The sequence below is a fragment of the Primulina eburnea genome, chromosome 4, assembly GCF_022965805.1.
Source record: "Primulina eburnea isolate SZY01 chromosome 4, ASM2296580v1, whole genome shotgun sequence".
Taxonomy (NCBI): domain Eukaryota; kingdom Viridiplantae; phylum Streptophyta; class Magnoliopsida; order Lamiales; family Gesneriaceae; genus Primulina; species Primulina eburnea.
The window spans coordinates 33695998-33768086 of record NC_133104.1 but is presented as its reverse complement, the minus strand read 5'-3'; the positions used below and the strand labels follow the sequence as shown (position 1 = coordinate 33768086).

Sequence of the window (72089 nt, the reverse complement as noted above, 5' to 3'; positions counted from 1 at the left end):
TACAACTGAATAGTAGAAATCCCTTGAATCGAGCTTGGTAATATTAATTTACATTTCATAAGTTTTTCATCTTGATTAGTTATTTCTTCTTGCATGTTAAATTAGTTCTAGTATTTTATTAATTTTTATTAAATAAATCCCCTCTTTATTTACATTTTACTCGAAAGAAATCATCCCTCGTTCCCTGTGGATTCGACCATGCTCACCATTACACTAATTTTATTAAGAGAGTAGGAATTTAAGTTTGGTGGCACAACGACAGCACACCAAATTTTGGCGTCGTTGCCGAGGAACGGTGCAAGGTTAGTTTTTTTTCGAGTTTTGCTATTATTTTTTTTATGTCTCATTCTTCTTGTACAGGTAATTCATCAAGAAAAGAAGAATTTGAGAATTTTATGTTGTGAAATACTTCGAGATGTTTCATCGACAAGTATTCACAAGTTTTGCCCAACAAACCGAAGAGCCATTCTATGCAACATGGGAGAGATTCAATAATTTAGTAACAACATTCAGGAATCATGATTTTTCTAACTATGTTCTTCTTCGACTTTTCCTTAAAGGTTTGAATGAAGTTACACGAAGATGAGTATTTAATGGGACACTGACAACTGGTAGTCCACTACTTAGTCGACAGGAAGACGGTGTGATATATTTGATAAATGATATGGCCGACTTTGACTACCATCAGTATTGGTATCCTTCGCTGCAGAGTTGGAGCCACCGATACACTCAAGGAATTATCCAATCTGATTTTACAGACCAACCTTTCGAGCATCAAGAAGATGAGGGATATAGTTTTGAAATAATCATAAGTCGATTGAATGATATGGTAAACAAACGCGTGGAATTGAATGAGGAAACTCTTGAGCCTCAGTCTGAAAAAGTTTTGGAAGAAATATCAAACGAAGATGAGGCATCAATGAAGTTGAGAGATGAACAAGTTTCTGAGACTATCGATTTGAGCTCGTCGATAATATTATCATACATACATCTAGAAGATACTTTTCTTTCTTCATTGTCGATTTCAATAGATTTTGTTCTTCAAAAGCCAACGATGATACTTTCATCTCATGCAGATTATTTAAAGTCATGTTTTGTTGAGGAGACGAGCTTACATTGTATACATCAAGCCAAACTTGAGGGCACATAGAACCAAGACCCATTTATGGTGTCATGTGACACGTACTTTGGGCGTCAGCCGCTCTTTGAATGAGTGCTTTTGAGGGTCAAGCTGATGACTAAAAATCAAGCGCTTTTGGGAGGCAACCCAAATTTCTTGTTCTTATTATTTTTAATTTCTTTTATTTTTATTTTTTTTTCACATAGTACAATTTTTATTACCTTTGTGTAGAAGATGTCTTCTAACAAGGCGTGACCACGCCTGATAAGAATATCACTTCTGCACCCAAAAAAAAAAAATTGCCATAAACACAGTAGATGTTTTCTAACAAGGCGTGACGACGCCTTGTGAGAAAACATCTTCTGAAAAAAAATGGATTTACGTTTTTTTATCTAACCCTATTTGTTCTCACCCCTTTCACATCTTCTCTCAGCAGCTTCCATCATCAACACCGGTACCACTCCGCCACAGCAATAGGAAGCCTTGTTCTATGATGCCCAAAAATTTTCAGGGGAGTTCTTTAACGTCCCTTGCTTGCTTTTACTTTCTGTGTTGTGCATCTACTTTTTGTGTCATTGAGGACATTGCTACATACAGGTATGGGAGGGATATATAGCCTTATTTCTCGTTTCAATTTCTATTTTTCTCATTTTTTGCATGTTTAATATAAAAAAACAACATGGTAGAGTGAAGTTGTTTGATCCATACAGCATTTAGTGTTTATTCGTTATCTCTCTCATTTGAATCTTGAATGCCTCTGATGCGAGTCTATGAAAAAAAAATTCTTTGTGTGCTACTGATTTTGCATTCTTACTGCTACATTTATGGGTAATTGCTCTTGATGATGTGTTGAAATGACAAGTGTATGGGGTCTAACACACATACCATTTTTTTGTGAGCTTTGAGCCTATGAGCAATCATCATATCATGCTCCAATTTTTTCTTGATTGTGTGTTAGTCATACATTGTTGATTTTTCTAGAACTTGCATTGTTATACATGTCTTTGTTGATACCTTGTGATGGATTAGGTGCATAAACAAAGTGAAGGGCATTAGATTCAAACCTTTTTTTTTCGCATCATCAGTGCCGTTCTTTTTGAGCCTACCTTGATTCATTTACCCCTAGTGAGCCAAGTTCGAGCCTGAGCCTATTTGTTGGAAAATAACCACATTACAAGCCATGATAAATCCCTTTTGTTGGTTATTCCTCTATTTGAACCTTGAATTGGAGAATCGTACAAACTTTTCGCATTTACCATCACTTTGAGCCAAGAAAGTGCAAATTGTTGAGATCGAATGATTAATGCTCGAAATCGTCGTCTCGGAAAAAATAAACTCCTTATGAAAAAAAGAAGAAAAAGAAAAAAATATTATAATGAAAAAAAATGAAAAAAGGGAGTGAGAAGGAAAATAAGAACAACGAAGAAAAAAATGATCTTGGATGTTATAATGAGATTGAAAATGTTATTATTTGGATGCAATTGTTTTTTGTGAAAAGTGCGTGTGATTTCTTCAATTCCATAAACACGTAGTGCCTTCTTTCCTACCTGACCTCTAGCAACGGTACAGCCCATTTACAGCCCTTGTTTGTGCATTTTAATTCATTCATTTGATAGAGGATATGATATATTTGCAAGCTTATGGTAAAAAATTTCAGTGTTTTGAAATGAGAGCTCCTTGATACATACCTAGACACTTACGAGTGAAATGAGCGAATCCTGTGAGGAGTATTTAGACCCTACGCATATGTATTTCTACACATTCGGATGGAAGCAATTGTTCATGATGTTGGTACGTTAGGTGCTTAAAAATTAAATTGCTTTGGTGAATGACAAAATATTTAGCGGACAAGTTAATGAAGCAGAAAGAGGATAATGAGTTGAGATAATGAATTGAACTCTTTTATGCTTGAGGACAAGCATGGTTTAGGTGTGGGAGATTTGATAGGCTCATAATAGTTGCATTTAATTTTTGCTTTAATTTTTGTAAATTTTTAAGTGTTAGTTAAGATCATTAATATTGTTAGCATAGTCCGATTCTAAGTTTTTTTTAAAAAATTATTAAAATTAAATTTTTTTATTTTATGGAAATATTAAACCGTCGCTAAATAGCGACGCGTTTAACAGATCGTCGCTAATAGCGACGGTGTTTAAAACGCCGTCGCTAATCAGCGACGGTTTAATATTTCCATAAAATAAAAAAAAAATTAATTTTAATAATTTTTTAAAAAAAACTTAAAATTTATTTTATGGAAATAGTAGCGACGCTAATTAGCGACGGCTTTTGAAAAACCGTCGCTAATGTTTACCGTCTTCACAAGTCAACGTTAACCTTAACGTCACGATAACGGTAGGGACCAATTCGGGAATATTTTGAAAACATGAAGGATTAATTAAGCAGTCAAAAATCACGAGGGGCTGAAATGGGAAAAGCGGTTAACGAAAAGGACGAAAATGGGCATTATCCCTTTATTTTTGATTTAAGTGATATTTTTACTATTTCGATTTATCACTGTGAGGCTTTTTGCACTTTAATTTAATATTTGTGTTTTGTTCAAGTATTTGTTGATTTATAATTTATTTATACGAAAGTTGTATCTCGGTTAATCTGACAATTTAATTCGATATATAATTTTCTACTGATATCCATGAATTCAGTGATCCGTAATTATCATGAACGATTGGTACATGAGTAGCGATAAATTAGGTGTGTTGTGCTATCATAACATATTTAATCTAAATAAATCAACGAAACTCGATCTATCAATTGCAGCTATCTCGGTTGTTAGATTTTAGGATTAACTATTTTCACAAAACGAAAATGATATTTCTAATTAATATGGAACGCTATCGTCCCAGTTAATTATTGATAAGTTTTGACTAGATGCTGGGTTTGGTCAATTAAATTAGGAAAACGCAAGAATTTAGCGGCTATCCCTATAATTCTAAGGTTAATTACTTGTAACTACATGAATAAATAATATGTTAGTCGATGAACAGTGATATAACTGAATAGTAGAAATCCCTTGAATCGAGCTTGGTAATATTAATTTACATTTCATAAGTTTTTCATCTTGATTAGTTATTTCTTCTTGCATGCTAAATTAGTTATAGTATTTTATTAGTTTTTATTAAATAAATCACCCCTTTATTTACATTTTACTCGAAAGAAATCATCCCTCGTTCTCTGTGGATTCGACCCTGCTCACCATTACACTAATTTTATTAAGAGAGAAGGAATTTAAGTTTGGTTGCACAACGACAGCACACCAACTAACATGAAAATATAATTTTATGAAAATAAGTCGCGTAATATATATTAATACTTATATTATTCTATATATGACCTATGTTTAAATTGCATGAATTTTTGTTACATATTACTTGGTCTGTACGGTTTATGCATGCTGAGTCATTAGACTCATTAGACTTGATCGATGCAGATGGTGTAGATGAGGAGGCTAGAGTTATTGACCAGTGAGCAGGCTCGGGCCAGTAGCAATGCAAATCCGAGGACCTTCTAGTTCACTAGCATTTTAATTATGCACTTTTAAAAACTATTTTCTCTAATTTGATCTCTTAGTATTGGTGACTAGTAAGTTAAAACTTTTAAATTATGTTCAAATTTTACAATTTATGGTAGATGTTTTTAACTTAGATTTATGGAGGTTTAATATTAATTTTATTTTTAGTACGAGTGGCGACCGTTATTTATTTTACGAGTTATATTTATAACAAATTATTTCATAAGAAAATTTTAAATTTTCCCTCAAATATTAAAATAACAGTATTTTAAAACACGGTTCGTCACAAATATTTTAATTCGATGTTTTTTGCAAATCAGGCTACATTGAGGAAGCAATTCGAATCCTAGTTGAGCTGACCAGCAACAGTATATCGCGATCATATAAGTTACTGGACTCTGATCTGTGAACACTTTTAGGAGGGGTGAATTGAGAGGATCATTCCCATTATGGGATAACATGCAAAACCGGACCTGAAACCTGATTCAATTGCAAACAACTTCTTGATTTATAAATGTTGATAGAAAGAGATATGGACAAAGCTTCTAAACTGCATGGTAATATGGTGAAAAGATGTCTAAAGCTAACTCAGACAACCAGTGCTCATCTTATTTGAGGTCACGATTTTCCAAGATCTCCAAGCAATTGCAAGATAAAAGTTGACACAAATTATTTTAGATTAATATAACTGTTGAGACTTAGAATAGAGCAGAAAAGGATGCTGCCTACGACGTAGGACTAGGACTCACGACAGTGGAGTCATTTCGGGACAAAATCTTGTCCAGGGGTTGTATCAGATGGTAATAGAACCTTGTCTATTTCTCATTTTGGTTTTGTCGTGTTCGTAAACTGGTCACTGTAGTATTTCATTGACGATTCATTGGAATAAAATTACAACACATACTCTAAACATGCTTCAGATATTTTTCTTGGTTGAAGAATTATGCAATCAATCAGGACAAAGAAACGATGTTCGGAAACAGGATCCACATTCCCTTCCAGTCTCATAATCCTATTTGCCAGCAAAATTTTGTAGACGCTGAAGCATATTTCGGAAATGGAGAGATGGAATGGTTAAAACCAATGCCAAATTCGGGAAAGACTGCATTTTTTACCAACTGAAATTATTAAAGCCAACAAGTCAGATTACATAGCTGAAAAAATAGATGCCAATCCAATTATATAGATATCGTCCTCTGACCGTTTCGTAATAAATATAGATCCCACAAAATAAAATCAAAATCACGGAATTTGTTCTGGAGTAAAGACAAGAATACAGAATAAAACTTCAGCAACACACCATAATCATAGCTTAGACAGGTTCCAAAGCTCCACAAACTATTAACAGCTCTCTTGAATGAAGTAAAATCATACTTCGTTACAGCCTCAGAGATGCCTTTAGTTTGCACGACTTTTGAAGACATCAAGGTCCACCTCAGATGGATCGGTTGCTTGCAGCTCTATCTGGATGCCATCTAATTCCCTCTTGAACCTGTCCTTGGAGCTAGCATAGATCATTTTGTTCCGGACCTTCGCAGTATCAGGGGCCCTAGGCATGTGTACAGGAAAAGGAATGGGTACTAGTAAGATAACAAAATGTATACAATGCTTAGGGGTTGTCAATCAATATGTTATATAAGGACGAAAAATTACCACGCGATAAAGAAAATCCTGCTCTTCGGGACATTCTCTTTGGTAAGAAATTCGAAGTCAAAAACCGCGTATCTGCATTCATCAGCAGGAAGGAGTGTGATGAAGTCATCATAAGTTTGCCCAGGTTCACCGAGCTTTTCCACCATAACCTGTTTTTGCTTTTCCTCAATCTTGTAGACAATGAAGCGATGTGTCCTTTTAGTTTTCAACTCCATAAATTTTAGTTTGCAGTCATCATGCACGGCCATTCCGGATGCTGAATTAGCCTACGCATACAAAAGAAGATAACATTATCCTTATTTCATCTTAAGATTGTCCTTGCATCTAGATATCACAATAACTATACATTTCCCATTCAAATATACGAACATGTAGATATAAAGGCAATGGGGAACGGAGAAAAACGGTAAGCTGAAAGAGAATAATGGGGTCTCACAAACCAAAACAGGAAAATGAAGGATGGACACATTTTGGAAGGGAAAAAGAAAAACTCACCATTGCACAGTAAAACTTGGAACAGTAAAACTTGGAACGATCTAAATCTGGAAAATGTGAATTTTGGCTCACCAAACTAGATGCAATTGTGTGGAAAATGGCTTTTCAACTAATTTGAATTTCCTCCTTATCAAACACTATTGACAACACGCTAAAAGCAATAAACATTAAGGCGCTAATATACTATTCAGTAGGTTGAGTAACTAGCTGACTAAGATCGTTCAGCTTAACTTTTTAAGAGGTAAAAGATGTTTTAGAAGTCCCTTGTTCACTGACTTCCACTAATTTTTTATTAGGTGATTTTTTTTCAATTAAATAAAAGCATTTTACAAATTGTTTGATATAGTATAAAGCCCTATTTCCTGGATGACCTAGGACAATTGAAGAATTTACATCATACAAACTGGCTATTTACGTGAAATGCAAGCTCCTTCATTAACGTTTCTACAAAGGAATTGCATCAATAGCTCTCTCTATTGTAAGGTGTACCTTTTCCATTCATAGCACCATCTTTTCTCTGAAATTGGCACAAAGTTTTACCAGAGAAATCACAAAATCTAAGATATAATCAAATTCAGGCCCAAACCGAAAGCATTTCACTGATAAAGTATTACCATTTTATTTTATTCATAACAACTATCCAGCTGAAAATAGAATCATAAACATTAAACTCCATAAGAATAAGCCATTCCAAGATCGATCAACACAAACTTCAGTCATTGCAAAATCCAAGCATTAAGTAATGAACGATATTAAATCAGATCTAAAAATCTGGATAGATGATAAAAATGGAGTGACCAAATAACAAAAATCAAACCCATCACAAAAAACACATAGTTGCAGACATCTAATAAAGCAGATCATGAACATCGCAAATCAGACGAAGACTTAAAGTAACCGACTGAATAAAGATATTAATTAAAATAAAAAAATTTAGCAAAAGAAAAAAAATTAAAAAAGAAGAAGAAGTAGAAGTAAAGATGAAGAATCTGTACCATAGTCGCGGGCTTCGATCGGAGAAGATCGAGGGATTTCGGACAGCAGAACCTGAAACGAAAGGATTTAGGGCTGAATAAAGCCGCGTGTTTTTTGGGGATTATTTAGTTAGAGAATATATTAGCGTTGAGAGTACAAAAGCCGAGGAGACAGAGAAATGTAAATATATACCTGCAAGAAAAATGTTAGAGAAGAATATCAGAAAATTGAGCAAACTCAACAAAATTGGGATTTTGGTTCGTTCAATTGTTCGATCGTTTTTGTTTTTAAAAAATATCGATCAAATCGGTTTAACCGGTTTTGTTTCCATTTTGAATGGAAAAAAATCGGTTAACCGATTAAATCGATATTATATTTATAATTATTATTGGGTCTGATTTTTTTATAATCTTGAATATTTTGTGTAAGGTTCAAAAATAAGACGACGTAATTCAACTACATGTAGATATAGGAAAAATGAAAAATAGCTAATTAAATAAATTTTAATTGCATAAATTAATTATGTTAGATAGGTTTATATGGTTAGGATGTAATTCTGCTTGGATGCATGAAACTATATTTTTAAAGGTTATTCGATATGCGATCGAAGAACGGAGATCGAGGGCTGAAAAAGAGAAAATATTTTTATTAAATAATTGTTTTTAATTATTAAAATAAGGTTGATGCCAGTTGATTTTTTTGAAAATAAGGTTTTTTGAGGTAATTTTATACGCCGAGTCGTAATTTTTAATTATATTCGATTTCGACTAAAATATGAATTTTTCGAGAGCTCGGCTAATATTTTCTCAAACTTTTCTAAACGAAATATTTTAAACAAATAGTAATCGGCTTATTGGGCCTATTATATCATGCTAATGGGCCTAGCTTGTAGGGGTTTTAAAACAAATAAAAAGCCTAGAACCCTCCCCATAGGGATGAGCAAGATTTCGGTTAAACCGAATTAACTGACCAAACCGAGCCAATTCGGTAATTCGGTTCGGTTATTTCGGAAATTCGATTTTAAAATTTAAAAAATTCGGTTATATAGGTTAATTCGGTTCGGTTATGGTTTTCAAAATTTTGAAATCGGTTGACTAAATTAACCGATATAATAAATATTATTATTTAATAATTTTTTTTATTTATCAATTTTATAAATATTTTAATTTTAAAATCAATATAATATGTATTAATTGTGTTCAAATAAAACTTATACATTTGTGATGTGTGTGATTTTATGTTTTTATGCATTTGTTTAAAGTGTAGTGTTAAAAAAAATTACATATATAATTAAAGTTAAATCACAATTTTTTTTAAACTAATCGACCGAATTAACCGATTTTAATTTGGTTCGGTTTTCATCGGTTATGAAAATTAATTTGGTCGGTTCGGTTATGACTAAATATTTCGGTTCGGTTCGGTTTGGTTATGGCTAATTCGGTTCGGTCGGTATCCAAATTAACCGAATGCTCACCCCTACTCCCGCATTCCACAAATTCACACGCCTCTTCCCCTCATTATTTGCAAGGACTCTCCCCTCCCCCACAACACAAGCACACACAAAATTCTTCAAGGGAAGCATCGGTTTTCATAAGGATTTCAGCCTAGGAGTTCTACTTCGTCGTTCTTCACATCGTCGATTTGTTTTCGAGTGTAATATACGCAAAAAGTACGCCTTAAATTTCTTTCAAACCATATTACATGATTGAAGCATATTTATTTGAAAAATATGTTAGAGTTTTAATTATTTTCGTTTTATGTCATGCTATGTCAAAAAAACTCATGATTTTATGATGCAAAACTTGTGTTATTGAAGCATAAATGGGATGCCATCCTAGGACAATAAAAATGGTCAAGTTTAAGAGGGTTTAAGGGCCTAGACAACCTTACACCAAGGCTGCACAAGCAAGGAACTAGGCTCGAACGAAAATTATTGCATGTTGGTGTTCAAAGGTTCGGTTAAGGGGAAACCAGCGCACAGATCGACCAGGGCTCGGGCTGGAAGTGGTTAGGTGTGAGGAAGATTTCTAGCCATGCTAGGACTCAAGCACATCGGCTAAGGAAGAGACCAAGCGAGCTAGGACTCTCCCCAAGCCATCTGAGATAGCAACTGTGTGCAGGAGGGTTGCGAGTTGTCCAGGGGTTCCAGTCTAGGTCCGAAAGGGTCCAGAGGGTGAAGGCTCGGTGGTGGATCGAGGGTAGGAGTCCTAGCCAAGTTGCGTAGAGTCCTAGGGTTTTAACTAGGTTGTGCGGCTCTTGCAACGTGTAGGGAGTTGCAGCGTGAGTTAGGGCGAGTCCAGTGGGTTCAATATGGTCCATAGGTGGTCTGACAGAGTTTGGCTCGAGGTGGCTCGGGCTTGGCTCGAATAAATCGCAACGGTGGCTCGAGGGTTTCTTGTTAGGGTTCGAATATTAGGTTAAATGCTTAGGGCTTGAACCGTGGGTCCAGGGGGTGGCTCATGGCTCACAACGATAATTTAGGCAAACAAAAGTCTATTTTTAAAATTTAGGAATTTAATATTAAAGTTTGAATTAATTCAGGATTAAAACGTTCTACTAATTAATAATTATGAAATTAAATCGAAAGCCATGAATTTAAGCTAAATAAAAATATAAGAAATTTAATTTAAACTTAAATAATTATTTGAGATGGTCTAGTGCCAACGAAAGTAAGAAAAAATCAAAAAAATCGAGAAATTTTATGTCTAAGAGTAAAACAATCATTTTACACATAAAAAATAGTAAACGTCCTAGCAGTACCCTGAATGCTGTAAAATATGTTAATATGATTATTTTAAATGTTTATGAAATTTTATGATGAAACGTTAAAGCTAAAAAATGTGTTGCAAGCTTGGTTTAAAAGAAAAATGATTATATGCTTGAATTTTAAGAAGTGATGAAAATATGAAAGTTGAAGGAGGGGAGGTAATTGTGACTAATACGGTGATTATAATGATTTGTAAGGCCATGGCTCAGTTGACGGATGAGAGTGTCGCTGATGTCCCCGTCGCCCAGTATTGTGGTTATACGTAGATGAATCCATCGACGTACAGCTAATATGAAAGTCACAATTAACGATCTGAATTCAACGAAAGGGAAAAATTATATGTATATGATGAAAAGGAAAATGTTTGTGAAGAAATGAAAATATTTAAGTTTATGCATGTTCATGAAATGTTATTTTAAGTAAAAGTATTTTCAAGCGTTGCATGTGATTATATATGTACTACTTGCGATCATGGTTATGGTTTGCTGAGTCAATAGACTCGCTAAGTGTGATCGATGCAGGTGAGCGTGATATTGATCTTGTTGAGAGACTTTATGGTTGATCTTGCTGGACTGAAAGTGCACATAACCCGAAGACACATGCTAGTTTTCCACAAAATTATATTAAGTTTATGATTTAAGTTTACGTTAAAGATTTTTACTATTTATGATGATTTGAATGGTTTTTGAGAGGATGTTAGAGTTAAGTTTATTTTTGAAATATAGTTAGGTTTGGTAAACGTTTGGCGATTTTATGTTTCGAACTATTTTTCTTTGGATTTTCAAAAATAATAATTGGTTGTTTTAAATTTTTGAAATGATGCAAAGTTATTTAAAAAGTTATACGAGGATTGACAAAAAAATTTAAAACCGAAATAAAAAATCAGGTATTTGTAAAAACAAATCGGTTATTTTGGTTACCAACCGAAATACCCGATTTTATCGATTCGGTTTAATCGTTTGATGGATAAAATTGATAGGTTCAGTTGGTCCTCGCTAATTTCAGTTAGGTCTGTTTGGAAGGAGTGGAAAAATGAGTCTAAGATACATAAAACCTTTTGAGATTTTGGAACGACTGGGGACAATGACATACCAAGTGGCACTACCGCACCACCTACTGCAATGCACAATATGTTTCACGTGCTACACTTTGCAAGTACATGTCTAATCCTTCAAATGTGCTGAGTTATGAGTTGTTGCAACTGGCATCGGACTTGACCTATGAGGAAAGACTAGTGCATATCCTGGAGAAGCAAGAGAGGCAGTGAGGAGTCAAGTTATCCCTATGATCAATGTTCAGTGGGCGAATCACACTAAAGATGAGGAAACACAGAAAATCGATACGCATAGTTATTCGGCTAGTCAATTTTAGAGGATGAAATTTATTTTAAGGGGCAAGAATTGTAACGTCTGAAATCCGGAAGAGCCACTTAGACGGCACATAATTAAAAATAAAAAAAGTGATTTAATGAGTTGAAGTAAATCTTTAAAAGCAAGAATTTTATTTGGGTAATTCTCCATGAAATTATGTTCAGGTTCAGGGATTTAGTCTTGAAGTGAAGATTTCGGAGGTTAATTGTTAGACTTTAGTTATTTATTTAAAAAACACACCTTTTAACTATAGTTGACATTTTTTAATAATGCACTAGCACTTTTTAAATCTGAGACGATAGGGTGGCTAGAGTTCATGATGGAGAGTGCTCAGTTTTGAAAAGATAAGACACATATTGAAAAAATATTTTGGATGAATTTTGAAATTTATATGTATAAGAATTTTGAAGATATTAATGTTGAATTTTGTTTATGTAAAAAAAAATTAATAAATTGGTACGCTCAATGTTGACAACTTAGGGCATGCCCAATGTGCGAGGAAGTCGGGCTTTGGTTTCCTCAGCCTTTGATGAAAGCACGCGGAATCCTATGCGTGTGATGCTCACGGCGGGCTTCAAGCAGAGAGTCTCCGTGTAGAGAATATTTGTGCGGTGAAGTACCATATTATTTTTTAAAAATGTTTTTTATACATGAAATGAAATCTAAAAATTGAAAATAATAATAATAATAATAATAATGGTTGGGATGATCTGGCCATTGTAGATTAATCTCATGCTTTGAAAAAAAATAAAAAATATTTTTTGAAAAACGAAAATATCTGAATTTTTAAAAATAATAATAATAAATCATCATATTTTGAAAAAACCAACCATACTACTATGAATTGACCTCATTTGCACATTAAAAAAATACAATTTCTTCTATTCCAAAAAATAAACTTTCTACATCTTTCATTTCATTTTAATTCCAAATATGAATGAGTCTATCGAAAAATTATGATATACAAAATTCTTTTCAATTCAATTCTCAATACTTGATGAACAAATGTTGAGTTTTATGTTCAACCAAACTCAATTATCTAAATCAAGTCTCCCATCTTAAACCAAAAAAAGGGAAGAAAATTGTTGATGATGATGAGGGTAAATCACCGTAAAAAACAAATCGAGCCGAAAATTATTAAATATTTAAGGTTTGTATTTGGCTTGAATTAAATATATTCGAGTTCAAACTCGACTTAAAGCTTGAAATTTTTTATTTTTTTTGCTCGAGTCATATTCGAAATGAAGTTTATGGTATGATCGATTTGAGGGATAATCATTATTGAGTTGTAATAGCTCAGTTCTTGAAATATTGAACACCGATGAATTAGATCGAGTTTAATTTTCAAACCAAACGGATGACATTCAAAATAATAATTCGTAGAAATCGACTAAACATTTTGTAAATTATTTAAAAGATATACAAGTTGAATAAGCAAAAACATTTTGGTTGAAGCATTTTATCAAACATTTGGTAAACAATATTTTGATATTTGAATAACACATAAAATGTTTCAACAATGCATCTTTAAAACAATGAAAATGATAAGTAAATGCAATAAACAAATAGACACGAATTTGGTTATGGATGTTCGAATATTAACAACTCTTACGTCACCCCTTATCGACCTTGGGAAGAATTCATTAGAAGACTTTGATTTATACAATCTTTTACAAACCCGATCCAGAAGACATCACCCAACTTGAACTCCTAGCACTCAAGATTGCAGGAAACACCTCACAATTAGCATATTGCTTAACGTCTCATATGCAAATATTACACACATTGTTTTATGTCTTGGTATGAAGACTCACTCATTTAATCTTTGAAATTCAACTCTCTTGTATACGTGTGAGTGATTGTGTGTGAGAAATTTATCATTTCCAGTGTATATCTTAAATGTATCCTCACACAAGAATTTGTATTCTCAACTAGCAGATTTCTTCATGCTAACGCCCCATGCTTTGAATCTCCTTCAAAAAGCCTTTATTTGATATTCAGGATGTTGTATTTATAGGCCTTAAAATGATATATATGTTAAACATAAGACTATTTGGAAAGTTTCTGTACTGTTTTCGAAATTTCAACTGTCAAATTCACCTTGTTTGACATTTTTCCGAGCCTAAACTGGTCAACTGGTTCAGTTTTGGTCAACTGGTTTTACTGCTCAACTAGTTCTGTAAAGACCAAAAATCAGTATATGTAAAATCCATGCATTTATTTAAATTTTATTATTTTAATTATTTATGGTTAATCGATCTACGTTAAAAATATTTTCTCGAGTTTTATGTTTCAGGCGATTATTCGAGGCGAGATCGAGGAAAAGAGACGGGGACGATTTTTAGTAAATTTTAATGTGGTATTTTATTTTAAGTTAGGTATGAAGCATTTTAAATGATTTATGAAGTTTTAATATTTTTAAAGCCTAATTTAAATATTAATTTATTTTAGAATTTTTAAACTTTTAAAGTTTATCAATTAGGGGATTTAGTAAATTTATTATAGGATTAGAATTTTATTAATTTGTTGATTTTTAACATTTTAATTGGCATGATTTATTTATTTAAACAAATATTTTATAATGACTAATCATGTGGTTTACTACACACCACACACACATATTCAAATACTCCAAAAAATTTTCACACACACTCACACACGTAAAGCACATACACACCCACACATGTTTTTCAATGTTTTTGACTTAAGGGGAAAGGAAGTTTTCTTTAACTTCTCTTCTTTTCATCTCCACATCACTACTCCCCTCTCCAAGTTCTCCTTTCCAAGAGCACGTCCACTCTCTGCAATATTCCAGCAATTTTAGTTCACTTTTATTTCAAGAAAATCGAGCCACGTTCGTCCGGATCAATCCTAGCACTCGTTCCGCTTCGGTATCGCCGGTTCGGTAACGTTTAATATCAAAAAGGCACGTATAATCTTTCTTTGCTGCATCGATCATGTCATATTATGTGTTGCGTTGTTTTTATGCGTAAAAATATATGTGTGATGTAGAAGTTTGAGCAGAAAATTCATCAAATACGTTTGGAAATATTTCTGGATCTGAAATTTTGTGTTTTGCTGTTATTTTGAAAACTGCGAATTTTCAGTTGAGATTCTGAGAAAACTTTCAACATATAAAACGTAGTACTTTTTGATACCTTCGATTTGATATAAAATTCGAAATTTTGGGATAAGAAACGAGTGAGTTATGATCGTTTTTGTGAGACTGATCAAACTGAAATTTTCTAAAAATATGTTCATGATATGTTCTTGAAGTTTTATTGTTGCAGGCTTCGTTGAGTATCGATGGGTGATCATTGCTGTGTTTTAAGTATATCGAAAATGATGTTGGGATGATTATTGGTAGTTCGTTTCGTGTCGTTAGGCACTTGGTTGAATTAGAAGTCGTAGGAATTGATTTGGTGTCAAATGTTGTGTTCATGAGTTGTATTGTGTTGTTTGTGTTGCGTAGTTGTTTTGGGGCGTTTCTTCGAGTTTGAATCAATGTTATAGCATCCTAGGATGCGTCTTGAAGTGTTGGTTAATGGCCTTTTATGATAAAGTGAGTAGGATTAAGTCTCAAGTGTAGGGATTTCCGTTTTCTCGCGATTCCAGTACCTACACGGACCCCTACCCGGACCCGTACACGGGGTCCGTGTCTTTTTCCTCCAAAATGCGAATTTCCAGTACCTATCCGGACCCCTACCCGGACCCCGTGTACGGGTCCGTGTACACCCTTTTCAAAAAAAAAAATAATTTTTTTTTTTAGGATTTGCTTCGAGGTTTTATATCATGGTTTAGCACCTTGGTTAAAATTTATTTATGTAAAATATAGGATTTGTTTTGTGGTTTTATGCCATGGTTTAGTACGATGATTATGCGAGGTCAAGTCCTGAGCGAACTAGAATGTCATAAGCTACTTATTCACTTTGGTGGTGAGCTCGAGTACCTACGTCTAAGACATGCAAGTTAAGTATTTAAAAATTCATCTTAGTATGTGCAGCAACGGCCCCAGTCGAAGTCCAACGAATCCCTCAACGCCAAGTAAGTAAGTATGATGACGTGCAAAGAAAATATTTTAAGTTTTGGAGGTATGCTAAATGTCTTGTGACCAAAGTATATTTAGGATTGGATAGCGTTAAATTATGAACGGGGACCAACCAGCCCGTTAAATTATGAACGGGGATCTCATGTATGTGGCAGTGGATACGTCCCTGTCGGCCCAGTACTGTGGTTTGTCTGATCAGGCATTTATTATGTTATGGGTCACTTGCTTTGAAACATCCTCTACGAAAAATGATGAAGTTATGTATGCTCAAGTATGTTCAAGTATGCAAGTACGTTTATGAAAGTTTTCACGTTATGGTACGTCTAATTATGTATGTACGAAAGTTCAAGTTTATTATGTATGTTCAAGTTTATTGTGCAAGTTTAAGTTTCAAGTTATGTACGCTCTATTTTTAATTTGCATGTGGTTTTATTATGTAGTACTTGTTATTCCCAGTTTATACGTGTTGAGTCCTTAGACTCACTAGACTTGATCGATGCAGGTGAGTATGTTGATGAGGAGACAGGAGGGGCGACCAAGGGGCAGGCTTGGACTGAGCGGAAGGCTAAACCCGAGGACCACTAAGTTTATGTTTTTATGAAAAGTTTAAAATACTCTGATTTTATGTTGGATGTGAAATGTTTGAACAAGTATGTTGTTGGCAAATTTTAGTTAGTGATGTTGATTTCAAATATTATTATGATGAATGATGAGTGACGACCGTATGGATTTTATGTTTAAGAAAATTTTTAATTTTTCCGCAAATTTTGAAGTAGTAAAAGTACGGTACGTTACAAGTTCAGTTCTGGTTTGCTCAATTGGATCAGTTCTGGTCCGGTCAACTAGTTCAGTTTTGCTCAATTGGTAAACTGAAAATGCTCAACTGAATTTTCCCATCTGAAATAGCTCAACTGAACCTGGTCAACAGCTCAACTAAACCAAACTGATGAGGTATGCTTGCTGATTTCAGCCTATGTAGACCCCGTAGTTTTATCGTCATTTATTTGCATCTTACACTTCGATTCAGACTTTTACCTGTGAATATAATTTGTAGATCATCGTCTTAGCTTCGTAACGCATACTAAATCATTTTATTTGGATAATTGAGCAGATCAGGCAGACCAAAATATTACAAATGTTCATGCGCAACTGATTGCTGTTTTCGTGCAATTAGTTTGGTCTTTCAACTGTCAGTTTGGCCTAGATAACATCCAATTTAGCCCAACTGAAGTGAAATACAACTTGTTTTAAATTGAGCTTTCTATTCATTTGTCTTGGTTCCTGGTCATTTGGATAATGGACCTGCGAGATATCATCAAAATATCAAAGCTTGTCAGATTTTCAGTTTGACTAAATTCGACTTTCAGCTTCCATATTGAGTTAACAACTTCGCACTCGATAAATATGTTAGAAACATAATAACAAGTTTTGTTATCATCAAAATCAAGATTGTTATAGTTTCTAAACCCAAGAGTTTGATTTCGTGTTTGACTTGAAATGTTCGAACCTATTCACGAGCTATTAGAACTATTACTCGAATATTAAGGTTCGAAATCTCCAAACGTCTGAAAAGCTTGAAATGTGTAGATATATGTATATGTGTGTATATTTAATATAAAATATTATATTAATAAAATACTAAGGATCACGAGCTATAGAATAATTTTTGCACGAGTTTGACTTTATAAAGTTCGAACATGTTCAAGTTCTGCTCGAGTTCGAAAAGTTTGAATACTAATCAAATATTTATCGTGCCGGCTCAAAAAACTCGCGAACCCGATTTCTTCTTTTATAGCCCTAGGGTGAAGGCATCACAAGAACACACTGGACGGAGACCGAAGATGAACGTCTCGTAAAGGAATGGTGCAACACTTCCACTAATCTGACACTCGGCAATGATTAAAGCAACACTAGTTTCTGGGATTGGTTTGGAAGGAATATAACAATGAATTGCCAAATGGATGTGAAGAATATACACGAGACAACATGCGACAATATTTCACAGATGTTGCGAAACAAGTCTTCACACTTTCCAAAATAAAATAAGTGGACTAGAAGCATTCAATAAAAGATGATCGTTATTTGAGATGAAGATATTCATTGTGAAAGCTTTTTTACATTAAAATTTAGCAATTCATAATCATATATATTTGCTTTCTAGTATACTCAAACTCAAACATTGTTCGAGCAAGTATTGAGAGTTCATGGTCCGATAAGAAATCTAGGTCAATATTGAGGGACCAAAATGTAAAGATATGTTCATTCGAAAAATCCAAAGGAGTTTCGACGAATACTACCAAAATTGAATAATATTGACAATGGATGCTCTTGATCTACGAGACAATCTCATAAGTGACCAACTCTTCTAAAATCAACCGAACTGATATTCAGACTTAGTTCGTGTAATCGATTATTTGATTTAATCAAAATTTTGAGCACCATTGCCCATACCCATATAAACATAGTGCTCACTAAAAAAGGCATTGAAGAAAAAGTTCTAAGGCTATTTCCAACCACACAATTTATTTTGTACACTAAAATAGTGCGATTTCTGCATCAAATACAACATTCATCTCCAACCCATTTACTTCAAATCTTACACTAAAAAGAATATTCTCGAAATAATTTTTTTATTTTACATATATTAATTATTATATTTTGTTTAATATATTTTTAATTATGACTTTTATTAATATTTAAGTTTATAATTTAATAAATATTATATTATTATTTAAATAGTATTTATAATTTAAATACAAATATTCATAATAAATATAAATAAAAAATTTTAAAATTAATTAAAAAAATGAATACCCCTGCGCCAAGTGCAGCCCCATTGGATATATATAAGCTACACCAAAATGATGTAAATTTGAGGCAACTTTGAAGATGGCCTCAAGACCATGGTGGACACGAGCAAAAATTCAAAAACATGGCCCTTCCCACGGAAAATAAAAAAATTCAAAATATTGAACTCTCTTTCCATTGGTTCATTTAAAATCACGCGGATCCGAAACCAGTAACACAAAGCCATCGATTCGTTTTCGAATCCAACGGTTCACAGCACATGAGCAAAAAACCACACCCCCCACCACTGCTATAAAAGTGCTTTCTCACCAACGAATCGCTTAACATAACCCCACCCATTTCGCAGACGCACAAATCTTATTCTCCGGCTGAAATTATTGTTCATGGAGGCAACGGCAAAAGTAAAGAAGGGTGCCGGAGGGAGGAAGGGCGGAGGCCCGAAGAAGAAGTCGGTGACCCGGTCCGTCAGAGCCGGTCTGCAGTTCCCTGTGGGGAGAATCGGGCGTTACTTGAAGAAAGGGCGGTATGCGCAGAGGGTTGGAACTGGTGCTCCGGTCTACTTGGCAGCCGTTCTTGAGTATTTAGCTGCTGAGGTATGAATTTTGGGTTGTAGATGCTTAGCTTACATTTCGGATCCGTTTTAAACTTGTTTTGATTATCCTTTATCAATGCCATGTCTTGTTTGTGATGCATTTTATTCAATGTCTGATATTCAATTTTTACAAATGGGACATTGATTTCAACATCAGAATTTCCTACATTGGGGGGTTTGGCTCGCCCTATGGTTTGTTTATTTATATTATCTTAATTTTCCGTCCAATTTTGTTACATTTCTTGACGCGGTTCTGCCTATGTTCTTGTGGGCGTCTGCTTTAAGCATTTTGTGTCTTGCTTTTTCTGTGGGTATTGGAACCTTTAATCTGAATCTTTTTCCGCTTGGGTTAAAGGTGTTGGAGTTGGCTGGTAATGCTGCTCGTGACAACAAGAAGAACAGGATAATCCCTAGGCACGTCCTGTTGGCCGTGAGGAACGACGAAGAACTTGGAAAGTTGCTGCAGGGAGTCACAATCGCCCATGGTGGGGTGCTTCCAAACATCAACCCAGTGCTATTGCCTAAAAAGAGTGGCGGAGAGACGGCTGCCAAGGCCCCCAAATCTCCTTCTAAGGCTACAAAGTCTCCCAAAAAGGCTGCTGCTTAGTTTGTCTTAGGATTTTGTTGGTTAGAAATGTATGGTTCCTTTTGGGCTTAGAATGAGATGAATTAAGGTTGTAATATTTACAGATCTTTGTTGTTTTAGATGCTTTCTTGTGGAATTCTGTGAATGAATGAAACAACTTGTTTGAGAATTTAAGCCTGCAAAATGTGTCCATTTTTAGTTTCAATGTCTTTTGTGATTTGCTTATGAATGTAAATGAAGTGATTAATTGTGTCAAGTGGAACTGAATCAATTTGAAAATGTAAATGTGCAGCAAGGTGGTTTTCGTGGAAAATTGAACTTTGATGTGATATTCGCTTTGTCCATAGAATACCTTGTATTCGGGTCGAGTTGTTGCAATACGTGGTGATGACAAGTTGGCTGCTTATCTGTTAGCTTACTGGTTCTTGGTTGTGGCTTTGAGGGGATTTGGCATTCCATTTCTTTAGGATGAATATTGTTTACCGAATGTGGGCTACAGGGGCTTTGCTATTGTTCACTGTCCATGGAAAGTTATTTGTCATATATACAGTTTTTGTTACGTGGTGGATAGTTTCTGTGTTACATGGTGCCAGCGGAGGAGACTCTTGGGTGCCTCTTTTTCCAATACGGGTCTCGACAGTGTTGAATATTTGTTGTGATGTATGGCGCTTGGATTTGGATGAAACTCTTGATAAAACCTCCTCGTTTTCCTGCTGTGACTCCTCTCTACGCTTGAGGGATGGAGCTTCGGTTTCCTCTGTTTATATTTCTTTGATGCATCAAATTTAATTTGTCTATAACAAAAGTCACTGCAAATAAACTTTTAGTAAGTTTTAATACTTTCCGTATGGATAAGATTCAATATGTTTGAAATTTAACCGGTGATGATCACATTTCAGCACCCTGAATGAAGGAAAATGCATTGGTTGAGCAGAATTCATCATCACTCTTTTACGTCTCCTCTTCATGGATGGCTTATGTGGTGGCGGCACTCTTGCACTCAACTCTTCGTTGGAGGTCTGTTCCCCACTTTCTTTCTCGTTCTATGCTTGCTTTTTGTACACGCGCGACATTAGGGAATTGCACCGAAAGAACAGTATCTGGTTAACATGTTATGCCTCTGATCCGTTTGATAAAATGCTGGAATGAGAACAGAAGCTCAAACAAAAGTTACTATTCAACTCACGAATCAAATATTTATGTTGTCTAATGCATATCTGTCTGAATTTAGTAGTTTCAAAATGCTTGATAAGAAAACCATCTATCACTTTTCTGGGGCATTTATGAATTCTTTTCTACTTTGGCCGAAAATCATATGACCAATGTAGTTTAGAAACTGTAAATGTCACCTCTGATATGAAATCCTGGGTCCTCTAGTTATAACCGGAATCAGTGTTTTGTTCATATGAAACTCAGTGATGCAGTCAGTTTCTTCTGTCCTTCCCCTTTCTTCCAAATACAGTGTGTTGTATCTTATGAGTAAACACATGCAGTAATAGAGACAGAAAATTCTCGTATTCATTTACATGTAGGCAACGTTTGAATGAGATTATGAATGATATACGATATGCGGATGATAAATTGACACACATGAATAATATAAATAATTTACAACTCTTTAACTTTTGTAGAATTTGATCCAAACGTTTGGATAAAATAAAATTGTGTAATCAATTAATGTCTCATCATTCGCATCAAATGGTGTCATAATGTATAATATATATGAACATTGAAGATTTATGCATTACATATTGAATGACCATTGAGTGAAGCCTTTAACACACAGTTGAAAAAAGGGCTTCATAATCAAATACTCTGACCACGTAAAATCTAAGCTCCTTCAATACAAGCGAACACATTTGTATGACGGTTGTTTGCTTATCCTTTTTTCAGAAGCACTTCATAATTTTAACTTTGCATCTGTAAGAGAAGGGTCATACATCTATATACATAACTTGCCTATGTAGAATCATCAAGGTTGTTGAGTTTGATCACCCTGTTATACTGAAAGCTAAAGTCCATTAAGTTCTCCGACATCCGAAATATTGTGTTTTTTGCAAATAGAACTGGAAATATCATATACACAATTTTTGGAGAAATATACTTGAAATACAACTATTATAGTCGATATTTATTGATTAACATTTATTTCCATTTTTGATCGACATTTTATGTCTCCCGACATGCCAAATTTATGGTAACCATTAATTATTCAAAAGGTCGGTTGATCCACTGCTAGCATTTATTCCGTAGGGATATACTCTATACAACTTAAAGAAAGTTGTTTGATAAAGTAACATAGTTATATGGTTCCTATGATTTTGTATTGTATTTTGGTTTTGGTTAACAAAATATAGAATTATAGGAACCTTTCTGTATTCAACGAAAATTATCTTTGTTTGGGCATGGATTTAGCGCTGTCTTCCAATTCCAAGATGAGAAATCAATACTCGGTTTCCACCAATTGTGGCTTATCAAAAACCAACCATTTGAGTCAGAATTGATGTTATTGGGTGCTTACTGGCCTTCACTATAACAGAGTTGATCTATGTTTTGGTCACGGACATATTTCACATACAAGAGAGGAAAGAGAGCAAAAACAACAGTACAATCATTTTTACATGATTCAACATCAATAGGCTTACTCCACAATCTTGTTCACTGAGATGTCTCACTATATATTTTTCTGGACCAAATTAATGTCTCTTGAACTATGAACACTAATTATTTTCTCTTTGGTTCATTGGACCATATAAACCGAGTTACATAAATCTATTTTGGAGGGGCATTAATATTGTGCCCTCCAAACCACTCACTCAAAATCATGACTTGGGATTTGGGAATTGCAAAAACCTAATACTATGATATATTTGGACTTGCACCCGGTGAGCATAAAATATACATGGATCTTACATAACATACTGGTGGGAGCTATAAATCCAATATTATGTGCTGCACAGGAGTGTTTCATTCGGTATGACATAGACTAGACCATTATAATATCACTCAACATTACGATCTACAATTCTATAGCATTAAAGTATAGATAGTATACACTATATTGCAAACAGAGATTATAGTTTGTTTCAAGCGTACAATATGTGCTGTTCTTATCCCTTTTAAAATTCTTCAGTTTGATCACTTGTCAATCTCTTTGTTATACTAACTGCACATGCAAAGTCCAGCTCTGTGCGATCAACCACATGAAAAATATTTCCAGTACTATTGACATAATGTTTGTTGCTTTACATAAACTCTCTAGTGATCTTCAAATCTCTACGCTCTAGTGATCTTCAAATCTATTGTAACGTACCGTACTTTTTACTACTTAAAATTTGCGGAAGAATTAAAATTTTTCTTAAATAAGTCATGAACATCCAAAGTTTGATAAAGTAAACTGTACATCTCAAAATTTGTTGCAACGAAAGATCTAAAAATTTAAGTTTGACAAAAGTATTTGAACATTTTCCCAAAACTAAAAACTTGGGCGGTCCTCATGTCTAGCCTCCTGCTCAGTCCAAGCCTGCCCCTTGGTTCACCACCCCTAGTCTCCTCATAATCATCCTCACCTGCATCGATCAAGTCTAGTGAGTCTAAAGACTCAACACGTATAAACTGGAAGTAACGAATAATACGTAATAAAACCACATGCAACTTCAAAATAGAGCATACATACTTAAACTTGAACTTGCAATAAACTTGAACATACATACATATCATAGACGTGCCATAACGTGAAACTTTCATAAACATGCTTGCATACTTGTACTTACATAACTTCATCATTTTGCGTAGAGGATGTTTCAAAGCAAGTGACCCATAACATATTTCGTCTGATCAGACTAAACCACAGTACTGGGCTGACAGGGAAGATCCACTTCCACATACATGAGATCCCGTTCATAATTTAACGAGTGGATTGGTCCCCGTTCATAATTTAACGCTTTCCAATCCTGATCTAAACCCGTTCATAATTTAACGAGGTGGAGAGGTCCTCGGCCACGTTCACCGACTTCCAAACCCATTCATAATTTGGTCACAAGATATTTAGCATACCTCAAAAACTAAAAATATTTTCTTTTGCACGTCAACGTACTTACTTGGCGTTGAGGGATTCGTTGGATCTTGTTTGGGGCCGCTGCTGCAACATACTAACATGAATTTAAATACTTAATTTGCAAAACTTAGACGTAGGTATTCGTGCTTACATCCAAGCTCAGTCTTTTCCTTAGGACGTTCTAAATTCCCGTGACTCGACCTTGTTTAACATTGCACTAAACCATGACATGAAATCCCAACTGATCCCTAAGAAAATTCCCAAAGACTGGAGTACACGGACCCCGTGCACCCCTGCGGGTCCGGGTCCGTGTAGGTACTGTATCTGTATACTCGAAGAAAAAGGAGAACACGAACCCCGTGTCAGGGTCCGTCTAAGGGTCCGTCTAGTCTCTGGAATTTGGCACCGCGAAGACTCGATTGTACGGATTATGAACCGACACCTCGGGACCCATCCTAAGTTGCTACTACATTGACACCGCCTGTACAAATACCTTGAAAGACGATATCCAACCTATGACACAATACAACTCAAAACATGGAATTTGACACCAAATGGTTTCCTACGACTTATAATGAGTTCAAGTGCCTATCGACACTAACCGGCATACCCAATACCAACCCAAGATCATACTAAGCATACCTATACGCAGCAATGATCACCCGTCGATCCCCAACGAAGCCTGCAACAATAAAACGTCAAGAACACATCAATACATAATTTTCTGAAAAACGCAGTTTGAGCAGTCTCACGAAAAACGCAGTTTGAGCAGTCTCACGAAAAACGCCATAACTCACTCAATTTTTATTCAAATATTTCGAATTTAATGTCAAATCGAAGGTATTGAAAAGTTCTACAATTTTCATGTTGAAAATCGCAGTATTTTAAAATACAGTAAAGATGTGATTTTAGATCTAAAAATGGTTTCAAAAGTGTTCTAAACATAATTGCTCAAACTTCTACACGTCACACATGTATTTTTACACATAAATAACAACACAACGCATAATATGACGAGATCGATGCAGAAATAACATAATATACGTGCATTTGATGTGAAAAACTCACGATACGGCGATACCGAAGCAGAGACGGAGTGAGGCCTGATCCGGGACGATGGTGGCTCGATTTTTCTTGCACAAAAATGACGAAAACTCGCTGGAAATTACAGAGGGAAGGGGCGGCTGCTCTCAATACTAAGAACCCTAATATTACTCTCTCAAAATGATAAAATTCTGAATTGAAACTTGTGTGTGTGTGTTTTTAATTAGGAGAAATTATAGCTAAATTAACTAATTAAATTACTAATTAAAGGTTAACACACACTAATTTAAATCAAGCTCCTCAATTAAAATAATTACACACTAATTTTATAAAATTTTCCTCTTTAACAAAATAAAATACATAATGCTAACTTTAAAATTCTAAAAATCACTAAATAAATAAATAATGCATTTAAAATACTGAAAACTTAATAAATTATTTAAAATGCCCTTTCCTAGCTTTTAAAATAAAATACCGCATTTTAAATTGCCAAGAAACGTCACCGGTCCTTTCCTCGATCTTGCCTCGAATAATCGCCTGAACATGAAACTCGAAAAAACTTTTTACCGTGCATCATATAAACATGAATAATTTAAAATAATGTATTTAAATAAATCATGCATGGCTAAAAACTCATTTTAAACTTTAAATAAATAATTTAACAATTAAATAAGTGATTTAATAATTAAATAAATGCATGGGTTATACGTGTACTGAATTTGGGCACTACATCTCTACACTTGGCTTTTCTAATAAACATACAGTCATGCTTTTGTTAAACTTGATAAAGCAGGTTTACCTCATATTCTTGTTAGTTCTTTATGTTTCGAGGTCTTGGCGCCAAACCCTATTCCTTTTTTTTATTATTTTGAAAAAGCAAAAATTAATTAGTGCGGTCAATTTAGGGATGGCTATAGGGCGGGCCGACACCCCCGAATTGTATACTCGCTCCATCCCCACTCCTTTCGGCTTTGGAATAGTGGAGAATTCCCGAATTAACCCACGGGGATCAAATCTTCATCCTCGATTCAAAGGAATAATGGGACGGGGGCAAAGTGCAGGTTCGGGAAATCTCAGAACAGAACTTATTATTATTATTATTATTATTATTATTATTATTATCGGCACGGGTTCAGGGATATTATCCACGTACCCGTCCCGGACTATTTGAGGATTCAAAAAAATCCTCGAATCTGAATCCAAAATTCACTCCCCAAACCTGCCCCTTTTGGATTTTCCCCTCAAGGCCCCGAATCCGTGGGGAAAAAAGCCATCCCCGGTCATCTACATTTTCTCATCAAGAAGTTCCAGGAAATACGTCACATATTATAATAATCTCTATAAAACAATTGTGAAAACTGAGTTAACATATGGAGAATATAGCAAGTCAACATTCGAATAAGGGTTAGTTATCTCATAACGAAAATATATTCAGAATTGTCCGTACTGATGTGATGCATGAAAATATATACTTTAGAATGAGACGAATGGTACAGTAAAACTAAGAGACAGACAAGTAAAAAACAAAAAACAAAACTGAGATGCGTAAAGAAAATTCATTTGACTCAGGCTCTTCAACCGACTCCCTATTGATTCTTTTTTATCATATGGATTTCCTTTTCAATGGCCTTTCTCCAACCTCCATGACTTCATGCTTTGGGCAATTTTATGGTTCAAGTGTTAGTTGATTGCATCTATCATGGATATCTTGCTTGAGTTCTAGTTCCCCTTACAGCCTGCTCCATGTGATTGTGTCTGGATCTTTTTCCCTAGCCCCAATTTGATTTTGTGTCAGCTGTTTCTGTTGGTCCCAGGTGGGGCATCTGGAGGTATAAATATGAAAATAAACCGAGATTAATTGGAAAACCCCTAAAATTATTAGAGTAAACCAGAGGCAAGATGAAAAGAGTTTCACTATTTTATAGTATACAACCATTCCCTGTGAAGGACTCGAGAATGAGATGATTGGAATGAGGGGAGGGGAGCTCTGCAATGCGTATTGTGGCAATAATTATTACCATCACAAACCACCATCTATCAACCACCATCCACCCCATTAATTGCCGACAGCTTCAAGTTCCTTTCTTTTCAGCTCGTGTAGCATCCTCTTCAAATTTGGCATTTCTGCTCACCATGTTCTTTCCTGTCTTCAGGTTCAAAATCCTGTACTCATTCGTGACTTTGTTGTATCCAAGCAAGATCCTAACCTTTAGTTCTTGTCTAATTTGTCTCTCTTTACTTCTGGATTATGAGTGTAGAAGACAGATGCATAAATCTCAAGTGCTCCATTGAATGCACTATGAACTATCATTCTTTGCCGGTCAGCTTTTTAGGAAAAGTAATATGATCTTCCTGCATCAATGCATCGGCTGGAGTGGTTGGCAGTGATTTCAGATTCAGTTCTACCTCCCAATTACATCTTCTTGGTTGGCAGTGATTTCAGATTCATTTCTACCTCTCCAATTACATCTTTCTTCATTGGTCTGATTCTGAGGCAGTGGAGAAGAAGTGTCCATCTTGGATTGATCAAAATCAAACCGAGACAATGTTCGGACCACTTCATCCACAAAGATCAATGACATCTCTGGGAGATCTCCGGTTGGATTCACGGTCGGTAGAGGAGATAAGCATCTGAATAGCCATTGAGGTAAAAAACTTGAGTCTTTGGGATACCAAAAAGCCACAGAAGGAGTACTCTTAAGATATCTGAGTGTGCGTTTGGCTGCAGTATAATGTGATTGTTTAGAGTCCGCAAACATTATGTCTGGCCGACTAACGGTCAGATATATGAGTGATCCAATTAACTTTCTATATATTGTTATGTCTACTGAGATTCTCCTTCATCTTTATCAAGTTTTATTAGAGTGGCAGCCACATCACAAATCTCCATGCCAAATTTCTTTAATAATTCATTGGTGTATTTGGCCCGGTTGATGAAAATGTCTATGTCTGGCTGCTTCACTTCCAATGTTAGGAAGAAAGTTAATTCTCCCATCATTGCTCATCTCAAATTGCTTATGCATTATTTTAGAGAATCTCTCACAAAAATTTTGGATTAGTGGAACCAAATATAATGTCATCATCATAAATTTATATTAATAGTGAATGATCACTATTAATAAATTTAAACAGTGTTTTACCAACACTTCCAATTGCAAAGTCATGCTCAAGCAGAAATTCAGACAATGTATCAACAATTCCAGTCATAAAGTCATGTTCAAACAGAAATTTTTGGTAACCATTCCAATAGCTGAATGTTAAGAGACTGAGTTTATGAATTATGAACCCCAAAATTTTTCGTCCAACTTATATGTCATGGGATTTTAAACTCTCCAATTAGGCAATCATACTTGTTTATTTTCCCATGTCCTTTTTTTCATGTTCGTTTTTTCTTTACATTGTGGCATTTTACAATTTCGGTTTTAAAAAAAAGAATTTTATTCATTACTACGTTCTTTTTCTTTTTTAATCTCAGATCTAGTAATTCTTTAATTTCGTGTTATGCTATTTTCCCAATTTTCTCAAAATCTACGTAGGTTTGTAATAATTTTGTTTTGATTCATAAAAAATTAATAGGATTAGTAATGATAAATGTTTTTAATTAATAGGATTAGTAATGATAAATTTTTTAACTATGGTTATACCATCATTTTTGAAAAGTCTATTGCTGTCACTCTGTCTAGACTTTTTGTGAAGTAGTTGAATGGATCGTCTATGTTATTGATTCTGTCAAAATGGCAAGACATGTAATATTTAGATGATTATTTATAGTACTTTTACTATATTATCTGATCATGTTACACATTTTGAATATTATATGTTTTTGATGTTTTATTCTATAATTTTTGTTTGGTTTTTTTTTTTAAAAATATCACATTATAAAAAATATTAACGAGAGGGCTCCAATCCTCATGAAACCTGTCACAGGAATCTTTTAAATTTTCAAAGTCGAAATATTCTAAGAATATAAACTCTCTTTACAAATTCAATACTTGCATTTATTTTGTTTATCACTGACCTGGAATTCTTCTTCAGCTGACCCCAAGCTTGTTTTGTAGTTTCACAATTCACAATTCTTGTGAAAATGGGTTCTAAGACTGATGAATTGGTAGCGGCCAATGTCTTGTAATTTATAAAATTCCTCCCTGTGTTGTTGGATTTGTTCATAATAGGATCGTCTCTTAATGGTAGAGGATATTTACCTGTTTCCACAACATCCCAGAGGCCAAATGCCCCTAAGGTTTGTATCCATTTTTACTACCCAGACCAGGTAGTAGTTCTCTCAGTTGAAGCTTGGAGGTGAAGGGATAGAATAACCTTTGAGCAACAATAAATTTTTTTGAGTGTTCTCTTTAATGTTAATGCTTTTTGGTTCTCTCTCTTACCCTTGCAGCCATTAAAGATCTAGATTGCTCTAATACCTTATTGAATTTTAAAGAATCTGCAGATGCATAATGTGTTAATTATTATTGTTTTTTTTTGAAAGAAGCAGATGGATAAATTTTGAGAAACCCTGCTTTAGGTCAAACTAGTTTCCTGATTCTCTCTATGGCACATCCAGAAATGAGAAGCTAACGTATCTAAATTCGCTCAATTCTTGACTAAATGTCTAAATCCACTGATCATTCACAAATTGTATTATAAAATTTGAATCAGAAGGGAAAAAATAATAATAATTGAACTTCAAGAAAAATGTCAACTATTAACATGGTTTAGTTATTGGATTTGATGGATCAATACTATATAAATCTTGAATTTATAGTCATTTCAGAACTATTTCCACCTCACAATTCTAAACGTGTTTTACCTAATGCCTTTCTTGGCATCGGTGTCCTAAAAAACGGGTCGAGCATCTATACTTTTTCGGCACTTATGAAATTCTGTGTTTTTTCCTCTCACGATTATACCCGCTGAGGAAACTATTTTACATGATAGGACTTTCTTATGATACCAATGAAACTATTTTGAAGGATGCGTTTGAGAAGTATGGTGAAGTAATTGAAGGTAGGCTGATGGACCTAACATTAATACCACAGCATGTGAAATTATCACCGAAGGAAACTGACTTCCTTTTTTAGCAGTTAAGGTAATATGTGACCGAGTAAGTGGGAAATCAAAAGGATATGGATTTGTGAATTACACTGCGGAGCAGGCAGCAATTAAAGCCTTAAATGAAATGAATGGTCAGGTATACTCTAGTTTTAACAGTTTCTGCTATCTTGCCTCACTCTATCTTCTTCGACGTCATTAAAATTTCTTTCCTTATCTGTTTGCTTTTGTTAGTTGTTGGATGGCAGAAATATCCGCCTCCATCGAGCCGATGGGTGTAGAAGGGAACAAAAGTCAGGTTAGATATTCTTAAAGTTTCTCTGATTTAACTTCGTTATTCCTGATCTTTAAGTAGTAGAAATATGATCAAAAGATAATGCAACTCAACACAATGTTACATGGCTTCATCATTGAAACCTACATGTGTGATACAATGCCATGTCTAAAACTAGGTCAACTCTAGGCTTTCCTGCACATATTTTATTCGATCCAATTAGCTACTGCGAATTTGGGATGAGGTTTCTGAATTGATTTCAATATAAAGTCTGTGTACACAGAAGTTAACCTTGTCATGGAAATAAAATCGAAAATGCTTCTTAATCTGAATTTTTGAATTTATAACGAGAAACAACTGTATTTTTTGAAATCAGTTTGGTTAGAAATAGTTAATCAAATACTGAAAATCGGTTCTAGAATTGTGAATATTGCTTAGTACAGTAATTTTTGGAATTAGTTAATTAGAAATAATTAATAAACATCAACTAAATCAGGTCCTTTTATATTTTAAAAAAATTGATGAGTATGTCAGGGTGTTGGCAGAAAATATTTTCGAAGGACTTCAAATTTTTCGATGTGATACCAAAGATGGAAGAGCCAATGTTTTTTCATTATTTTGTGTCTAGTAGAGCAGACACTACTCATCTTACAAGAAAAAAGTGTCCATAGTAACTACAAGAATTTTGACTGGTACTTTCGTTAGTTTAATTTCCTGGGCTAAGCATTGTCTGCATGGTAACTTACATCTTTTGTGTATAATGATTAATTTTTCTTGCATTTCTGTATACTGATTCCCACGATTTTGTGTCTTATAAATAAATACTTTGAAAATTAAATGCAGAAAAGAGTCTGGAGACTAAAGAATCTGAAGGAAAAGAGAAGATATCCAGTTGTGATCATGATTGATCCTTTTCTGGTTCTTTCGTTTCGTTTTATTCTGTAGGCAGTTTTTGTTACGCCTTTAATAAAAATGGAATGATCGGCATTGGATAATTGTTGTCTACAATTATCCAATGTAGTTTCGAAATACGTAAGAACAAATGCATTGTAGTTGTGGATTCACCATTTGTCTGCAGGTAAAGATTTCCTATGTGATCTGAGTAGTTAATTGTGAGAGCCTATTTCCCAAGCCCAACTCATTTGTTTTTATTAATTAAGTAAATAATATAAAATAATTTTTTTTAAAAAAAAAGGAAAGAAAAAAAAGGATAAACGTGAAAGTTTTTTTTCTCTCTCCTCGTATTCAACTTCTCAACCGAACACTGTATATTTCTTTTTTTTTTCAATTTCAAATCTTCTTTCGTCGATTGTGGCCACACTGGTGATCGAAAAATTAAAGTAAATACATATTCGGAATCCTCTCGACAGGAAAAATTCGCGACTCATATAAACCCCTTGGAGACCGTCACTTTTTTTCACCGGAAAAGTTGGAAGAAACCTTGAGTAATATGTTTGAAGCTTGAATTCAAAGTTTTGAGCAATTTTCGAAATATCGGAGGTACAAATTCAGATTTTAAGATTTCGAATTTTTGGGTATTTTAATTCAATTGAGTTCCAATAATTAATATATATTAGATTATTGATTGTAGGTGCTATATCCGAGCTGATTGAAGGTATTAAGCTAATTTTTGAAATTTAATTAGATAATATTTCGAATTTAGCTTATTAATTGTGACTTATGATTTTTTTGGATGTTAAATTGTTATTGGGATGTGTTTATAGCATTAGAAATAGAAAATGAAAATTTTGGAAATTCCTAGAAAATATCGAAAATTTCAGATTTGGTACGATTGAATTTTTGAAATTTCAATTTGTATATTATTGAGGAATTTAGGTTTATTAAGTTAAATAAATCGTTATATTTGACTTCGCAATGAGTTTTAGAAATTGTAAAGCCTAAATTAAGAATTTTTGGAATATTAGGCTAAATTTTCAAATAATAGAAAAATAAATGGAACTTGATATGAAATGTATTATTTGCCATAGAATTGGATTCTTCGAGAAATTCTTAAGATATTTCGGTGGTAAATTAAGGATCAGTTGAGGTACGCATGAACTATTTTATTATAACGTCTATAGCGATGTGGAATGACGTTAAGTATTTGTAATGAGTTGAGGCGTGCTTTATTGCTTCTGTGAATACGTGATTGCATTCATGCATTTATTTCAATTGATACTATTAGTGCATAGCATTTCAAGCCTTGATTCCGTTGATTGCTATCATTGCTGATCTGTTGAGCTGTTGCATCATCTATGGAGCGAGTGATATGATTAGATCACTCTTGACATCTTATCGATGGAATGAGTGATAGGATTAGCACACTTCTGATGACTTCTAGAGGACTGACCGGGTCGCTACTGGACCCTCGATGCTACGTGCATGGATGAGCGGCGACATGATATTACATTGCTGCATTCCTGGCACGGGTGGCCACTGTTCCTGTTGATGATGCGTTTCATTTGGACTCCATTTTGGTATCCATTATTTCGTTGTTACCGACACACATTGCATTGCCTTTCATTGCATTTTACTTGATTTTATTTCGCGTCAGTTATAATTGTTATAATTTTACTGGTTCGTCGTACTGGGGGGTTGTTTTGATGCCGTAGCAGATTATCCAGGAGGATTTGACGCGTCTGGTGGAGCGCCAGGTAGCGGTGCCCAATAGTTGGATTGTTGAGAGTTCTCAGCTATTTAAGTAAATATAAGTATGTATTATCTTATCGAGTTACATATTTGCCATGGGATACCCTGCGTAGTTGTAGTGTTACTTTTACGATATTTTGAATTGATGATGTGTGATCAAGCTTTGTCGGCTCTGTATGTGTTAGTCCTGTTATGACTTTATTTCGAGTATATAAATATTGTTTGTATTGTTTGGAAATTTTTGGGATGTCCTACTTATGGATAGGTCATGCCGAAATTTCTATTGACCCAAAAGGAAAATTTTTAATCGTTTTCGCTGTTTACATTAACAAATCCTGTTTTTTGAACATTTAACGTTAATCAGGAGCACAGATCCCCACAGTTGGTATTAGAGCGTAACTGGGATATGCTCGAATTAGAGTCTAGAGCACTTGAGACTAGACACAAATAAAATGATTGCGTATGTGTTTGACTATTTGCTCTTGTTTGAACTATGTGCTATGATTTATTTTAATTAGCCTGAGTTAGCACTGTTGATTAGATTTTGAACTTAGTTTAATAACTATTTATGAGACTAAGTTTCAGCTTTCCTTCGGTTCTTTCGTGCTTATTAAATTATTTTGCCTTAGTATTAAATCCTCCTGTCTTATAGAATGACACCTGGAGGAAGAGGCAAAAAGGGAAAAGAAGTTGTCCAGGAGTCGGAAGCCCAGAATGTCAGAGGACTTGAAGATATTGTCAGGGGTAGATGTGGTCATCCTGCAGCCCAGGTTGCTAGAAACGTGGAAGAAGAGGTGAACCAAGAAGTTGAATAATTAACTCAGAAAGTTGAAGGGATGCAGTTGATAATATCACAATTTCAAGAATTACGTCCTCCCAAATTCTTTGGCATTGAAAGTGGCGAAAAAGCAGTGGGATGGTTGAAAAGTATAAACCATATATTCAATTTGCTTGAATATTTCCAAAGTGTCAGACTGAAGCTGGAAATCTATCAGTTAAAAGACCGAGCACAACTCTGGTGGGAAGCTGCAGAGGAAGCACTGAAAGCATCTGGTGAAATTATTACTTGGGATGTATTCCATGCTCAGTTTACTCAAGAATATGCACCATCATCTTATTATTATGCTAAGGAAGAAGAGTTCAACCAGTTGGTGCAGGGAAATAAAACGGTTGTTGAATATGCTTCTCAGTTTTATGCTTTTTTACCATATGTGCCACATATTGCAAGAAATGATCAGTCCAAAATTTCCCGTTTCCTGCATGGGCTACAAGAGACTATTCATACTTTGGTGATGATTGGATCGCCTAATACCTATGTTCAAGCAGTAAAGATGGCGAAGAAGATAGAGGCTAGTCTGCTCAGAGGAGAATCACAACCAGTTCTATTTCCAGCTTCCACTTCTCAAGGATCTGGAAGTCATATGCCGATGCCAGCGTGTTTACCTCCTTACTAGCCTCAAAAGTCATCCCAGCAACCGAAACAACAAAGATTCAAGCCAAGAGGCAAACAATTCAAGAACAAAACACAATCTAGCTCTTCCAACTCAGGAAGTACTTAAGGGAGCAGTGCTGTTGGGTCTTCGAATGCTGTGTCCTGTGATCGCTGTGGTGGAAGACATTTTAGCACACAGTATGTAGGAGTTCAGGGGTCTTGTTACGTCTGTGGTCAAGTTGGGAATTATGTCAAAGTATGCCCTAATGCACAAAGACAGCAATTTCAGCCACAACAGTCTGGACATGTTCCTCGAGGACCAGCTTTCAGGCCGTATGCTCCTGCACAGTCATTTCAGCAGTCCGGTTATCCACCACCTAGAGGTCCTCCTCAGCAGCAATTTAGAGTGCCACAGCAGGCTCGAGTTCATGCATTGACTCAGGATCAGGCTCAAGATGCACCATGAGGAGTGATTGCAGGTATTTGCTATGTTTTTGATTATCCTGCACGTATATTGATAGACACTGGAGCATCTCATTCATTTTTATCTGCTGCATTTGTTAATGAGCATGAGATTGCTACTATTCCGTTGTTGGATACTGTTTTTGTGGCTACTCCTGCCGGTGTATACTTGATGTCTCGCGAAATAGTCATAAATTGTGTGATTATATTTGAGGATAATATTATGAACTAATCTAATGAAGTTAAATATGTCTGATTTTGACTGTATCCTTGGTATGGATATATTGACTAATTATCGAGCTACTGTGGATTGTTTCCATGGAATTGTCATATTTAGACTGTATTATGGCAGCAATTGGAACTTTTACGGTTATGATTCACAATCTCGCATTCCTTTAGTATCAACAATGGAAATGTTCAGATTGTTATCAATAGGTAATGAAGGATTCATGATTTATGCTCTCGATGCGGCATAAGAAGAACGATTGAAAGTTTCTGATATTCCTATTGTCAAGGATTTTCCTGATGTATTTCCTGATGAGATTCCAGGTTTTCCGCCTCAAAGGGAAATAGATCTTAGCATTGAACTGATGCCAGGACAAATCCTATTTCTAGAGCACCATATCGTTTAGCTCCGACAGAGTTGAAAGAACTCAAAGAGAAACTTCAAGATTTACTGGAAAAAGGCTATATCAGATCCAGTATGTCGCCTTCGGGAGCTCCAATATTGTTTGTAAAGAAGAAAGACGGAAAGATGAGAATGTGCGTCGGTTATCGGCAGTTGAATCTGGCTACTGTGAAGAATAAGTATCCTTTGCCACGTATTGATGACTTTTTTGATCAGTTGCAGGGTACTTCGGTGTACTCCAAGATTGATATTCGTTCCGGGTACCATCGGCTTAGAGTCCGAGAGGAAGATGTTCCTAAGACAGCATTTCAGACATGTTATGGACGCAATGAATTCCTAGTCGTGCCGTTTGGTTTGACTAATGCTCCAGCGATTTTTATGGATTTAATTAATCGTGTTGTCGTTTTTATTGATGACATCTTGATTTATTCCAAGTCAAAGAAACATCACGAAGAACATTTGAAATTAGTTCTCCAAACACTTAGAGAAGCGCAGTTGTATGTCAAATTTTCTAAGTGTGAGTTCTGGTTGGACAAAGTTTTATTTTTAGGCCATGTTATATCTGTACAAGGAGTATCTGTTGATCCTAGTAAAGTTGAAGCTGTTATCAATTGGCTTAAACCAACCAATGTGTCTGAGATTCGAAGCTTTTTGGGATTAGCTGGGTATTATAGGCGTTTCATTGAGGGATTTTCTCGAATAGCTAGGCCTATGACCCAGTTAACACAGAAAGATCCACGTTTTGTATGGACTGCGGAATGTGAGTCTAGTTTTCGGGCTTTGAAATAAAAGTTGACCACATCTCCAGTGCTAGCCTTGCCATCAGGCTCAGGTGGATTTGTTGTTTGTACAGATGCTTCTCAAATGGACTGGATTGTGTTTTGATGCAAAATGGACGAGTGATTGCATATGCATCTCGTCAGTTGAAGCCACATGAGACTCGATATCCAGTTCATGATTTGGAGTTAGTTGCCATTGTGTTTGCATGGAAGATTACGGAGAACAATTTGTGATTTATTCTGATCAAAAGAGTCTTAAGTATCTTTTCACACAGTCCGACTTGAATATGAGACAGTGTCGATGGTTGGAATTACTTAAGGACTTTGATTGTGAAATTCAATACCAACCAGGGCGAATGAATCAAGTTGCAGATGCTTTGAGTAGAAAGGTTCAGCCTAAAATGTTGGCATCTTTGACTATTTCAAAGGTTCATGAGAATTTGGGAACTTCAGGATGGACTTACCAGTCTAAGGGTGACTCATTTATAGTTTCATCTATTCAAGTTGAACCACAAATTGTTTCTAAAATCAAAGCAGCACAGAGAACCGATCCACATGTTCATAGATTGAAAAAATTGACTCAGATAGGTCAATCAGACAAGTTCAGTGTTGCTTCAGATAGATGTCTGCGCTGTGATGGTAGACTTGTGGTTCCGAATTTGATAGACTTAAAAGAAGCTATACTTCGAGAATATCATTGTAGTCGACACAATGTTCATCTGGAATCAGAAAAATGTATCATATCTTCAAATCCCATTACTGGTGGGAATGTATGAAGAAAGAGATTTCTCACTTTGTGGCTAAATGTTTGACGTGCCAACAGGTTAAAGCTGAGAGAATGAGACCTGGTGGCATGTTACATAGTCTTGAAGTGCTACAGTGGAATTGGGAGCACATTGCTATGAATTTTGTGACACACCTACCTCATTCTAATCGTGGCTGTGATGTGATTTGGGTGATTGTGGATAGATTGTCTAAATCAGCCCATTTTATTCCTTATGATCGTATTTGTACTTATAAGAAAGTGGCAAAAATGTACATTGATTGATAAACATAAAAAATGTACATTAATTAAATGTTTTATAATATAAATATAGAGTTTTTGTTTTATTAAATGTTTAAATATTATATGTTTTATAATAAATTGTATAAAATATAAGTTGTTGTGTAATTATAAGTTTTTACTATTTTTACAGGTTCGATAAAAGAAAAATAACCTTGGCGTTGCAAATGGGATTAAGATGATTCTTGGACCTGTAGAAAGTTGATGATAATATCTACAATATTGGTGACAAGCATGAGATAAAAATCCTCTCACAATTGGGATCAAATTAAGCAACAAATAAAGTTATCAAAGGAGTGGCAGTTTTACCATGCTCTAGTATTTTGACCATATCTCTCAAATTATTTGGTCAAATGGTTTGAAAAAAATACCACAACTAGACAACTCAATTATCCACATGTTTCTTTTTATGTGAAGAAGCAAATTCGGAGAAGAAGATTTTCAAAAGTGATGTGTAATATAATATAATATCTTGGAACACCAATGACGACTTATGTGTAAAAAAATAATATTTTATTTGTGGTTTTCTCCCCAAATTTGGCTATAAATAGGGGTGCATTGTAATATATTGGGATATCCCTCATTCTATGAACAAACTTTTGAGTTCATAATATTTCTCTCTATATTTTTCCTTTATTTTTTCATTTAAATATAATTAGCATGTTAATTTCATATTCAAAGTTTTACACTTTGAATAATGAATAGCTAACTTCCTAAAGTTGAGATGAAAAGGTGAAACTCTTGGCATGATAATAAGGTTACTAAAAGGTAAGAATTTATGTTTTATATTATTTAATCATTATTTATTTTTTTATGTTATATTTATTTCTTTAAGCATTTTTAACCCTACTTATAAGTGGAAGTTTTGATTTATTGTTGCTATATGTTACACTAAATTCTTGGAATCATTTAAATGTTAGTTTGGTATTACCAACCATTTAAAGTGGATGCCTTGATTTATTATATATGAATATATTATAATATTAAATTACTTGGAACAATTTAAATGTTTTTTTGGTTTTACCAACCATTTAAAGTGGGAACCTTGATTTACTATATATAAATATATCATAATATTAATTTCTTGGTACCATTTAAATGTTTGTTTTGTTTTACCAACAATTTAAAGTGGGAACCTTGATTTAGTGTTTACAAATATATATAGCACAATAAATACTTGACAACATTTATAAGTTTTGGTATATATTATATACTTATAAGATAATAATATATAACATAATATAAATATGATTATTTAATATATTGGAACCATTTTATTAAGTGGATTTCAATAATGTTGGTTAATGTTAACTTTATTAAAATACCAAGAGTGGATCCTTTAATCTCAACCACTTAAATTAAAATTTGAACAATTAAAAATTACCAATTAAAGATTCAAACAACTAAAAGAAATAAAAAATAAAAAGACATTGTAGAGGACTTGTAATTACCTTAGCTTCCTCGTGGATACGATATTCGAACTCATCGAATTATACTACTTGTGGACAACCTGCTCTTGGGAGTGCAACAATCAAAGTCGCAACATTGATCATGTAGTGAGATTGCATGGTGTGCCTGTAACCATAGTATCGGATCGTGATCCCAGGTTTGCTTCGAAGTTTTGGGGTAGTTTGTAATCAGCATTGGGTTCAAAGTTGGCAATGAGCACTGCTTATCACCCACAGACAGATGGTCAGTCAAAGAGGACCATTCAGACATTTGAGGACATGTTGCGAGCAGTCGTGATGGATTTTAGTGGTGGTTGGCAGGAATCATTGTCACTTGTTGAATTCTCTTACAATATCAGTTTCCAAGCAACCATCGGAATGGCGCCATTGGAAGCCTTGTACGGTAGAAAGTGTAGATCTCCGATATGCTGAGAAGATGTAGGAGAAAGACAGATGTCAATGCCATAATTTATACAAGAAATGAAAGAGAAGGTTGAAATGATCATAAAAAGAATGAAAGCAACGCATGATCGTCAAGCCAGCTATGCTAATAAAAGGCGTAGACCTTTAGAATTTCAGGTTGGCGATCAGGATTTCTAGAAAGTATCACCATTTCGTGGTACTATGAGTGAAACGTCTGTCCTTTTTATTGCTTTAAAAGTACTAGAAAATTTTTTTCTATCAAAGTTTCGGCCATAAAAATATTTTACCCATTAAAATAAAACATCCATCAAACAGCATTTTAAAAATAAAGTGAAATAGTCATAAAATGAAATCATCAAATGTTTTACCAAACCTAAAAAGAAATAAATTTGGAAAGTGTAACCCATACTAAACCTCTCAAAATATCTCAAAGCATTAATAAATAGTCTTAAAATCTTTAACGTGTGTCATGAATCATAGATCATAAATGCGGAAAAAGTAGAAGCGCTGGTCCTCGGGTTGTGTGCACCTTCAGTCCAGTCAAATCATCATCAAGACCTCCCTCAAACTCACCTGCATCCATCATATCTAGTGAGTCTAAAGACTCAACACACCATACTCTTTATGATCATAAACATTTTTGTTTTCCTTTATTGAATTCAGATCGTTAATTGTGACTTTCATCAAACCTCAAAAAGTCGATGGATCCATCTACATGTAACCACATTACTGGGCGACGAGGACATCAACGACACTCTCACCTGTCAACTGAGCTTTGGCCTATCCTCTTCGAATAGAATACGATCGTCAGGGCTCCCTCTGGGGCATTTTCTCATAAATGGGTTCCCTCTGGGGCTTTCTTCCCTCACGATATTTCCATTCTTACCTCAAACCTCATATCCTCAATGGAAATACGATCGTCGGGCTCCCACTGGGACCATAACTCTCACAATATCTCCAACATAACATCGTAATAGTCACAATTAATTCATTTCCTTCAATGTTTTGTATTCTCATCACTTTATAAAATCTTGCATAACATACCATTTTTGTTTTAGAAACCAAGCATGCAACATATCTTTTAAACGTCTTCCTTAAATCATAAAAATAAAATAGACACTTAAAACTCATAATTTCATCATGTAAAATTTAATAAACATTTACAAATATTCATAATATCATAAAAACAACATTTAGAGCACTGCCACGACGTTTACTAAATTTTAGGTGTAAAAAGACCGTTTTACCCCTAGACTTGACATTTTACGTTTTTTGACTTTTTCTTAATTTCTTTGACTCTAACATGTCCCAAATAATTATTTAAGCTTAAATTAAAATTTCCATAATTTTATTTAGCTTAAAAAGTAGGCTTTTTAATTAATTCACGATTAATCGTTTTGACGGTGTTTTAATCTCGAAAAAATCCCAAACTTTAATATAAAATTCATAAATTCAAAACTTAGTCTTTTATATTATTTTAGCCCTTATGAACCACGACTCGACCCCATGAGGCGTGTTTAGATTTATTTTAGTTTAGAAAACCCTATTATGACCTATAAACTTCGACCCCGAGCCATCTTTCGATGTTCTCGAGCCGCCATCGAACCATGTTGATCCAAACCCTGAACAACCCATTAGAGTACCCTACTAGACCCTTAGATCTTTTAGAAACCATCCCAAACCCAGAAATGAATCCCTCAACTCCCCACCTATGCTGGCCGAGAGTTTTAACTTGCATGGACTCTATGTTGGTGAACTTAAGAACCTAGCCGATGCTCCAGCACGCGAACCATCCTCCAGTACACCTACCTAGAACCTAAGGACTTTCCCTAGCCCATCCCCTGAGCCTTGGACCGAGTCCTTCCATCCCTGCAAGCCGCACGACCCCTGCGCAATCCTGCACCATGTTCTCGGGTAGGAGTCCTTGTCTACAAGGACTCCTCCCAGCCCTATAGCCCAAGTCCTAGCTTGGCTAGGACTCTCCCCTTGACTCAACCAGACCCCTGGCCAGCCCTAAACCCAAGCCAAGGCCAGCATCCTCCCCTTAACCATGAAACCCGAACCCATAAGCCCTTGACAGAAAAAACGATTCCAGCATGCTTATTTCCTTCGACTTTGAGCTGTTTTAGTCGTGAGCGTATGACTCTAAAACAGGTGTAAACCACTCTTGATCTTAACTTACGTCATGGCAGCCCATTAACCAAATAATATACAAGTTATTTGAATCATAAACCATGGATTAGATACATGTATGTGCAATAATCCGAAAGTAAACAAAGCAACTTCATGATTTTCATGCACACAAATTTTAAAACGATAATATGACGTGATAGATGAGAAAAGGAGATGTATGGCATGCCTTTGCATTTTAAACGCACGAATAAACGTTGACGTCGAAGAACGGGGGCGCGGAGACGATGGCTTTGATGCTTCCCTTGCAAAAACCGAAAATTCTTCTTCCAAATATGATGTGTGTGTTGTCGTGTGTATTGGGAGTTTTGGTGTGCCAAAATTCTGAAAAAGTGGCCGTGTGTTTTGTGTGAAGGGTTTGGGGTGATTTCCATATTTTATACTAATTAATTCCTTAATTAAGCTTAAGCCCATTAAACCCTAAATTAGGCCCACTAGTGCTTGATTAGGAATTAATTAAAATATTATAATAGTTTTGTTTAATAAATTTTGTAAATTTATTTGTCGGCTTGCTAAAACGTTCGCGTTTTTTTTAAAAATCCAACACCGATAAAAATTACGTCCCGACGTATAAAATCACTTTAAAACCCCTTAGTTTCAAAAATATGAAAAAACATCACCCATATTTTAAATAAATAAAAAACAATTATTTAATAAAAAACATTTTCTATTTTTTAGCACTCGGTCTCCGTTCCTCGGTCGCAACTCGAATAACATTTAAAAATACATTTTAATAAAACCATGTAGAAAAATATATTATAAACATACAAATTTGCACCAAGTAATTAATTGACGCGATTAAAAAATTTAATTAAAATACACAAAGAGTTTATAACTTATATGCATGTGGTTCGTGTGGACCTTTAAATTTTCGGGGCGTTATAATGAGATTTGGGCGCAAAGGTAAGCTAACTCCGCGTTATATTGGTCCATATGCGATTGTTGAGAGGATTGGCACATTAGCTTATCATTTGGACTTGCCGCAAAGTTTGTCTGTGATACATGATGTGTTTCATTTATCTATGTTACGAAAGTACGAGCCAGATCCTTCTCATGTCTTGAGGACTGATGAGGTGGAGTTGGATAGTTCTCTTAGCTATGTTGAGCATCCAGTGCAAATCCTTGATCGTAAAGAAAAGCAACTTAGGAATAAGACGAAACCACTGGTTATGTTGCAGTGGAGTAGACATGGGAGCGAAGAAGCTACATGGGAATTAGAGGCTAAGATGCGTCAGGAATGGCCTCATTTATTTAAAAATGTAATAAATTATTCCATGTATTCTGATTTCCCTATGTACTATCAGTGGTAAATGTTTATAAACCACTTTTGTATAAATGTTGTGTATGCAAGATTTCGAGGACGAAATATTTTATTAGTAGGGGAGAATGTGAGAGCCCATTTCCCAAGCCCAGCCCATTTGTTTTTATTAATTAAGTAAATAATATAAAATAATTTTTTAAAAAAGAACTCTTTTGACTAAGGTACTGACAACATTTCCTTGAGAACTCTTCTCGATAATCTTCACTCTTTCTTGAAGTGTCCTTTACCGCCACATTTAAAGCAACAATATTTTTCTTCTTACTTCTTCACTTTGATCTACCTCACTTTTGGCTCCCACTGGAGTCATGGTCCATAAATCTCCTTCTTATCATCGGTATAGCTTCTGCCTACTTGAAAGTTATCAACCTATCTTCCTTAATCTTGCGTCGACTTTCTTCTCCGAGAACCACTGTTAAGATCGTCGAATTTTAAAGATCACAAAATAATATTATTGGTTAAGTTGATGATAAGTTGATCATATGAATATGGTAAAAACCAACCCTAAACCTAGCATTTTTTAAAGTAGCGTAAACATCAAACTCCTCTCAAAAACTGCTCATAAGCATAAAAGTTATCAAAATATTTCAAGTACTGTAAAATCATCATAGTGCGGAAAACTTGCAATGCAAAGGTCCTTGGGTTAGTGCACCATCTGTCCAGCTAAATCAGTCATTCAACCCTCCTGTCTCAACATCAAAGTCCTCACCTGCATCATTCACACCTAGTTAGTCTTTTGACTCATCAATCTTGACCATATTAACAAGTAATACATAAACATCCACATGCAACAATTAAAATATTTTTAAGAAAAATAAATTTTTCATGAATATGCATAAACTTAAACCTCTTCCATCATATACTTTTCCTTTCATCATATACATATACATATAAGTTTTCCCCTTAGATGAATTCAAATCATTAATTGTGACTTTCCTATCAGCTGTTGGTCGATTGATCAATCTTACGTATTACCATGGTACCAGGCGGCGGGGACATCAGCGACAATCTCATCCGTCAATTGAGCCTTGACCTTACATTTCATCGCGTAATTTCATATTCGTATATTAGTCACAGTCAAATCACCTCCTTCAACACATTTTATCGTATCCATCACTTCTAAAAATACATGTATATAACATTTTCTTGAAACCAATCATGCAACTTATTCTTTAACATTTTACAATTTTCATTAGAAAATTCCATAACCTTTCAAAATATACATTTTAAAATTCGTTATTGCATTCAGGATACTGCTAGGACTTCTAATATTTTTTAGGTGTAAATTGACCATTTTGCCCCTAAAACCCTAACTTTCTCAATTTACCCTTGGACCTTAAAACGATGACCTGAATTTGTCCAAAATTACCATAACACCTTGAAATACATTATTCATAAATATTTCTTAGACGTAAACTTAAGCTCCTCGACTAAATTCTTAATTCGTTTTAAAACTTGAACCAAAGTCCCAGTTTTAACTTGAATCAATTCGAAACTTAACCAAACATAATCATAGCTTATTAACACCTAACCAACCATTCACTACAACAAAATATGCCTTCAACCACACTGAAGGGACAACGTTTGAAAAACGTTGTCTCTCTCTAGAACCGTTGTTTTTAGCGGGTTTTTGGTGTCAAAGACAACGATTTTTGGACAAACCACAACGGTTTTCTAAAACGGTTATGAATTATTGTGTTTTTTGGACAAACGACAACGGTTTTCTAAAACCGTTGTCGATTAGCGTGTTTTTTTGGAGAAATGACAACGGTTTTAGTGAACCGTTGTGGATTAAAGTGTTTAAAACCGTTGTCGATTAGCGTGTTTTTTTGGAGAAACGACAACGGTTTTAGTGAACCGTTGTGGATTAACGTGTTTTTTTAGAAAAAAACAACAACGGTTTTAGTTAACCGTTGTTAAAATAGCAATGGTTTCAAACAAAAACCGTCGCTAATATACATTAAAATTGCGACGATTTTCCAAAACCATCGCCGATTTTAAATTAGAGACGGTTTGACAAAAACCGTCGCTATTAGTGTCGCTATTTTAAAACCGGCGATGGTTGAATTACAATTGTCGCAATATTTAAAATTGGGACGGTTTATAAAAAAAACCTTCGCCAATAGCGACGATTGTTTCTAAACCGTCACTAATAGCGACCGTTTAATAAAAAACTGTCGCTATTAGCGACGGTTAACCAAATACCGTCATTAATAGCGACGGTTTTACCAAAAGCCATCGCCAATTATCTAAAATACTTGCATTTTCAGTCCATTTCCTTCCACATCTACAATAAATTTTCCTCTCTGGTACGATTTTAGTTTCGATTTAAGGTAAGTTTTTTCGCTTCAATTCTTAGTACATTTCTAATTTTTTTAAGATTATGAATTCTTGGTACGACGACTTGCTAGAAATTGCTATTGAGCATGTGAGGCCCGGGGCCGAAGAGGGCGGGGGGTGATCGCCGGTGCCATCAGTTGCACAGACAATGAGCGGCTCCAGACAGGCTTCTAGGTGGTGGGAACATGAATGAACTGACCCACACGGAAACGAGAGGGATTTCGAGACTGTTCAATGTAATGGACTGTACAGTTGAAGAGGGCTTAAAAGATTTGATTGGTACTACTCGTATCACGAAGGTGCATCTTCTTTTCGGTAGCTCATCACATAAGAACTTCAAAGTTAAGCGTGCTTGACTCGGGGCAATTTTGGGATGGGTGACCTCCTAGGAAGTTTCCTAGGGTGCGTGTAAGTGAGGACATAAGCACGCTGGAAAGACTAGTCTTGGTACAGTGAGGACAGTCGTCCAATCTGGGACGTTACAAGTGGTATCAGAGCCGACCTCTCTTAGTATGGTGTGGTTCAGGGATGAACCAAGCGGAAGCTGGTGGGAATGTGAGGCCCGGGGCCGAAGATGGCGGGGGTGATCGTCGGTGCCATCAGTTGCACGGAAAATGAGCGGCTCCTGGCAGGCTTCTAGGTGGAGGGAACATGAATGAACCGACCCACATGGGAATGAAAGGGATTCCGAGACTGTTCAATGTAATGGACTGTACAGTTGAAGAGGGCTTAAAAGATTTGATTGATACAACTCATATCACGAAGGTGCATCTTCTTTTCGGTAGCTCATCACATAAGAACTTCAAAGTTAAGCGTGCTTGACTTGGGGCAATTTTGGGATGGGTGACCTCCTGGGAAGTTTCCTAGGGTGCGTGTGAGTGAGGACATAAGCACGCTGGAAAGACTAGTCTTGGTACAGTGAGGACAGTCGTCAAATCTGGGACGTTACAGAGCATGTTAGAGAGAATCCTCATTTGTTGACGGCTGTGGATGTTCATTAATATGCGTAATTTTTTTTATTTACTTAAAATATTAGCGAAGGATTATCACTAAACCGTCGCTAATTAGTGACTAAACAGTTTCTACGACAACGAATAAAATCAATTGTCGTATAGCATTTTTGTTGTAGTGATTTTTCAACCCAATTTAAGCCAATTAAAACCCTTGGAAAAGCTTAGGAAGCTACTGAATTTTTGCCCAAGTTTCGTACCCAAAACCCTAACCCTAACCCTAATCGAATTCAAGTCCTTCGAGCCTAGCCCTTAACCAACATGTCCAGACCCTAACCAACCCTCGTAGGATGTAGACTGAACCCTAGGGACCCTATTGGAACGAGCCTAAAGATCCATGCATGTGCTGCCCTCTACCCGTGCCCTTCAAGAACTCGCACTGCCAAGGCCTTCCGGTTCCATCGCTTCTTCTTGCACCAGCCTTACCTCAACCCATCACGGACAACTTCAGAGCCCTCTTAGGGCTCTTGTACTTAGCCCCAGAAGAAGCACGAGCCGCACCCTTCAAGAAAACCAAACCCGCACCCTAGCCCCTTAAAGAACACTAGGTTTTGTTCCCTCTCTTCCCTTTCGGTCCAGGCATAAACCATGCATCTAATGACCCTTAAACCCTCTGAAAAACTTCCCTACTAATGGCCCTAACCTGACAGCCCTTTTTGCATCAAGAACCTCAAGAATTATGCAAGAAAAATAAAGTTTTATCGTGTATAGGGCATAAAAACGAAAATAAATAGAGGGTAACATATTTTTCATGCAAACATGTATCTTTCACACATAATATGGTTTGAACGATTAGCAAAAAAATATTAAGACGTGCTTTTGCGTGTTCCACGCACGAAATTCAATTCTAGACGTGAAGAACGTTGGCAGAGAGATGGGGAGACCTAGCTGCATTTTCCTTCCAAAATCCACATGACGTGCTTCAGAACGTGAGGTGTGTGGGCCTGAGTTCGGAGAGAAAATCCTAGGAGTCTACATTGTTGTGTGCATGAGTTTTTTGTGTTTATGGCCTATCTTTTGATATAAATAATTGGGTAGAAAGCTAGGCCCAATAATCTTGGTATAAAAGGCCCATTATAATGTAAGAAGAATATCTTGTTTAGGAAAGTTCTTGAAATTATTAACCGTGCCTCCAAAAAGTCCTCGTTTTCCTCCAAAATCGATTACCGATTTAAAATAAGACTCGACACGTAAATAAATCTCAAAAGACATTCGAAAATTTCATATTAAATAGACCATATATTAAACAACTAAAAATAATCATTTAATAAAAATATCTTCCCTTTATAGTCTCAGGTCTCCGTCCTTCGATCACATCTCGAATAACCCTTAAAAAACAAAGTTTTATGTATTCTAATAGAAAACTATATTCTTAACAAATAATAATGCCTATCATATTTAATTAATACAATTAAAATAATTTAATTATGTATTTTCTATTTTTCTTAGATTTGCATGCAGTTGGATTATGTTATCGCATTTTGGACCTTACATCTTTATTTTACACAACATAAATTGCTCCCGTTGAATTTTGCTATCTCGTACATGCCCGCCATTATGTATAAAACAATTTAATAGACTGGACAAAATAATCCTTTCTTAATAAAAATCTCAAAAAAATGTTTTCTGATGTGGAAGATCAGTCTAAGCTGCAACCATAGAGCATGCTCAGATTTTTACGAAATTTTAAATCAATACTCTGATACCACTTGCTGGTCCCAATGCAACATCTTTTGATAATAATATGGAAATAAAGTATAAAACTGGACACCGAGATTTATATGGATAACCTCTAAAAATTATCAGAGTTAAAAACCATGAGCAAGATTAAAATATCTCACTATAATATTTTGTAGGTTACAAATTTTCACCGTGTTTTTAAAGAGAACAAACACTGTCTTAATACAGGAAAACCTTATGAATACGTTGGCTATTTTTCCGACAAATCTAAACATTAATTGTTGAAAAACTCTAATAAAGTATCGAAATTAAGAAAATAAAGGATAAAGTACTACAACAGGCAAATTATTTATATATTCACCAAAAAAAGATTAAAGATTACTGGGAAATGCTTGCATCACCAAATAAAATTTCCAGAAAAATGGCATGTGTAACTTGTACTCTAAAGTTATTTTAATTTGTTTTCTATCTTCTGGTTTAAGATTAAAGACAAATCTTACAAGTTGATTATCCAAAATTAAATTTTTATATCCAAACAAACCACTACTAGGAGAAATTGTAATTTTGGTTGTATATTTAATTTTCTGTATCTTTATTTTATCAAATTTCAGTTAGAGTTACGTCAATTCATCATTTTTGATAAAAAAATAATTCAAATTGGGAAATATTCAAATGTATATTTTTGGAACATTTCATGCTTGCAATCTTGCTTGATTTTGATGTTAACAAAACTTTTTATTTTGATACTAATGAACTTATCTAAGTATGCAGTTAGCTGAACGTAACTGAAGCTATCGAATAATGCAAACTGAATGTATCAACTGATTAATCGAACTGAACCAGTTCAACTGATGAATCGTAACCATTTCAACTGATTGTCCAGCTGATAGGTGGTTCAGCAGAAGACCTTTAGAAGCCTGGCCAGCTGATAAAGAGTTCAACTGATGAAGAGCCCATCTGACCGGTTCAACTGAAAGAGTGAAATTAGTTCAACTGACGAGTCAATTGATTTTACCAGCCCAACTGCAGATCAGTTCAGATGACCAGGTCAGAGCATCAGTTAGAACCAATAAATTGCAGAACACGTCAAGCTTATTCAATGGAATCCAATTGTGCACAAAGGTACAAAAGCAATTTTCAATTAAAGGACAATAATAGACGTTGCATCAGTGTTTAAACCAAAAACGTTCCAGAATGGCTGTCGGAAAGTACATACATATTTCAAGGAACAGATTCAAAATGCAACAAATACAATTATTGATTCTCAATGTACGATCAAACTTTGCGCCTATAAATAGAAGACGAAAATCAGTGAAGACAAGACAACAACAAGAGTGTGTAAACAAGAAGGGCATGCTAAAATCCTTATCAGCTTACAAGAAGTAATCAGCCCAGTTGTGAGGGAACACTTAAACGTGTTATCAGCTTGGTATATAATCTTTTTTCCCTCAGTGTGTGAGAACACCTTCCCAGTGTATTCATTGTTCAGTTCTCACACACACTCACACCCTATCACTCACATATATCAGATAGTAGAGCTTAAAAGATAAGTTGAGTGAGTCTTACACAAAGACGTAAAACTTGTGTATGCAGGCTTTGACACATAGATGTTAAATAAGTGTTGGCTAGAATGTACTGCCTTTAGTCTAGACTAGGAGTTCAGTTAGGCAGTAGAGTAAGTCTTAAGTTGAGTGGGTTTGTACAAGGTGTTGTATAAATGAAAGTTTTCTAATGGATCCTACCCGATGTGGTAGAAGGGGTGATGTAGGAGCAGTTGAAGTCTCCGGACATCCATTAACATATTTTGTGTCATTTTTGTTTAACTGCTTGTTTTTGTTCTTAACAAATTTGATCAGTTCAGTTCTGTTCATAAATGAACTGATATAAGCCAGAACTGATCCCATGTAATTTTTAGTTATTCTGTTGCACAAGATATAAAACTTATTAGTTTTCTTAAAGAAGGATTATTTCGAGTATTTTTCGCTTGGTTTAAAACCAAACTCGATATAATTTATCGGTGTTTACATTCTTAGAACACGAGCTATTGCAGCTCATTGAGAATAGCGTAACCAAGATTTTAAAATAGGGTGAGCTGGACATCGAAAATGTAAATATTATTTAATGTATATTTAATTTTTTTGTTATATTTTGTATAATATGAACTAGATAAATTTTAAAATTCATTTTAAGAATTTAATATATCAAGATACATGATGAACTTTTAAAATAAATTCATAGTAAAGTAAGTAAAAAAATTGAATGTATATATGACATTATTCATTCAAATAATTTAGTTATACAATTTTGTACTTTAATAATTATAACTTAATTTTATTATTATTTAGTATTTATATATTTTTAGTTTATTCAATATATTTATGTAAATACATATTTATATTCAAAACAAATACAAATATATATATATATATATATAAAGTGTAGAATTAGAATGAGTAAATATATAAATTAAGATAACCACATAGATACCGAATAAGCTCAAATGCTAGATTATTTAAAACTCATAGAAATCCATGTATAAAAATTTTGCTCAGTGACTAAAATATATAATGATATATACATATTAATTCCGATACTAGGCTGGGCTAAAGCCCACCCTAGCCCCTACTGAAGCTACGCCCCTGTTTAGAATTTTAAAAGTTTAGCTGTTCTAAGAAGGACATTTGAAAGATAATATTTTAAAATTTGTCTCAAAATGTAATTTAAATTGGATTTCAAAATCCTCTTAAAAATTTGATAAGTTTGCCGTGGGAAGAGAGAAGGTTTTTGGCTCTGCAACTAACATTGTAACCACTTCTCTCGACTCAGTAACTTTGCTATTTTAGCAGCTTGCAGGGTTCTGAGTTCAACTGACAGTGGAACAACTAAACCGATCTGTCGATAAGATTTCGGTTGCAAGTTTACAAGTTCCACTAATCAACAGACGAAACCCAACTACCAGCTGAAACTGATGATGTAAGTGGAGCTTAATCATCAGAAGTACCGCCGCTTAACTGCCATATCAGATTAAAATAGATGATCAATGCGGTTAAGCATCAGTTGAATCCAGTTTGAGTCAGCTCGACCAATTAGCCAGCAAAGTGATGAAGTCCAAAGCAAATTAGCTGCTCTTCTGGCAAAAGAGACTCAAGACCGATGCAGCATTCAAAGCATTGAAGGTAACCAGTTGTTGATATATGTAATTCTAACATGAATAAACTGACTAATAATTGATGTTTTTTAAAAATTTTCTATTATAGTAACACTTTCTTTTACAATTTGGTGCACTTAAATGTATAAAAGGAACATGTTTTTTTATTAAATAAACATCATGCTTATCCAGTTATTTTCTATGTAACTGAACTGCTATCTTCATATCGGTTGCCTAAACTGTTTGAATGTTAAATGATATTAAAACGCATTGTTAAAATCGTGTAAATGATTATATTTTGAGGGGAAGTTTTTAATTCAGTTCTTGAGGGGGAATTTTCATTAAAATTATCCCTCCAAATTAAAAAATGTTTTTAAATTCGTTCTAAACTCGTTTTTAAATTAAGTTCTTGAGGGTGAGCTTTCTTATCCCTCGAACTGAATTTTTTTTAATCATTTTAAATGTTTTTGATTCTCACAAAAGCGGAGAATAAGTTAAATTTTAAAATTTTACATTTTCAAATCGCTTTAATTGTTCAAGTTTTATGATCATAAAAAAAAGGAGATTGTTGAAACATTTCATGTTCGAAATCTTGTTTGATTTTGATGTTAACAAAACTTGTTATTTAGTTACTAATAAACTTATTTAAGTGTGTAGTTAGTTGAACGTAACTGAAGCTATCGAAGAATAAAAACTAAAAGTACTGAAGGATCGGTTTGGGGTACCTTTGAAGGTGCTTCAAAAATATTCTCAATGAGCTACAATAGCTCGTGTTCTAAGAATGTAAATACCAATGAATTAGATCGAGTTTGGTTTCAAACCAAGCGGAAAATTCCTGAAATAATCATTCGTTAAAAAAACTAATCGGTTTTAAAACTTGTGTAATTGAATAACTGAACATTACATGGGATCAGTTCTAGCTTATATCAGTTCAGTTATGGACAAAACTGAACTAATCAAATCAGTTAAGAACAAAAAAAGCAGTTAAACAGAAATGATACAAGATATATTTATAGATGTTCGAAGACTTCAACTGTGATCGAGCAAAACTTGCACTGTGGAATCCTCAATAAAAATATGGTTTTGTCTGCTCAAAAATTGATCTCAAGTACACGATGTCAAGTAATAGTATAATGTACATGAGTACGAGTATCATTCCAATGGAGACTGTGTTTGACAATTATATTTTCAGTTATTAAATCTTTAGCAACGAAAAATTGATTGGTTGTTTTATTACTACTATGATTAAATAAACATGAAAATAAACTTATTCAAGAATTGATTAATGAGATCTAATATCTAAAATGGTTGATTAAAAATTCAATGAGAAATGAATTTGTTGCGAATATCGGTTCACGTACCCCACGTTAATTAATTAATTCATTCGATAATGATTATATGCTTCCGATAGGATTTCCTATTCAATTGAGCACACTCTCTCGAGCTATTCCAGACTAATTCTACTCAATGAAGTAATTAAAAGTATTTAATTATTTATCAAGAGTGAATTGCATGTCGATTTATGAAATCCCCTAGTTTTCGACCCTTAGGACTATGACTATCGACGCGTATCCAATTTCATATGTCTATGTAAATTATAGATCCACGGATTATACTACTCGTTCCTATCACAAGTTATTCTCTCGAACTCACTCGCAATATAAAAAACATTGTCAAAGTTAGCTACGCTCTAACAACACGACAAAACAATAGTATAATCAAGAATAAATCAAAAACCGATATGTAAATTAATTATATCAAAGTTTGGGGTAGGATCCCCTTAAATCCCAACAAATAATAAAGTTTAGCTACTCAAATTCATAGTGGAATTAAACAAAACTAAGTTTAAATGATAAAAACTAGATTAGAAATAATAGGCTAGACGAAAATGCGAGGAACGACGCCCGGAAATCTTCGAATCTTCAATCCAAGTGCAAAAATCCTCTTCAAGCTTGTGGCGGCTGCTCAATGAAGTCTGAATGCCTTCAAAACGTCCCTTCTACCTTTCCATATCATCCTCTCCCCAAAATAAGGTAAGGAATCAGACAAGAAATCTTCCCAAAAATAAGTGGCGCTCGGGCGGTAGAATATTACCGCTCGAGCGCCGCACCTTCTGTAATGTTGCTTGGGACATGCGGCAGTTGCGCTCGGGCGGTGGAAAATTACCGCCCGAGCGCCGAGTCTTCTGTAAAATACTTCTTAGAAAGCATTTCTCGCGCTCGAGCAGTGTAATAATACCGCCCGAGCGCCGAGTATTCTGTAAATCTGCAGCTCGGATCACCTCTCGTGCCCGAGCGGTATAATTTCACCGCTCGGGCGTCAGCCTTATTTTCCATTTTCTTCTTGACTTGCGCACTTTGCTCTAGGTTCGAATTTTTGGTCATTTTTCCTGCAAATTTGTCACACACAAGTGAGACATGATCAAATGCAAATGTTTACTCTAAAGTGAACAAAATGTAAATGAAACGAACGCATGCACAATGCAAACACACAAACAAATGCAATAAAACATGTAAAAACCACGTCTATCAACCCCCTCATACCAACCTTTTGCTCGCCCTCGAGCAAAATAGGTGACAAGACAAAATGGAATATTACACAAAGTAGTTTGATAGTGAATTCATAGTCATCAACGAGCCTCAGCGAAACTCAACATAATCCCTTGTCGATCAATGCAAAAGCACAATTCTTCGCACTTCCCTTGGTCTAGACATCGTTTCCAAATAAGCCTGAACGTGTGTGTGTGTTGTTAGTCCTAGCATCACAAATGATAGAGGGATCTATTTTCAACCATTGTCAGAGATTTAAATCAGCCAGTTAGTGTAAATATTACTCTCCTCCATTCCTCTGCACTCAGCATCCATCAGCAACTATTTTTTTCTCTTTTTCTTTTTTTTTTTTCTGAATACGAATACAGTAATGAACCGACTATATTAGAACTTTTCATTTCTGATTCAAATCCATGTTTTACATTTTTAGCCAGGAATAAGATTTCATTCCTTTATTCGGCTCCCCAACACCTTACATCTCCAGCTTTAGCCAGGAATAGGATTTCATTCCTTTATTCGGCTCCCCCAACACCTTACATCTCCAAGAGAATATCGTCAAGTTCAATTTACACCTTCAAACATCTTCATTCCCCACTTTAGTTTTAAATTTTCACCATATTATCATGCATGCTTCTAGTTTTAACATTTGTGCAAAGCAAGTTCAACGTTTTAAATAAAACTTCATTCATGTCTTTACCACAGTAAGTGCTAAAGAAGTGCAAGTACACTACAGACAGTGCATGTCTCATCACTTCCTAATCATCCTTGACTAACAAGTCTACTTCAAACACGGTCGGGCTGACACACCAATGCAAGACCAATACGAAAAACGACCCCCTCATACTAAGGGTGTGCAATGTCCCCATTGCACAAAGAAAAAAAACACAAAACATCGAAGTGCACCCACGAATGAAAACACAGCATAAAATGCAAACTATATGCTAAACTAAAATAATGGTATGAAATCAAAACATAAAGCAATAAAAGAAACTCAAATAAAAATGCGAAGAAAGGGGAAACAGTGAACTCCACTGATCAGGGCTCCTCCTCATCGTGCTCTGGTGGTGGCACTCCGGTGGCATCCCCAAGCGGAAGATAGTCATACTGAAACTGGTAGGGAGGAATGAACGGCGGAAGTGGTGGTATGGTCCCTTGATCTACGCCCCCTTGGAGGAGCATAGTGCACATCATGGAGTCGAGATGGGCAAGATGTGTCGTGACGTTGGCGTTGACCTGCTCCTGATGAGCCATGAAGACAAGGCTCTCGTCCATTTTGTCATTCTGGGTACGCCTGCGGGGTTGTGGGCGACGAGGGATGACGATGCTTGATCCACCCGCCTCCTCCTCCTGAGTGGGGAAGTCGACATGTCGTTTTGCCATCTTCCTCTGTAAGTCATCTACACAAATAGCCTAATCGGCTGCAACCACTCCTCATCCTCACGGAATACAACTCCGGCCCACGCACACAATTCAGAGATGATGGTGGGGAAAAAGAGACCGACATGACTATTGTGAGCACTCAACATGATCTGAGAATTTATAAGTTTGCCCACATTTATGTTGTAACCAGCAGTCAAAGAATACAGGAGCACCGCCCGCTCTTTTTGCACCTCGCCCTTATGCGAGACCGGCATCATCTTCGGGCCACAAATAGATACCAAAGGGCAATTTCCGCTTTCAAATACTTCTTGTCAAAGCAGCTTGGCGGTCCAACCAACGGTTTCCACATCGCGCCCGGGTGGCACAGCTCTGCGAGGATCATATCATAATCAGGGTCGATGCCCAATGCCTCGAATTGAGAGTCACCAACTTCCGCCGTTTCTAATAGTGCGTTGATCGTAACAGAGTCACACGGGACTAGTCGACCCCTAACAAAGACCCTACCATCTTTCCATTCCGCCGCATTCGCATAGAATTATCTAACAAATGAAACTAGCGCCGCCTTGGGTTGAGTCCCAAATTGTTCCCATCCACGCCGTTCCAAATCCACAAGAGGCCCTAGATGTCTGTCCTCAAATTGTCTACGGAATCCCCTCTCGGCTATATGGTTTCTGTGAATCTTAGCATGATTGTATCTAGCCCTAGCCACCTCAATCACAAACCGATGTCTATCAAAGGATGAGGATGAAGAGGATGAACCAGGATTACCTATTTGTTTCTTGGGAGCCATGGTGTTGTTGATGGAGTGCCTTGAATTGGATAAGATGACCAGAGTGATGAAGATTCTTGTTTCCCTAAGAAGATTGTTCCACCTTGCCGAGGATTTGAGTAGGGATCGAAGCTCCTGCACAAGAAAATCTAAAAGGGGGTGAGAGGTTTGTTAGGGATTGCAAAGATTTCAGAATGAGAAAGGGGGAAGGGGGTTAACGATTTTAATAGCAGGCGCGCTCGAGCGGTAGAAAATTACCGCTCGAGTGCCAGGTTCACTGGAATTTTGTTTTGCAAAATGAGTGTTTGCGCTCGAGCGGTAGAAAATCACCGCCGGAGCGCCAAGCTCTCTGGAAATTTTCGAAATAAGTTGTCACGCTCGAGCGGTAAAAAATGACCGCTCGAGCGCCGAGCTCTCTGAAAAATTGACACCTTTTTTTTTAAACAAACCAATAAAAATAAAAATGACATAGCTAATATAAACAAAATATCGAAGTAAATACAAGATAAGGGGGAGAGAGATAGTTCTCAATTTATAGTCGAGAGCTTGACTTTCGGTTAGTCTCAGTTTGGATTGTCTTGGAACCGGGTGATTCCAAGTGGCAGTTCCATCATGCCACTCATGCAGTGATTTAGGCGTTTGGCATTGACCATAAATGTCCCATATTTGCCGTCTTGCAATGTACAGCCCCCGATGGGTAAAATTTGAAAATCACGAATGGACCAGACCATCGCGACTTCAACTTTCCGGGAAATAGTCGCAATCGAGAGTTGTAGAGCAGGACGTTTTCACCTTCTTTGAATTCCCTCTCGACGATCCGCTTGTCATGAGCCTTCTTTGTTTTCTTCTTGTATGACAGTGCAAGATCATATGCCAGGTTCTGAAATTCCTCCAACTGATCCAATTGCAGCAGACGTCGTTCACCTGCATCAATAAAATTAAAGTTCAATGCTTTTGTGGCCCAGTATGCTCGATGCTCTAACTCTACAGGTAAATGACATGCTTTACCAAACAACAACCTGTATGGTGTAATGGCTATAGGTGTTTTAAAAGCAGTCCTATATGCCCAAAGAACATCATCTAACCTCATAGTCCAGTCCTTCCGACTCACACCTACCACTTTCCCTAAAATCCGTTTGATCTCTCGGTTAGACACTTCCACTTGATCACTAGTCTGGGGGTGATAGGGGGTAGAGATCTTATGTGTGACACCATATTTTGCTCAAAAGTTTTCAAAGAGTTTGTTGCAAAAATGAGTGCCACCATCACTAATGATTGCTCGTGGTGTCCCAAACCAGTTAAAAATATTTTTCTTTAAAAATTTCAGGACCACTTGAGCATCATTAGTGGCATATGCTTCTGCCTCTACCCACTTAGATACATAGTCGACCACTACCAAAATATATTTTTTTGTTAATGAGCTGAGAAACGGTCCCATGAAGTCTGTCCTCCACACACCAAAAACCTCACACTCTAGAATATTATTTAATGACATTTCATGACGATTAGAGATGTTACCTGTCCGTTGGCATTTATCACAGGTTAACACATAGGAACGAGCATCCTTAAAGAGGGTTGGCCAATAAAAGCCACATTCTATTACCTTAGATGCCGTCTTTGTTGGTCCAAAATGACCACCTACCTCACGGTCATGGCAATGGTTGAGGATTTGACCAAACTCCTCCTCTGCAACACACCTTCTTATTATGGAATCTGCACAAATCTTAAACAAAAATGGTTATTCCCAAAAATAGTATTTCACGTCAGAGAAGAATTTCTTTCGTTAGTGAAACGATAGATTTGGTGGTGGTGTGCCTGTGACAAGAAAGTTAGCGAAATTTTCATACCAAGGGCAGTGTCTCACCTCAAATAGCTGCTCGTCAGGAAATCAATCATTTATTGCCTGATCTACACCGTCATAATTAATCAGCTCCAACCTAGACAAGTGATCCGCTACCACATTCTCGACACCTTTCTTATCCTTTATTTCTAAATCAAATTATTGCAACAATAAAATCCACCGAAGTAAGCGTGGCTTAGCATATTTTTTAACAAGTAAATATTTCAATGCCCATCTGTGTAAACAATTAGTTTGGACAAAACAAGGTACGAATGAAATTTGTCAAGCGCAAATACTACATCAAGTAATTCCTTTTCAGTTGTCGCATAATTTAATTGAGCCTCGTCAAAGGTCTTACTTGCGTAGTAAATTGTATGAAATACCTTGTTTTGACGCTGGCCAAGCACAGCCCCCACCGCAGTATCACTGGCATCACACATGACCTCGAAGGGCAGATCCCAATCTGGTGCCACCAAGACAGGAGACGTTACCAAGTGCTCCTTCAAATCTTCGTACGCCTGTAAACAATCACCATTGAAATCAAAAGGTACATATTTCATAAGTAAGGGAGATAGAGGTTTGGCAATTTTTGAAAAATCTTTGATAAACCGCCTATAAAAAACGACATGGCCTAGAAAACTTCGAACTCACTTTACTGAGGCTGGTGGTGGTAGGTTCTTTATGACTTCTATTTTAGCTTTGTCCACCTCAATCCCTTGTTCCGAAACCTTGTGCCCTAACACAATTCCCTTTTGTACCATGAAGTGACACTTCTCCCAATTAAGCACCAGGTTTGTCTCCTCGCACCTCCTCAACACGGTTCTCAAATGCTGAAAACACTCATCAAAAGTTGCACCAAAGATAGAAAAATCATCCATAAATATTTCGAGAAAAGTTTCAATCATATCATGGAATATAGCAATCATGCAACGTTGAAATATAGCAGGGGCATTACAAAGGCCAAAAGGCATACGGCGGAAAGCAAAAGTTCTATAAGGACAAGTGAAAGTGGTTTTCTCTTGGTCCTCAGGTGCTATAATGATTTGATTATACCCCGAATACCCATCTAGAAAACAGCAAAACTCATGCCCCGCTAGTCTCTCCAACATTTGATCAATAAAGGGAAGGGGAAAGTGGTCCTTACGGGTGGCATCATTCAACTTCCTGTAGTCAATACACACTCGTCACCCCGTAACTGTCCTAGTGGGTATTAATTCTTTTTTTTTTTCATTTGTGATCATAGTAATTCCACCTTTTTTCGGCACACACTGAACAGGACTTACCCATGCACTATTAGATATATGATAGATATTACCTGCATCAAGGAGTTTGATAGTCTCTGCTTGTACTACCTCTTACATCTTTGGATTTAATCTCCTCTGAGGTTGCACAAGAGGTGAGTACTCATCTTCCATCAAGATCTTGTGCATGCAGACTGATGGGTTGATCCCTTTTATGTCCGCCACCTTCCACGCAAAAGCACTCTTGTGTGCTTTCAAAACTTCCAACAGTTGTCCTCCATCACATCTGTCAAATCAGTAGAAATAATGACAGGTAAAGTGCTATTCTCACCTAAGTATACGTACTTTAGGTGTGGAGGCAATGGTTTGAGCTCAAGCGTTAGTGGCTCCTCCAGGCTTGACTTCTGAGGGATCAAATCTCTTCGATCTCCTAAGTCCTCTAGTGTCATACTTATTAGCCTCTTCCATGGCTGGTTGGCATTGAAGTATGTCACTATTTCGACTTTTTCTTCGTCCAAGTCATCTTCTCTCAGTTCAGTAGTGAGAGTGGCTTCCAAAGGGTCCCTAAGAGCATCCTGCACATAGTTAGACACAAGAGCATCAAAAGCATCAATTCTATAACAGCTATCAGAATGCAGTGTGTGCTTAAGTGCATTAAAAATATCAAAAGTAATATCTTCCTCGCCCACTCTCAATCTCAACTTCCCTTCTTGAACATCAATCAGGGCCTTGCCAGTCGCAAGGAATGGTCTCCCCAAAATCAAGGGCATCTCCACATCCTCCTCCATGTCAACTACCACAAAATCTGCAGGAAATATGAATTTGTCCACCTTTACCAAGACGTCCTCTATGACCCCTCGTGGGTATTTGACAGATCTGTCTGCTAGTTACAAGGACATCCTTGTTGGTTTAGGTTCACTTAATCCGAGCTTCCTAAATACAGATAAGGGCATAAGATTAATACTTGCACCAAGATCACATAAAGTCTTGTGAAAAACAACATCACCAATCATGCAAGTAATAGAAAAACTCCCTGGATCTTTTAGATTCGGTGGGATTTTGTTTTGCACCAAAGCAGAGCAATTTTTCGTTAAGGTCACCGTCATGTGATCCTCCAACTTCCTCTTGTTAGCTAATATGTCTTTCAAAAATTTAGCATAACTAGGCATTTGCATCGGAAAAAGGAATATTGATATGCAATTTTTTTGAATACCTCAAGAAACTTACCGAATTGTGCATCAAGTTTTGCCTTTTTTAATGCTGCAGGAAAATGTCGAGGAATAAAAATTTTAGATTGTGTAGTGGGTGCTGGTGTTGAGTGGGAAGACTTACCTTTTGATGACTCAGTCTGTTCATCATGTGCTTGAGTTCTTTCTGTTCCTCTGGCCTCTAAGATCTTTCCACTCTTTAACTCGATGGCCTTCACTTGCTCTTTTGGATTGGTCTCTGTGTTACTTGGCAAGGTGCCCGACTCTCTATTTGCTATCATCTTTGCCAACTGTCCAATCTGATTCTCTAGCCCCTTTATTGATGCATCTTGATTTTGGAGTCTAGTTTCAGTGGACGAGATAAACTTCGACATCATCTGCTCTAAGTTGGACTTTTCTTCTCTAGGAGGGTCCGATCTGAAAATTGGTTGTTTCCTATATTGTTGTCCTCCTTGTGGTCGATTCTGACTGTTTTGACCACCCCATGAGAAGTTGGGATGTTGCCTCCATCCAGGATTGTATGTGTTTGAGTACGGATCATTCCTCGGACGGTTGTGGACTCCCACTTGATTCACTGATGCCTCATTTTGCACATAGAAGGGATTGTCATCTTGACAGTCCTTCACAAAATGTTCACCTCCACAATTTTCACAGAATATTTCTTGAAGACGCATAGCTGTGCCACCCATGTTCAAGCCATCTATTTTCCTGTTCAAAACATCAAGTTGTGCAGTAATAGCAGAAAGGTCAGTTACCTGGTGGACTCCTGCACTTCTCTGCTGGTTGCTCCTTTCAGATTGAGGATGATAGCTGCTAGCACCCATCTCCTCTAACAGCTTATATCCATATTCAGCAGTCTTCCTCAATAGGTTTCCACAAGCAGCATCATCTATCATAGTACGATTTAGGAGTAAGCAAGCCATAATAAAAGGTTTGAACGACTAACCCAAGTGGAAGTTCGTGATGAGAACATCTTCTTAACAAATCTTTGAAGCGTTCCCATGCCTCATATAAAGACTCCTGGTCGAATTGAGCAAATGTGGTGATGTCTGCCCTCAGATTCATGGTCTTGGATGGAGGAAAATATTTAATGAGAAATGCTTTCGCCATGTCCTCCCATGTGGTGATCGAACCTACAGGCAAACAATTCAACCATGATTTAGCTTTATCACGTAAAGAGAAAGGAAATAAACGCAATCTAACAGCATCATCAGAAACTCCATTAAATTTAAAAGTATCGCAAATTTCGAGAAAATCTGCGATGTGCGTGTTTGGGTCATCTACTGCAGATCCTCCAAATTGGACTGTGTTCTGAATCATCTGAATTATAGCTTGTTTGATTTCAAAGTGGTTTGCCCGCACAATAGGCCTCACAATGCTGGGGCGTGCTCCATCCAAAGAGGGTTGGTCATACTCCAGCATTGGTATGCGGCGTGGCATCTCAACATGTCTATCTTCACGTTGTTCCTCCTCACGATCGTTCTCGTGCCTCTCCATCAGTTCTTTCAGTCTCTGCTGCTGTCTTCTCCTGCGGAAAGCTATTTCAATTTTAGGGTCAAACTGCTTAAGCTCCACGTCAAGTGACTTTGGCATGCACTGGACGAGATATCTGTGACAGAATATGGAGTGTTAATTTAATAAAATGAAACAATGCTAAAGAAAATAACTAATAATAAAATTGTGAATTAACAGTCCCCGGCAACGGCGCCAAAAAATTGATCGAGCAAAACTTGCACTGTGGAATCCTCAATAAAAATATGATTTTGTTTGCTCAAAAATTAATCGCAAGTGCACGATGTCAAGTAATAGTATAATGTACATGAGTACGAGTATCGTTCCACTGGAGACTGACTGTGTTTGAAAATTATTATTTTCAGTTATTAAATCTTTAGCAACGAAAAATTGATTGGTTGTTTTATTATTACTATGATCAAATAAACATGCAAATAAACTTATCCAAGAATTGATTAATGAAATCTAATATAAAAAATGGTTGATTAAAAATTCAATGAGAAATGAAGTTTGTTGGGAATATCGGTTCACCTACCATCGTTAATTAATTAATTTGTTTGATAATGATTATATGCTTCTGACAGAATTTCCTATTCAATTGAACACACTCTCTCGAGCTATGCCAAACTAATTCTACTCAATGAAGTAATTAAATGTCTTTAATTATTTATCAAGAGTGAATTGCATGTCGATTTATGAAATCTCCTAGTTTTCGACCCTTAGGACTATGACTATCGGCGCGTATCCAATTTCATATGTCTATGTAAATTGTAGATCCACGGATTATACTACTCGTTCCTACCACAAGTTATTCTCTCAAACTCACTCGCAATATAAAAAACGTTGTCAAAGTTAGCTACGCTCTAACAACACGATAAAAAAATAGTATAATCATGAATAAATCAAAAAACGATATGTAAATTAATTTTATCAAAGTTTGAGGTAGGATCCCCTTAAATCCCAACAAATAATAAACTTTAGCTACTCAAATTCATAGTGGAAGTAAACAAAACTAAGTTTAAATGATAAAAACTAGATTAGAAATACTAGGCTAGACAAAAATGCGAGGAACGACGCCCGGAAATCTTCGAATCTTCAATCCAAGCGCAAAAATCCTTTTCAAGCTTGTGGCGGCTGCTCAATGGAGTATGAATGACTTCAAAACATCCCCTCTACCTTTCCATATCATCCTCTCCCCCAAAATAAGGTAAGGAATCAGACAAGAAATCTTCCCAAAAATAAGTGGCGCTCGGGCGGTAGAATATTACCGCTCGAGCGCCACACCTTCTGTAATTTTGCTTGGGACATGCGGCAGTTGCGCTCGGGCGGTGGAAAATTACCGTCCGAGTTCCGAGTCTTATGTAAAATACTTCTTGGAAAGCATTTCTCGCGCTCGAGCGGTGTAATATTACCGCCCGAGCGCCGAGTCTTCTGTAAATCTGCAGCTCGGATCACCTCTCGCGCCCGAGCGGTATAATTTCACCGCTCGGGCACCATCCTTATTTTCCATTTTCTTCTTGACTTGCGCACTTTGCTCCAGGTTCATTTTTTCGGTCATTTTTCCTGCAAATTTGTCAAACAGAAGTGAGACATGATCAAATGCAAATGTTTACTCTAAAGTGAACAAAATGTAAATGAAACGAACGCATGCACAATGCAAACACACACAAACAAATGCAATAAAACATGTAAAAATCACGTCTATCAAACTGCTCCTACGTCACCCTTTCTACCACCTTGGGTAGGATCAATTAGAAGACTTTGATTTATACAACACCTTGTACAAACCCACTCAGCTTAGGACTTACCCTACTGCCTAAGTGAACTCCTAGTCTAGATTGAAGGTAGTACTTTCCAGCTAACACTTGTTTAACGTCTTTGTCAATGATTACATACACAAGTTTTACGTCTTTGTGCAAGACGGTATTTGAGTGGTGGTGTGTGCGTGTGTGAGAACAGATCTCTGAAAACAACCCGAAAATGTTCTCACACACTGAGGGAAATAAGCTTCTAAACTAAGATGATTGCTTCTTTGTAAGCTGATATGCGATATGCGTGCCCTCTCTTTTCTCTTTTGTTTTTGCACCGCTATATTGTTGATGGTATTGGTCTATATTTATAGCAGCAATGAAACCATACACCAAGAATCATCACATGTGATCGTTCCAGCTTGAATGCGTCCCTTGAAATTTTTGTCTTGACTTTTCCGATAGCCATTCTGGATCATTTTGACTTTAAGCTTTGCTGCAACGTCTATTATTGTACTATTGATAGTACAATTGCTTTTCCTTAATGCCTGCAGCTGGATTCCACATTTGATAAGCTTGTCGTGTTATGCAAACTGATGCTTTCAACTGGTCAGTTGAACTAGTCTTGAACTGGTTTGATGAAATCAGTTGACTCGTCAGCTAAAATGATTTCAATGATTCGGTTGAGCTTGTCAGTTGGGCATTTCATCAGTTGAACACTTCATCAGCTGGCCGGGCTTCTGAAGGTCTTTTGGAGAACCACCTGTCAACTAAGCAATCAGTTGAACTGCTCTTGACAACTCCTTTGGACTGATTCATTTCTGTGCAATCAGTTGGCACTTTCAGTTTGCTCTTGGTAACTGATTAGTTCGAAGCCTGATCAGTTTCAGCTTCCTGCGCATTTATGAAAATCATTAGTATAAAATAACAATTTTTGTTAACATCAAATCAAGATCGCAAACATGAAATGTTCCAACAATCTCCTCCTTTTTGATGATCACAAAACTTGAACAATTAAACCGATTTAAAATTTTGAAATTTTAAAATAACTGATTCTTTAAAATATAGCTGATTCTCAAATTTTTCCTGCATTAACTTGGCAAATTTCTCACATAATTTTGGGGTTAGTTAGCCCAAAAATAATATCATTAACATATCTTTGCACTAGTAAAATATAATCATTCTTAGAGAATTTGAATAAAGTATGATGGGTGAACTGACATTCTTTCTTGGTATGCAAGTGAAGTAACTGGAAACTGGTACTTTTATCAGTCAGACAAAATACACGAAGGAACTGCTTAAGAAATTTGGCATGGAGTCATGTTCAACTACAAATACTCCTATGAACTCATCGATTAAATTAGAAAAATATGAAGGGGGAATATCAGTTGAGACGATATTGTACAGAGGTTTAATAGGTTATTTATTATACCTAACTGCTAGTCATCCTGATATTGTATTTTCTGTGTGTATGTGTGCTAGATTTCATGCAGATCCTAATCAATCGCATTTTTCAGCTGCCAAAAGCATTTTGAAATTTTAAAACATAACTGATTTTAAAATAACTGATTCTGTAAAATATAACTTATTCTCCCCCTTTGTGGGAATCAAAATATTTAAAACGATTAAAATAAATATTTTCAGTTCGAGAGATAAGAAAGCTCCCCCTCAATGACTGAATTTAAAAACGAGTTTAAAACGAATTTTAAAACATTTTCAGTTGGAGGGATAATTTTAAAAAATCTCTTCCTCAAGAACTGAATTTAAAAACGAGTTTAAAACGAATTTTAAAACATTTTTGAGTTCGAGGGATAATTTTAAAAAACTCTCCCTGAAGAACTGAATTAAAAACTTCCCCTCAAAAATATAATCATTTACGCGATTTTAACAATGAGTTTTAGCATTATTTAATATTCAAGCAGTTTAGGCAACACATTAACTGAAAATATCAGTTCAGTCACATTCAAACCAACTAGATAAACATGATGTTTATTTAATCAAATAAACGTACCTTGTATTATACATTAATCACACCATAAAATGTAAGGGCATACTACACTTAGAAAATATTAAACAACATCAAATATCAGTTAGTTTATATATAATAGAACTGCATATACCAACAACTGGTTGCCTTGAATGATTTGAAATGCCACAACGATCTTCAGTCTCTTTTTGCCAGAGGAGCAGCTAATTTGCCCTGAACTTGATCTCTTTACTGGTTAACTGGTTGAGCTGACTCATACTGGGCACAACTAATGCTAAATCGCGAAGTGGCTACAATGTTAGTTGAAGAGCCAAAAACCTTCTCTCTTTCCACGAAAAACTCATATAAATTTTTAAAGAGGATTTTGAAATCCATTTTAAATAACATTTTTTTGAAACATATCTTAAAATATTAGCTTTCAAATGTCATTCTTAGAACAACAAGCTCTGATACCAATTGAAATATCGGTTCGATGCACCTTTGAAGGTGTTTCAAACACAATATTCTCCAGGAGCTGTAATAACTCGTGTTCTAAGAATGTAAACACCGATTAATTAGATCAAGTTTGGTTTTAAAGGTGGAAAATACCTGAAATAATCATTTTTTAAGAAAACTAATCGGTTTTATAACTTGTGTAACTGGATATTACATGTGATCAGTTTTGGCTTATATCAGTTCAGTTCTGGACAGAATTGAATTGATATCAGCTGAACTGATCAAATCAATTAAGAACAAAAACAAGCAGTTAAAGAGAAATAACACAAGATATGTTTATGATTGCTTCTTTGCAAGCTGATATGCAAAATGTATGCTTTGTTGGTAGGATCGAGTAAATGTGAACGAGTGTTTAGAAGGGGGAGGAGGGTTGAATAAACACTAACAATTTTCACAACCCTTTCCCGTTTTCTGAGTCAGTTTAGTGATAAACTGATACTCGGGAATCTTGTAAGTTGATATCAATCAGTTATCAATTAAAGTGCGGAAATAAACTGACTGATAGATAGAATAAAACTAAAATAAGAAGACACAAGGTTTTATGAATGTTCGGGGATTTCAAACACTCCTGCGTCTCCCCTTCTATCAAAAATATATGATATTCACTAAAATACTTTGAACAATACAAAGAGTTGTACAGACCCACTTCAGTTATGGACTTAACAATGCAAAACTAAAACTCTTAGTTACAAACAAGTTTACACTACTCGAATGGACTGAAATAATTTAGCAAAACTGATCTTTAAGATCAAGTATTAAAGCCATAACAATTTGTGCTTGTGAGCTCAAAGTATAGCCTTGAATGCTATGAATGTATACAATAAGCATGAGCAAAGATTTCAGCAGAGTAAGAGTAGTATAATAATCAGGTTGATTCAAACATGAGAGATCAGAGACTTTCTCAGATGCTCTTATCTGTTATTTATAGGCTTTGCCTCCAATGGTAATATTGAATGCGATTTTAAACTTTCTATGTGTTGATTTCTACATCAACATTCTTCTGACAGTCGTACACTGCAGCTTTTCTGAAATGCGGCACTCCCACTACTTGTTGCAGTCAGCTTTTGTACAGTTGTCGGTTGAACGTACCTTTCTTTAACTGATGACGTGTCCTGCTGAAAGATCAGCTGATAGCACATAGCTGATAAGCTCAGTTGTCTGCGTAGTTCAGTTTCTTTTGAAAATCTGCGTACTAATCTTCAGTTATGGGCAACCGATAGTTTGCGTATTTTAGATCAGTTTCTATCAGTCTTCTTCATCAGTTATTCAATCTATGAAGCTTTCAGTTTGTCAAACTTTCGAATTCAATTTCCAAAAATTTACCCCTTTTTGGTGTTTGACAAAACTTAGAAAATATGAACTGATCAACTGGACTCATTGTAGATAAAACAACATTTTATTGACAACTCTTTCCATATACAGATTTGTTCAAAGAATAAAAGAATCTTCTAAGTGACTAAAATAATCTTTCAAATCTGCCAAATATCTTCAGTTTGTTGTAGATTCTCTCTTTGTTGATTGCTCCTGCTGATCTTTTCCTTCTTCTTCCCCTTTTTTGTCAAACCCATCAACCTTCTTGGATAACATTCTAACATCCGAGGAGAGGTTTGATATTGCATTCATCAGAATTTCTTGCATTAAATCCATTCTTTTATTGATAGTGTTTTCCAAAAAATAAAGATGTCTTGAGAACAAGGCTTGAGTTTGGAAGTGTGCTTCAGCTGATGCTCTGTCTTTTCTAAGTTCATCCATTAGGCCAATATGAGTTCGAATTGTGTTTGTGGTTCTGGGCTCTTCTGTCTTCTTAGCCTTGCCCTTTGAGTCAGTCAGAACATGAGGAATACTCAGTCATGATCTAGTTGCATCAACCATTTCTCTAATCACTATCTCTTTGGGTCTGACAAATGGCAAGGTAGTTGGGCCAGAGATAGTGATCAATGGAGCTTTAACTCCATCAAGTTTCTTCTTATCACCAGATTCGGTGATAGTCTTCTTGTGTTGAACAACAAGAGGAGGTAACTGATCTTTAGTTGAAGATCCAACTGGTATTGCTCTCAAAGGAATAGCCTTGATCGGCTGTTCAGCTCCAGATTGTATCAGCCTGTCAGTTGGGATGGTGCTAAGAACAGTTGTTGGTTTTATCTTGATAGTTATGGGCTTCTTGACGATTTTAACTGAAGGAGTATTCTCAAAATCAGTTTCACTGACAATCAGCTTGCGTTTGATTGTCCTCTTCTGAACTGTCTTCTTTCCTTTCTTAATTGATTTGGGAGCCTCCTGCATCCCAATCTCCCTTTTTACCTTAATGAACTATTCAGGAGAGATGTCCAGCTTGAGCTTCGGCAGCTGAACATTTTTCAAATTGAAGATTTTGAACTTGGATGACCTCTCAGAGGAGTCATCCACCAAGCCCTTGCTTCTCAGAAAATAACTGAGCGGAACTGCAAATCCATTCGATTGTTTCGATGATTGAAACATTTTTTTGAGAAGGTTAAAGATGATACCTTTCCATTGCAGTCTTTTTCCAGCCATGATAGCAGTCATGACTTGAAATTTTTCCAGAGTGAGAGCAGCAAAAGATCCTGCTTTGGCGAGTAGCCCTTTGGCCACGATATCAGCCAGTAACTGGATTTCTGGCTTCAGTTCTTTTTTGGGATCGGAAACCTTGATTTTTCGTCCATCAGAAGATAGGAGAGTTTGCATCTCCTCAACATCAGATGTTTTCACATCAGAGATATTATCCATTCCATGAATAGGCAGCTGAAAGATGTTGCTGAAAGAGTCTTCTTCGATTATCAACAACTGATTGTTGACGGTGGTAGTGATGTTGCTATCAGGAGAGATAAATCCATTGGAATAGAGATCCTGAATATATTTTGGATAAATTTCTTTGGAAGATAATCCCAGAAATGTCTTCAATCCAGCAGCCTCTAGTTGGAGAAAAACATTCTTGATATCCTTGTCCTGGATAGACATGACTGAATCAAAATCAATTGCCATTGCGTTCAGCATGTACGCCAAAACTTGATTTGCCATTGCTGAAGGATTGGTTATCTGTGAGATAGAAAGCTCTGTGTATTGATTTTCTCTGTAAACTGAAATGTGCGTAAATAAAAATTGAAATGAGGCAGGTTCAAGTAAATATGTATGTGACTATTCAAATTTTCGAACACGTGTGAGTCCTGGATAAAATCGTGTGTTTGTGTAGTGAAAATGTGTGTAGAATTTAAATGGGCTACATGGGGCCACTTTTTAGAAAACTATTCATTGAAAGACGTCAATTAAATGCGTAATTATCAGTCACATCACTTATTATGTAATATTTATCGATTTATTAGTTAACATATTGGAGAAGATCAGTTAGGTCAGCAACTGAGTGATCAGTTGAAGGCTGAGTCATTTCAGTTGAAGACCTACTGACTATTGTCTTCTCAGTTAACCGTTTATGATCGATATTCCTCCTCAATAAATGCATATTAATAAAAGAAAGGGTAAGAGAAGCTTAGTTTGAATAAGTCAATGGCTTTTCGGTTGACTAGAGTCACTTCGTCTTCTTCTATGTCTTCATTATCTGTCTGTCTATAAATAAGAGCAAAGTTATTAGATAATAATAGTTAAACATCGATGGATAGTTCAAGTAGTTCCAACGTCCCTCTTTCTGCGTTACCACCTCTCCGTTTGGAGAGTTTGAAGGAAGATATCAAAGAACTCGTCTTTTCAAAGGTCATGTCCACTTGGACCAAGATACACGAGATCCAGACCATTCAACGTGATGGATTAGTTGCTACTGATAAGCAGGGGGCAACTGCAAGTGTAAGGCCCAAAATCAGTACACGTAAAACCCATTTATTTATTTAAATTTTTTATTTAATTAATTTTAAAATGATTTTTAACGACACATGATTTATGAAATTGAATTATTACAAGTTTATGTGATGCGCGTTAAAATGTTTTCTCGAGTTTCATGTTTCAGGCAAATATTCGATGTGGGATCGAGGAAAGGAGACCGACGACGATTTAGGCGATTTTAAAATGTGGTATTTTATTTCAAGTCAAGACAGTGACATTTTAAAATGATTTATTAAATTTTAGCATTTTTTAACCCTAATTTAATTTATTAAGTGATTTTAAGATTTTAAACTTTTAATGTTTAACACATGTGTATTTTAATTCAAATTTAGGGATGCTATTATTTTAATGGAGAATTAGTATTTTATTTAGTATACTAATTGATTATTAGTATTTTAATATCATAATTAAGCCCTTTAATGCCCTCTCCACTAACCCACTAACCCATTCACACACACACACACACACGTTACACTCACACACATGCACTATATATACACACACACACACTTGGCCTATGCACACACACATCTCTTGCGGCCTTTCATTTCTTTTTGGAGAGAATTGTTAAGGTTCTTAGTTCTTTATCCATCAGCCACACTCCCCTTCAAATTATTTCAGCAACAACGCGTTGATTTTAGCAGCAAAATCGTGCCTCAAGTTGCCCGAATCGCTTCTCGCGTCGTTTCGTTATTCGCCGTATCGTGAGTTTTAAAGATCAAAGGCATGCATATGCTTTCGTTTTCACATCGATATTGTCATAGTAATTATTTTGATGTATACTGTATGAAAAACATATGTAGGTTATGCAAAAGTTTGAGCAAAAATGTTTGAAACGATTTTGGATCAAAATTGTGGGTCTCAAAAACCTAGACTGCTGTCTTTTTGAATACTGTGAATTTTGGTCGCTTTTCTGGAAAATATTTCCACATATAAAACGTAGGAATTTTGATATCTTTGATTTGACAGTAAATTCGTATTTTTTGGACAAGCAACAAGTGAGTTATGATCATTTTTGTGGGACTGCACAAGTTGTGAAATTTCTGTGTCATAAAATCCGTCACATCTGGTATTTCGAATTCTGCGACTTATAGGTTGGTTTTCTGGAAATATTTTCAACATATGATTTTTAGTATTCCATGTTATCTTTCATTTGACAATAAATCTATAATTTTCTGATAAGAAATGGAGAGATATTTTTTTTAACGTAAACCCGCTCAAGCTGTATAAATTTGCCCATGTTCTTCATGTTTTCTAAAGTTTTGGTTGCAGGCTTCGTTGGGATCTCCTGAATCTTTGCTGATTTGGTTAGTGCAGCATGTCTAGAGCATTCCAACGAAGCCCTCGACGTTTTTAAGTATGTTCGACGTGCAAAAGAAAATGTTTTATTTTTGAGGTATGCTAAATGTCTTGTGGCCAAATATGAAAGGGTTTGGAAGTCGGTGAATTTGGCCGAGGACCTCTCCACCCCAGTAAAGTATTACCAAGTTTAGATCAGGAATGGAAAGAGGTAAAGTATGACTATGGACCAATCCACCCGGTAAAGCATGACCGGGAATCTCATATATGTGTAGTGGACATCCCTGCCAGCCCAGTACTGTGGTTTAGTCTGATCAGGCACATTTATGCTACGGGTCACTTGCTTTGAAACATATCTCTACGTAAAATGATGTTATGCATGTTCAATTATGTATGATGCAAGTATGTTTATGAAATAGGTTTATGAAATGATGGCATGTCTATGTTTATGTACGTATGTTCGAGTTCAAGTATGTACGCTCTACTTTAAAATGCATGTGGGTTTTATTACATAATATTTGTTATTCTCAGTTTGTACATGTTGAGCCTTTAGACTCACTAGACTTGATCGATGCAGGTGAGGGCGAGTATAAGGAGACGAGGGGTGGGGACCAATGAGCCGGCTCGATCTGAGCAGGAGGCTAAACCCGAGGACCGCCTACGTTTTTAAGTCGTTATGCATGTTTCGAATACTCTGATTTTCACGAGACTGTTTATGATGTTTAAACAATTACCGTTTAGCAAAATTTATTTGTAATTGTTTTCATTTCAAATATTTTTAGACGAGCAGATTATTTTCATCGCGAATTTAAAGGTTCATTACTTATTTAAGAAATTTTTTATTTTTTTCGCAAATTTCAATTATTTCAAAAATACGGTATGTTAAAGCAAGAAATTATAAGAGGTTTCTTGAAGTCATCCATACTTCAGATTTTGCCACTAATGAAGGTCTTATTCAGTTGATTCTTATGAAGGAGTGGAATGTGCTGTAAAAGATTTCTTCTTTAGAACGTTTAAGAAGAGTTAACTGTCATGAATTATCTAATTGGATGTCCCTTTGGCAAGCTGCCACTAAAAGGGAACTGAATTGTGTAATCTGGATGAGATTTTATCAATAAAATTGTAGTTTCGATTCATTGATGTTTCCTTATCTGCATATGAACTGATATCAGTTGACAGACAGTTAACTTACTGATCAAGACTAAGTGAATAGTTATTAATTGATAATTGACTAACTGAATAAAAATTAACAACAACTGGCATAACAACATTATCATTGAT

At 35.7% G+C, this 72089-nt stretch overlaps 3 protein-coding genes and 1 non-coding gene across 5 annotated transcripts; 3 read left to right on the top strand and 1 right to left on the bottom strand.

The window, feature by feature from the left end:
* Nucleotides 1-5798: 5798 nt before the first annotated feature.
* Nucleotides 5799-7965, bottom strand: LOC140830980 (actin-depolymerizing factor 3-like). The gene is made up of 3 exons (XM_073194604.1): nt 7787-7965; nt 6297-6562; nt 5799-6192 (listed from the first exon to the last, which is right to left on the bottom strand). The coding sequence occupies exons 1-3, from the start codon at nt 7787-7789 to the stop codon at nt 6042-6044; spliced, it is 420 nt and encodes a 139-aa protein (XP_073050705.1). The 5' UTR covers nt 7790-7965; the 3' UTR covers nt 5799-6041.
* Nucleotides 7966-19073: 11108 nt separating this feature from the next.
* On the top strand, nt 19074-30385 carry LOC140830978 (histone H2A.2). Of its 2 annotated transcripts, none has more exons than XM_073194602.1 (5): nt 19074-19352; nt 19707-20763; nt 20837-20954; nt 30120-30221; nt 30322-30385. In XM_073194602.1, exons 1-2 carry the CDS (start codon nt 19143-19145, stop codon nt 19956-19958), a joined length of 462 nt encoding a protein of 153 aa, XP_073050703.1. In that variant the 5' UTR covers nt 19074-19142; the 3' UTR covers nt 19959-20763; nt 20837-20954; nt 30120-30221; nt 30322-30385. The 2 variants fall into 2 exon arrangements, with proteins under 2 accessions (XP_073050703.1, XP_073050702.1); XM_073194601.1 differs by having other exon boundaries at nt 30120-30226.
* LOC140830979 (glycine-rich RNA-binding protein 4, mitochondrial) lies at nt 20837-31471 on the top strand. The gene is made up of 5 exons (XM_073194603.1): nt 20837-20954; nt 29974-30042; nt 30120-30226; nt 30322-30385; nt 31205-31471. The coding sequence occupies exons 1-5, from the start codon at nt 20855-20857 to the stop codon at nt 31267-31269; spliced, it is 405 nt and encodes a 134-aa protein (XP_073050704.1). The 5' UTR covers nt 20837-20854; the 3' UTR covers nt 31270-31471.
* A 29402-nt stretch (nt 31472-60873) lies between these two features.
* On the top strand, nt 60874-60980 carry LOC140831260 (small nucleolar RNA R71). The gene has a single exon (XR_012117835.1). It is a non-coding gene; the product is annotated as a small nucleolar RNA R71 (small nucleolar RNA).
* The last annotated feature ends 11109 nt before the right edge of the window (nt 60981-72089 follow it).

Coding starts and splice junctions, on each gene's coding strand:
- LOC140830978 (XM_073194602.1), top strand. CDS start 19,143: ATGGAGGCAACGGCAAAAGTAAAGAAGGGTGCCGGAGGGAGGAAGGGC. Junction 19,353..19,706: donor TTGAGTATTTAGCTGCTGAG/GTATGAATTTTG, acceptor CTTGGGTTAAAG/GTGTTGGAGTTGGCTGGTAA.
- LOC140830980 (XM_073194604.1), bottom strand. Junction 6,193..6,296: donor AGGATTTTCTTTATCGCGTG/GTAATTTTTCGT, acceptor ACACATGCCTAG/GGCCCCTGATACTGCGAAGG.
- LOC140830979 (XM_073194603.1), top strand. CDS start 20,855: ATGCATTGGTTGAGCAGAATTCATCATCACTCTTTTACGTCTCCTCTT. Junction 30,043..30,119: donor GTATGGTGAAGTAATTGAAG/GTAGGCTGATGG, acceptor CTTTTTTAGCAG/TTAAGGTAATATGTGACCGA. Junction 30,227..30,321: donor TAAATGAAATGAATGGTCAG/GTATACTCTAGT, acceptor TGCTTTTGTTAG/TTGTTGGATGGCAGAAATAT.